We start from the raw sequence: 72,089 nt of genomic DNA, 5'->3' as shown, positions 1-72,089 counted from the left end.
TCCTTCTGAGCTCTTGATATTCATACAAGTGGTTCACTTTTCTCCAAAGGTTTCCCTGTAGGCAGTATCTATCTTACCCCTAGTGATATATGCCTCTACAGCCTTACGTTTGTCCTCGAGCATCCCTGCTCAGCCATTTTGGACTTTCTATCGATCTCATTTTTGAGACGCTTATATTCGTTTGTGCCTGCTTCATTTACGGCATTTTTATATTTTCTCCTTTCATCAATTAAAATCAAAATCTCCTCAGTTGCCGGAGGATTTCTAGTAACCCTCGTCTTTTTACCTACCTGAACCTCTGCTACATTCACTATTTCATCACTCAAAGTTACCCATTCGTCGTCTTCTGTATTTCTTTCCCCATTTCTTGTCAGTCGTTCTCTAATGCTCTCTCTGCAACTCTCTACAACCTCTGCTTGTTTCAGTTTATGCAGATCCCATCTCCTTTAATTCCGACCTTTTTGCAGTTTCTTAATGTCTTAAAATGTCTTAAAATTTAAAATCTGGTTCCTAAATTTCTGTCTTATCATTACATAATGTATCTGAAACCTTCCAGTGTCTCCAGACACCTTCCACGTATACAACCTTCTTTCATGAGAATTAATTATCTCTCTCTAAAATCATTCGGTTCATCACATGCAAAGAGTAAATTAGTAGCTAAATGATAAGGCGCACATGAGTGATGTTAGTGTGTTTTGAATATTTGTCCTCTAAAGCAGAACCACCAGAAATATAACTTTCAACTATGACTGTCAATTTGATGACGCCGTTGCATGACTATAGTCTGCAGAAGAGACGGAGTGGTTGCACGATTTCGGGAAGTCGTCATGAGCATCACCTCATTGGATCGACTGCTGATTACGTCACCGCGCGACCGCCCCCACTCAGTTTACGGCGTCCTCCCAAGCGGGTCCGGAGGCGGGCGGTCATAGCGCGATTCGCAGCGTTTTATCTTCGACGCAGCTCGCCCTCCACCGGAAAGAGACTCCTGCCGTCCAACGGGCCGGAATGCCACGCGCCGACGACCGATCTCGTGCACCGCTTTGTTCCGCCAGAGTCTGACAGGGGAGTCTGGCTGGTCGATTCCCTGCTGGGGGCGGGGCGCCAGTAATCGCTCGCTGAGATTTCCCCTCATATACGACTACTCAAGACGCGCGGTTTATACCGGCTATAAAAGCTGAAATATCGTTGCCGAGGGGTCCTCGGGAAGCGAAACGTAGTCCTCGTCACGATTTATGCAACACGTGGTGCTACGATATGTCTCTGCTGCGTGGTTACCAGCTAACGTACACGTGTGTGTTGCCTCTCAATTTCGGAACTTGGCAGGTTGATTCCTGAGGGTAGAAGAAATACTGATCACCAGCTTTTCGACTGATGAGCTGCTGCAGTAAATTTTGCCTTCGTTGTTGGTATTTCATGTCAGAGATCCATATCATTCGCTGCTCTAGCAAAGAGCTGATGTCAGATTTCTCCAAAAACAAGGTGTTGTCACATCCTGCATATTCATATCAGCTGTCACCCATGTAAAGAAGTAGATAACGCAAAAAAAACATTTGAAATTTATGGTAAGTTCCTATGGTACCAAACCGGTGAGGTCATCTGTCGGTAGGCTTACACACTACTTAATCTAACTTAAACTACTTACGCTAAGGTCAACACACACACACACACACCCATCCCCGAGGGAGGACTCGAACCGCCGACGGGGGAAGCCGTGCGAACCGTGGAAAGGCGCCTAAGACCACGCGGGTACCCCGCGCGGCAGATAATGTAAGAATTGCAGTCAAGCGAGCAATATTTGTCGTTATCACTTTGCCAACAAAAGAAGAAACAAGCATTGCGAATTTGTGGAAAAACGGTTGGTGACGGAAGACGCCAGTTATCAACATGTAGGGGTAGCATTTTAGTTTAATAGTCAAAACGTCCAGGGTTCGAAAACGAGCCTGCGTAAACTTTGATTAATAATTAGCACTGGTGGCCAAAGACTTCCGGCATAAGAATTCACTCTCATTCTGCGAACGGCCTTGTCAAAGATTGCGGAGGAGCCGACAGAGGTTCAGGCCTCTCTTTTCTCCTAGGGGTAGTAAACTGCCCCAAAGGCGGAAGAATCAGCAATGATCAACGGCATGAGGATACAGAAGTGCAATGGAAACCAATTCACTAAAGACATGTAAAAGTTTCCACAGGACATGTGACCTGTAATTGAAAAAGTGCCAAGGCAAAAGATTCCGGAATGGCCCCCATTCGGGTCTCCAGAAGGGTAGTGCTAAGGGAGAGATGACCATGAGAAAAGGAATAATCAACGAAAGGATATCGTTCTACGAGTCGGGGAGTGGAATGCCAGCAGCTCAAACGTAGTACGGAAACCAGAAAATTTGAAAAGGAAAATGCATAGGCTCAATCTAGATATAGTTAGGGTCATTGAACTGAAATCGAAAAAAGACAAAGGTTTCTGGCCAGATGCGTACAGGGTAACATCAACAGTAGCAGAAAATGTATACCGGGAGTAGGATTCGTCATGACTAGGAAGGTAAGGCAAAGAGTGTGTTACTGTGAACAGTTCAGAGACCGGGTTGTTCTTATCAGAATCGACAACAAGCCAACACCGATAACGTCGCTATCTGAAGATAAAGGGATAGAGAAAGTATATGACGATAATGAAACGGTAAAACAGTACATAAAGGGAAATGAAAATTAATGGTCATGGGTGATACGAATGCATTTGTAGGGGAAGGAGTAGAGGAAAAGGTTACAGGAGAATATTGGCTTGGGACAAGGAATGAGAGCGTAGAATAACTGAGCTCTGTAATAAATTTCAGGTAGCAACAGCGAATATTCTGTTCAAGAACGGCAAGAGGAGGAGGTATATTTGGAAAACGCCGGGGGATAAGGGAAGATTTCAGTTAGATTACATCATGGTGAGGGCGAGATTCCGAAATCAGATACTGAATTGCAAGGCGTAACCAGGAGCAGATATACACTCAGTTCACAATATAGACTGATGAAGCGTAGCTTGAAGTTTTAGAGATTACTCACTAAGGATTGACACGAAAAGAAGTGCGGAATCAAAGAACTAAGGGATAACAAGATACGGTTGAAGTTCTCTAAGGCTATAGATACAGCAATAAGGAATAGCGCAGTAGAAAGTACAGTTGTGGGGGAATGGACACCTCTAAAAGGCCAATCACAGAAGTTGGAAAGAAAAACGTAGGTACAAAGATACTAACCGCGAAAAAACCAAGGGTAACAGAAGAAGTACTTCAATTGACCGATGAAAAAAGGAAGTACAAAAATCATCAGGGGAATTCAGGACTACAGAAATACAAGTCGCTATGGAATGAAATAAACTGGAAGAGCAGGGGAGCTAAGATGAAATGGCTGCATGAAAAATATGAAGAAATCGCAAAGCAAGTGGTTTACAGAAGAAGAAACTCAACATGCAGGGAAGTCAAAACAGACTTCGGTGACATTAAAAGGAAAGGTGGTAACATTAAAAGTGCAACAGGAATTCCGCTGTTAAATGAAAAGGAGAGGGCGGATAGGTGAAAAGAGTACATTGAAAGCCTTTATGAGGGGAAAGGTTTGCCTGATGTGATAGAAGAAGAAACAGTAGTCGATTTAGAGGAGATAGGGGTCCAGCATTAGAATTTAAGAGAGCTTTGGAGGACTTAAATCAAATAAGGCAGAAGGGGTAGATAACATTCCATCAGAATTTATGAAATTATTGTATGAAATTGCAACAAAATAACTATTCACGCTGGTGCGTAGAATGTATCAGTCTGGCAATATACTGTCTGACTTTCGGAAAAATATCTTCCACACAATTCCAAAGACTGCAAGAGCTGACAAGTGTAAGAATTGTCGCACAATTAGCTTAACACTTCATGCAACCAAGTTCCTGACAAGAATAATACACAGAAGAATGGAAAAGAAAATTGAGGATGTGCTAGATGACGGTCGGTTTGGCTTTAGAAAAGATAAAGACTTCAAAGACGCAATTCTGACTTGGAAAGGTTCAGGAGTGGAGTTAAAATTCAAGGTGAAAGAATATCAAATATCTGAATTGTTGATAATGGAAGCAAGACTAAAGAAAACTCAAGACAGGTTCATAGAATCTGTCGTCCTGGAAAAAGGATTTGAAAATGGAAAATAATGCTAGATGTTCGAAATTCTGAGAAAGATACGGGTAATCTATAGGGACATACGAATAATATACAACATGCACAAGAGCCATGAGGGAAGAATAAGCATAGACCAACGAATAATATACAACATGCACAAGAGCCATGAGGGAAGAATAAGCATAGACCAACGAATAATATACAACATGCACAAGAGCCATGAGGGAAGAATAAGCATAGACCACCAATAACAAAAGGCTCTGATTAAAAAGGGTGTAAGACAGGGATGTAGTCTTCCGCCCCTTGTGTTGAATCTTTACATCGAAGAAGCAATTATGCGAATAAAAGAAAGTTTGAGGAGTGGAATTAAAATCCAGGATGAAAGAATATCAACTATTCGATTCGCTGATGACATTGGTATCATGAGTGAAAGTGAGGAAGAATTAAATGATCTGCTGAACGGAGTAAACAATCTAATGATACAGAATATGAATTGAGAATAAATCGAAGAAAGACGAAGGTAATGAGAAGTAGTATAAATGAGAATATCGAGAAACTTAACATCAGGAATGATGGTTACAAGTTAAGAAATTCTTCTACCTAAGCAGCCAATAAACAATGACGGATGGAGAAAGGAGGACATCAAAAGCAGACTAACACTGGCAAAAAGATCATTCCTGGCCAACAGAAGTCAAATAATATCAAATATCGGCCTTAATCTGAGGGAGAAATTTCTGAGCGTGTACGTTTGGAGTACAGCATTGTATGGCTATGAAAAATGGGCTGTGGATAAACGGGAACAGAAGAGAATCGAAGCATTTCAGATGTAGCGATACAGATCAATCCTCAAAATTAGGTGGACTGATAAAGTAAGGTATGAGAAAGTTCTGCGCAGAATCGGAGAGGGAAGGAAACTGTGGAAAGCACTGACAAGAAGAGACAGGATGATAGAACATCTGTTAAGGCATCACGGAATGGCTATCATGGTACAATAAATATTTACATTCCGTGAAAACAATTCTGCACCCATCGTATGCTGGGTACAAAATTCACGAAACGCTACAGTGAAATACATTATTAACTGCTCTGCATAAGGACCAGTGCCACAACACAAGGAATGGAGCTGGAGTGCACAACAACTTTAGAGGAAGACAGAGACTGGAATACATCCAGCAAATTATTGAGGTTGTCGGTTGCAAGTGCTACTCTGAGATGAGGTGGTTGGCACAGGAGAGGAATTGGTGGCGAGCCGCATCGAACCAGTCACAAGACTGATGACCCCCAAAGAAAGGAAATCTGAGAAGCTAAAATATCGTCACGAACATAGGTTGTAATGCATTTTATGAATGCAGTCTACACAGGTGAAGAATGACGATTCGTCGCAAGTGGGCGGTTTTTTACTTTTTTGTGAGGAACTGCTATCATACTTTATAGAACTGGTTTTGCAATGGAACAGGATATGAACATATTAAAATGAAATAAATAATAGATGATACACTGCTGGCATCTATATGAGGTTATCTTAGAGTTTTTGTTGGTAGGAACAATAAATATTTACATTCTGCGAAAACAATTCTGCACCCATCGTATGCTGGGTACAAAATTCACGAAACGCTACAGTGAAATACATTATTTACTGCTCTGCATAAGAACCAATGCCACAACACAAGGAATGGAGCTGCAGTGAGTGTCAGAACTCTTATCAAATGCCTCCTCAAATACAAGAGTAATATACAGGGTGAGTCACCTAACGTTACCGCCGGATATATTTCATAAACCACATCAAATACTGACGAACCGATTCCACAGACCGAACGTGAGGAGAGGGACTGTGTAATTGTTTAATACAACCATACAAAAATGCACGGAAGTATGTTTTTTAACACAAACCTACTTTTTTTAAATGGAAACACGTTAGTTTTGTTAGCACATCTGAACATATAAACAAATACGTAATCAGTGCCGTTTGTTGCATTGTAAAATGTTAATTACATCCGCAGATATTGTACCCTAAAGTTGACGCTTGAAACCTCCGACGTTCAGTTGCGTGTTGTAACAAACACGGGCTACGGTCGGCGAGCAGTATCTGCAGGGACATGTTTACGATGACGACCGTGTTTACGAGTGTGGCTGTAGTGCACTGTTGTGGTTTTGTCTAGCTGTCGCAGTGTCCGCATGTAGCGCTTGCTGCTATTGTTATTCTGCATTCGTCTCCGCACGCAGACCAACTGTAGTACACCGTGTTACCAGACGTCTGTGATGGTGTAGTGTTGTAGGAACTGCGACCGTGGTGTATTCGAACTCTGAAAAGCCGGAGATGATACTCATCTATGGCGAGTGTCAACGAAATGCAGCTGAAGCCTGCAGGGTGTATGCAGAACGGTACTCGGACAGAGAGCATCCGACGTGCCGCACATTGCAAAACATCTACCGCCAACTGTATGCAACAGGTATGGTCGTAGGACGCAAACGGGTCCGTAACAGGCCCGTCACAGGAGAAGCGGGTGCAGTTGGTGTGTTAGCTGCTGTTGCCATGAACCCACACAAGAGTACACGGGACATTGCGAGAGACGGTGGACTGAGTCAAAGTAGTGTCATGCGCATACTGCATCGTCACCGCTTTCACCCGTTTCATGTGTCGCTACATCAGCAATTACATGGTGATGACTTTAATCATCGAGTGCAATTCTGTCAATGGGCATAACAGAGAATGCGTTGCAGCTCTACCTGTTTACCGATGAAGCGGGTTTCACAAACCAAAGGGCAGTGAATCTACGGAACATGCATTACTGGTCCGTGGACAATCCTCACTGGCTCAGACAGGTAGAGCGACATCGACCGTGGACTGTAAATGTATGGTGCGGAATCATTGGCGACCACCTCACTGGTCCACACTTCATTGCAGGGTCCCAAACAGCTGCAACATACATCGCGTTTCTACAGAATGATCTGTCAACGTTGCTCGAAAATGTCCCACTGGAAACGCGTCGACGTATATGGTATCGGCATGATGGTGCACCTGCACATTCCGCAATTAACACCAAGCAAAGTTAGGAAACTACTGCGAAAGCAAAGAGAGCTTCACTCCAAGTTTAAACGCAGCCAAAACCTCTCGGACAAACAGAAGCTAAACGATGTCAAAGTTAGCGTAAGGAGGGCTATGCGTGAAGGGTTCAGTAAATTCGAAAGTAAAATTCTATGTACCGACTTGACAGAAAATCCTAGGAAGTTCTGGTCTTACGTTCAATCAGTAAGTGGCTCGAAACAGCATATCCAGACGCTCCGGGATGATGATGGCATTGAAACAGAGGATGAAACGCGTAAAGCTGAAATACTAAACACCTTTTTCCAAAGCTGTTTCACAGAGGAGGACCGCACTGCAGTTCCTTCTCTAAATCCTCGCACAAACGAAAAAATGGCTGACATCGAAATAAGTGTCCAAGGAATAGAAAAGCAACTGGAATCACTCAACAGAGGAAAGTCTACGGGACCTGACGGGATACCAATTGGATTCTACACAGAGTACGCGAAAGAACTTGCCCCCCTTCTAACAGCCGTGTACCGCGAGTCTCTAGAGGAACGGAAGGTTCCAAATGATTGGAAAAGAGCACAGGTAGTCCCACTCTTCAAGAAGGGTCGTCGAGCAGATGCGCTAAACTATAGACCTATATCTCTGACGTCGATCTGTAGTAGAATTTTAGAACATGTTTTTTGCTCGAGTATCATGTCGTTTTTGGAAACCCAGAATCTACTATGTAGGAATCAACATGGATTCCGGAAACAGCGTTCGTGTGAGACCCAACTCTCTTTATTTGTTCATGAGACCCAGGAAATATTAGATACAGGCTCATAGGTAGATGCTATTTTTCTTGACTTCCGGAAGGCGTTCGATATGGCTCTGAGCACTATGGGACTCAACTGCTGAGGTCATTAGTCCCCTAGAACTAAGAACTAGTTAAACCTAACTAACCTAAGGACAAACATCCATGCCCGAGGCAGGATTCGAACCTGCGACCGTAGCGGTCTTGCGGTTCCAGACTGCAGCGCCTTTAACCGCACGGCCACTTCGGCCGGCGGCGTTCGATACAGTTCCGCACTGTCGCCTGATAAACAAAGTAAGAGCCTACGGAATATCAGACCAGCTGTGTGGCTGGATTGAGGAGTTTTTAGCAAACAGAACACAGCATGTTGTTATCAATGGAGAGACGTCTACAGACGTTAAAGTAACCTCTGGCGTGCCACAGGGGAGTGTTATGAGACCATTGCTTTTCACAATATATATAAATGACCTAGTAGATAGTGTCGGAAGTCCCATGCGGCTTTTCGGGGATGATGCTGTAGTATACAGAGAAGTTGCAGCATTAGAAAATTGTAGCGAGATGCAGGAAGATCTGCAGCGGATAGGCACTTGGTGCAGGGAGTGGCAACTGACCCTTAACATAGACAAATGTAATATATTGCGAATACATAGAAAAAAGGATCCTTTATTGTATGATAGCGGAACAAACACTTGTAGCAGTCACTTCTGTAAAATATCTGGGAGTATGCGTGCGGAACGATTTGAAGTGGAACGATCATATAAAATTAATTGTTGGTAAAGCGGGTACCAGGTTGAGATTCATTGGGAGAGTCCTTAGAAAATGTAGTCCATCAACAAAGGAGGTGGCTTACAAAACACTCGTTCGACCTATACTTGAGTATTGCTCATCAGTGTGGGATCCGTACCAGATCGGGTTGACGGAGGAGATAGAGAAGGTCCAAAGAAGAGTGGCGCGTTTCGTCACAGGGTTATTTGGTAACCGTGATATCGTTACGGAGATGTTTAGCAAACTCAAGTGGCAGACTCTGCAAGAGAGGCGCTCTGCATCGCGGTGTAGCTTGCTCGCCAGGTTTCGAGAGGGTGCGTTTCTGGATGAGGTATCGAATATATTGCTTCCCCCTACTTATACCTCCCGAGGAGATCACGGATATAAAATTAGAGAGATTAGAGCGCGCACGGAGGCTTTCAGACAGTCGTTCTTCCCGTGAACCATACGCGACTGGAACAGGAAAGGGAGTTAATGACAGTGGCACGTAAAGTGCCCTCCGCCACACACCGTTGGGTGGCTTGCGGAGTATAAATCTAGATGTAGATGTAGATGTAAGCTGACCCTTGACAGGATGTTCGACGGGCGTTTCATAGGACGTGGAGGACGCGTAAATTGGCCAGCCCGTTCTCCTGATCTTACACCTCTGGACTTCTTTCTGTGTGGTAAGTTAAAGGAGAATATGTACCGTGATGTGCCTACAACCCCAGAGGATATGAAACAACGTATTGTGGCAGCCTGCGGCGACATTACACCAGGTATACTGCGGCGTGTACGACATTCATTACGCCAGAGATTGCAATTGTGTGCAGCAAATGATGGCCACCACATTGAACATCTATTGGCCTGACATGTCGGGACACACTCTATTCCACTCCGTAATTGAAAACGGAAACCACGTGTGTACGTGTACCTCACCCCTCATGGTATTGTACATGTGCGTCAGTGAAAAAGACCAATAAAAAGGTGCTAGCATGTGGACGTAATATGCTGTTCCAGTTACTTCTGTACCTAAGGTCCATCACCGTTCCCTTTGGATCCCTACGTAATTCGGTGCTCTCCGATACACACGATCGAACAGCGGAGGAGTGGTACTCAAGCGTCAACTTTAGGTTACAATATCTCCGGATGTAATTAACATTTTACAATGCAACAAACGGCACTGATTACGTATTTGTTTATATGTTCAGATGTGCTAACAAAACTAAGAGGTTCCATTTAAAAAAACGTAGGTTTGTGTAAATAAACATACTTCCGTGCATTTTTGTATGGTTTGTATTAGCCAATTACACTAGCCCCTCTCCTCACGTTCGGTCTGTGGAATCGATTCGTCAGTACTTGATGTGGTTTACGAAATATATCCAGCGGTAATGTTAGGTGACTCACCCTGTATATGCAGGATTCAGTATGTTTTTCTGTACAGCTGCAGAGTATTATCTAAAAACAACAGGACTGACTGCAGTTAATGGGTACTTCCTTACGTATTACATGCACTGGTTGAATGAGGTAATGCTGAGAAAACTGCATTAGGGAATGGGGAACTAAAAGTAATAGGTGAGTTCTACTATTTTGGCAGAAAAATGACTTATAATTGCTGAAATAGAGCGGATATAAAATGTAGACTGACAATAAAAAGAACAACGATTCAGGGAAATTCAATATTGCTTATATTGAATATAAATTTAAGTATTAGAACGCTTAGCCTTGTACTGAAGCGAAATATACATGTAAAACAATTAAGGAAAGAAAAGAAATGAAGATTTTGAAATGCGGTACTAGAGAGAGATGTTGAAGTTTAGATGGTCATATCGAATACCCAGTTAAGAGGTAATGATTCGCATTGGGAGAAGAGAATTTTATGCATTCTAAAATAACGTTATCTGTAGATAGGAAGTATCTTGAAGCATCTATGAACTGTAAGGGGAACACAGCGCGTAAAAACTGTAGAGGTAAATCCAGGCTTGATTACAGTAAATATCCTGGAGTGGATGTAGGGTGAAGTAGTTACATAGACATGAAGAGGAATGCTACGAGAGACTGCAATGGAGAGTTACATCCTACTAATCTTCGGATAGCAAACCACAACAACAACTTGTTCCGGCATATCAGAGGACAATAGACTTTCTGAACAGCACTGGGTACTGAACTGAGAGATGTGAAGCTTCAAGGAAATGATGAGCTATTCGGGAAGAAGGAGTGGAAATGGAAATGAGCGTTTGGCGTCATTGGCCGGGAGGCCCCTCGCGGGGCAGGTCCGGCCGCCATATCGCAGGTCTTATTACATTCGGCGCCACATTGGGCGACCTGCACGCCGGATGGGGATGAAATGATGATGAACACAACACAACACCCAGTCCCTGAGCGGAGAAAATCTCCGACCCAGCCGGGAATCGAACCCGGGCCCAGAGGACGGCAATCCGTCACGCTGACCACTCAGCTACTGGGGCGGACGGGAAGAAGGAGTCACTTACTTCCTTTGAAACTATGCTTTCTCCAAATATATGTGGATGCTATTTGAGTTGCTAGTTTCTCATACATCTTTTTTCTTTACGTTATGTCTTGAAAAAACTATTGTATCAAGAATTTTACCAGTCTTATTGATCGTGTCGAGGAAGATTGTATTAGGTCCGTTATAGTTAATGGCCTTACTAGTTCACTTTGTTCGATGCAATCCTGCAGACTTTTTGTATTCCAAAACAAGAATAGGCATGTATTCACAATACTGTATGACCCTTTCACTGTAGTGTATGTCTAACACACAGTTATTGATGTACTAATTTTCCAAAAGGTTATGTCCGCCCAAGTACGCAGTCTCAGAAATTTGAATGCCAAAGACCAATTTATTACAGTGATGTGGATAACTTGAGGACGTAAGTAACTTCCACGTAATGCGTTATTGCCAAATAATGTATCTGGGTGAAAGATGGACCAGACATAGAAATGACTGCTGCGGTAGTGAAAGAAATACGCAATGAGACGAAAAGAAATTACACTTTTGTTCAAAGACAATAATTACACTGTGGTGACTGTTATTCATGATGGTACACTGGCATTACATAAGGCGGGAATTGTTTCTTAAGAGAGCGTGAGAGTAGCACGGATGGCAACGATTCCTCTCCAACGTGCTCCCAAGCCGACCACAACGTTGGTATGGAGGTCTTGTGGTGAGGTATGCCATTTTTCCACCGCTGTGGCTGACATCTCATGGATGGTCATTGGTGCATGTGGACCGTGCTGCGGAGTCTTCGCAATGCATCCCATAAGTGCTCGATGAGATTCTAGTTGAGGGAACGGGCGGGCCAGTCCATTCCCAAATACTCTCTCGTTCCACGAGTCTCTACATCTGTTCTGTTCGACATGGTCTCGTCACCCATAAAAATGAGTTCAAGGCCTCTTGCAACCCTGAAAAGGCGCACATGAGGAAAGAGAACGGAGTAAGAATAACATTGACAGACAAGTGCACCGTGTTCAAAGAACTGGATGACAGTACGTCAATGCAACATTATGCTTCCCACACGTTAACGCCTAGACCACGAAAACGGTCATGTTCGACAAAGCTGGACGTACCTGCAATGGCGAGAGCTGGGGACAAGTAATGAACCGAGGAGCATTTCCCAATATGCATGTTTTGAATGGTAGCTGGTTTTGAATGTTACAAAATATCTTTTTTATTTTCTATCATAAGTCATCCAAGATCAACAAATGAGTAATCTACTCTTTACTTTCTTTCTGAGTTTACGAGGCAGTTAGGATCGGGCAAAACCACGAATAAATAATGTCTCCTTGAAATATTGCCTGCATATGTGAATCGTTCCTACGAAATCATGTTTAAAGTAGGGATTAGCGTGTGTTGGGGAAAAAAAAAGGAGACGCTGCAAGAAATTCCCGCTTGAATACAAATTCAGACGCTAGCCAAGTCTGCAGATTTCGCTGTTGTATTTGATTACGAAGCACCTGTGCACTATCCTCGATACGTTGCAACTGTCTGTTGTATTCAGAGTGCATTCTGTCGGAGCCAAGTGAATTCGAACGAGGGCAAGATGTCAATGCTCGTATGGTGACTACTTCCGAAACCGATATAGCAGAAGTGTTTGATGTTTGCAAAGGAGCCATATCGAAGATTTACATTGCATACAAGAAAAGCGGAAAAAACTTCATCTGACAAGTCACAACGCGGATGAAAATGTGTGTAGAGTGATCCTAAAGACGGTCATTGAAGAGAACTGTGACACAAAATAAGAGGATGTCGTCTACAAAATTCACTTCAGAACTGAATGTTGCACTCACGAAAGCTGTTAGCACCAACAAAACACCAAGTGAAGTTCGCCACAAGGGAACTGCACTGCGAGCTGGAATTCCAAAACTACACATCAGTGATGCAAATGCTCATAACAGAAAAAAGTGATGCCAAGTCATTACACCTGGATTGTGCAGCAATTGAAGAATGTGATTTGATAGGATGAGTGTCGTTTCACACCGTTTCCAACTTCTCCCCGTGTTTGCGTCCTAAGGGTGAAACTTGCTGGACGTTCGATGATGATTTGAGTCGCCATATCGTGGTATTCCATGGACCTCATGTCTACGCTCCAGGGTCGCATTACTTCGAAGGAGTAGGTGATTATTTCGGCTGAACGGCCCATCCTGTGGTACAAAGTTTCTTCCCCAGTGGTAACGCTGCATTCCTAGACGTCTGCGTCCCCTGTCGACGCAATTCGCATCGTCCGGAACTGGTTTTGAGAACAGGAGGATGAATTGTCGTACCTCCCCCGGCCACCAACACAGTCACCAGATCTCAATGACGGTCAGTCTTTGTGGTGTACTTTGGAGAGAAGTGTGTGCAATCGCTATCCACCTCTACGATCTTTACCTGAACTTGTCTCTATTTTGTCGGATAAATGCTGTAAGATTCCACTGAGAACCCTGCAGGACCTGCGTTTTGCCATTCCGAGACGAAGCTTTCCTGAATGCCAAACGGTTTCCTACATCGTATCACGTATTTTAACGAAATTTTGGGTTTCCCATACATCTGTGCACTCCGGTGTCTTCTCCGTGTTAATTATCGTTTCTACATATACCTACTGTGAGTAGACGCTGTAAATTGCTAGTATCTGAAGCAGCCTATCATCATTACTACTTTTCAGAATGAGATTTTCACTCTGCAGCGGAGTGTGCGCTGATATGAAACTTCCTGGCAGATTAAAACTGTGTGCCCGACCGAGACTCGAACTCGGGACCTTTGCCTTTCGCGGGCAAGTGCTCTACCATCTGAGCTACCGAAGCACGACTCACGCCCGGTACTCACAGCTTTACTTCTGCCAGTATCTCGTCGCCTACCTTCCAAACTTTACAGAAGCTCTCCTGCGTACCTTGCAGAACTAGCACTCCTGAAAGAAAGGATACTGCGGAGACATGGCTTAGCCACAGCCTGGGGGATGTTTCCAGAATGAGATTTTCACTCTGCAGCGGAGTGTGCGCTGATATGAAACTTCCTGGCAAATTAAAACTGTGTGCCCGACCGAGACTCGAACTCGGGACCTTTGCCTTTCGCGGGCAAGTGCTCTACCATCTGAGCTACCGAAGCACGACTCAGGCCCGGTACTCACAGCTTTACTTCTGCCAGTATCTCGTCTCCTACCTTCCAAACTTTACAGAAGCTCTCCTGCGAACCTTGCAGAACTAGCACTCTTGAAAGAAAGGATACTGCGGAGACATGGCTTAGCCACAGCCTGGGGGATGTTTCCAGAATGAGATTTTCACTCTGCAGCGGAGTGTGCGCTGATATGAAACTTCCTGGCAGATTAAAACTGTGTGCCCGACCGAGACTCGAACTCGGGACCTTTGCCTTTCGCGGGCAAGTGCTCTACCATCTGAGCTACCGAAGCACGACTCAGGCCCGGTACTCACAGCTTTACTTCTGCCAGTATCTCGTCTCCTACCTTCCAAACTTTACAGAAGCTCTCCTGCGAACCTTGCAGAACTAGCACTCCTGAAAGAAAGGATACTGCGGAGACATGGCTTAGCCACAGCCTGGGGGATGTTTCCAGAATGAGATTTTCACTCTGCAGCGGAGAATGCGCTGATATGAAACTTCCTGGCGGATTAAAACTGTGTCATTTGCTCGCGAAAGGCAAAGGTCCCTCGTTCGAGTCTCGGTCGGGCACACAGTTTTAATCTGCCAGGAAGTTTCATTACTACTTTTGTTAGCATTACAATTATTCTTAATATTGTTATTATTAATATTATTGTTCAATAAGATACATTCAAATTACTACGTATAACACAGGGTAACTGTACGACGCTCGGCTTTGTGAGGTCCTCTGGCCCAGATCCTGGAGCTTCTGTCTTTGTTAATCATTACAGTAAAATTTTAAATAAAGGTGCTACTTCGTAAACCAAGAATAACAGTTTCTGTGTAATGCGTCTTTTACCATATACTAAAACAAACGAGGATAGGATTAATAACAGCTAGAAGGGAAAGATCTTACGCACCCAGTCTTCTCCACTTCTTCTGTGAACAGGATGTACACAAATCTTAAAATATGGTGAAATAATGTGCCACATGTCACAAGGATTTACTAATTATAATTTTAAGTAGAGTAATGCATTTATTTTCAGTAAAGCAGAGTCTGTATAATACTGAAAGGGGATAGCAACCGGTAAAAGTTTGTAAATATTAAAGACTTTATGAACAATAGACTCTGTTTTAGCAATGGGAGTTATATAAATGGAAAGGTCTTGAAGACACCGGAAGGTATCAAGTAGAACATAATGGTGAGACAGAAATTAATAAACCATTTCTGAAACTACATAACTTTTCCAGAAGCAGATGTGGACCTTCAGCATGATGTACTAGCTATGAAATGTAGTTTGAAAGTGAAGAAATTGCAAAACTAGAAGAAAATTAATTTTATGTGACCTGGGTACGTTGAAACATATAATGATTGCTAAGCGTTTCAGAGAACAGTACGTACCGACGAACTGATCACGGCAAAGCAACAAAATAGAACATCGGTGGCTAGATTTAAGAGATGTTGTAGTGTAGTAAGAAGAGAAAAAAATTACCTGAAAGACATGGCCCAGCAATAATCCCTGTACAACTAACTAAGTTTGCTTTACAACTGTGTGAACTGACAAATCCTTGATAATACACATGTACTGGACGATTACAATTCAAACACAGTTACACACTGACGTCTAGCACATATTCTACTGCGTTAATGAGGTTCCGATCTACGCTGGGAAAAATTACTTCCAATTTTGGCCACCAAGTGGAAATCTGGTGCTCTAAATGCGGAGATGTTTAGAAATATTGGTTAATGTAAAAGGTTTGGAACGGGATGTGAGCAGAAAAGGGCAAAGAAGTGAGAAAGGCTTGATTTTATTATCAACCGGAGCTTCCATTATTTTGTTCAATATGTATTCGTAAAACCACGCGATAAACAGTTCCTCACAGTAGTTCTGGTAGAAACTGAGCAAAGTGTTCCTCGGTACTGTCCTCCAGATCAAGTACAGTTCGAACGTGTCTCTGGTAAACGCGTTTTTAAGTATGTTTGGAGTCAAAATGCACATGAATTCAGATCATGTGATGTTGCAGGCTATACATCTGGAAAACATCTGTAGATAACACGTTCGTAGAAGGTTGCATAAAACAGATATTTCTCTGGTAGAGTGATGCTAGGCGATGCCCCATCTTCCCTGATAACTGTGGTTTCCACATAGTTGCTTTCTTCCAAAGCAGGAATAACACGTTGTACAGGGGAGTCCATTAATGTGCAAACGTCACAACACACTTGACAGACCCTGTGGGCGTATATTCTTCGACGAAGAACGGACCGAGAACAAAGCTTTTGTGAAACCGCACTGCATAGTCATCTAAGGAGAGTGCAATGGCTCCTCGTGCACACCCCAAATTTTACATTTCTGTGTATCCACTGCACTTTGTAGTCTAAAATGTGGTTCGTAACTCCACAGAAATTTTCCCGGCCACACGTCATCAACTTCAATCTGTCCCAGGAACTGAAGAGCAAATTCCGAATGTGTCTGTGGATCATGAGGTTCCATCAGCTGCGGCTTCGAGATCTTGTAGGGTTACCAGTTACATCAACAGCCGCCTCGTCAGTAACTTCCACCGGAATAGGACGCCTTCCTCTCCCATGTACCACACCAAGCTCACCCGTGATTTAGAATTTCATTATCTTTTCTGTAAACCATTTAATGACGTCGGTTCTCTCCTCAGGTCATTCAGTAGACGATACTCCGTCAATGCAGAAGGGAAATTGCTGCTCACTTTAAACAGTTTCAACAATCGCTCTTTTCATGAGAAATACTGTTCACTAACGTTATGGCTTGTCAAATGAGAGGGTCGATGTAATACCATCATACAAACAGTGTGTAGCGCCAGATTTGGACCTGGTGGCTAAAATCGGAATTAAATTTTTTTCCAGGGTCAATCGGTTCCGCATTAACGCATTACATATCTACCGTGCTTCGCTGCCATACGATAATTACAGCCCACACTGGACCTCACTGAGTAGCTTCACTTTCGTTATAACCACCCGGCAGTTGTTTGAAATTCGGAACAGAGACCAAATTAAGTACCATAATCAGTAATACAACACTGGTATAAAAATATAGTTTACACAATACCGTAAGGTAATGACTAAAATAAGAAGTTAATGTTTCAAGTGGGTTTATTAATCACTGACTGGGTACATCCACATCCATCATCCGCTCAGAAAGCGAACCGTAGCGGCAACTATTCCTGATTAACTGCAGCTAGTATATGGCCTTGGTAGCATCAATTAAGAGGATCGGGTTTACGAGTAATGCGCGGTCCCGTGACAGCATACGGCCTCGATCCAGTTCGAAGTTGAGCGCGCTGTTATCTCAAAGTGAGAGCGGAAGACGCCTTTACGGGCAGCCGCGACTGCTTGCTATTTACGTCATTAAATTTACTGTTGAGAAACAGGTGACAGTGCTGAGGGAAAACATTATAAAAGTCGAGTTACAAGAAGCGTACAAATTACGTATCAAGGTGCTTAGAGAAGTAGGAATGAACTATTACTTGCAAATATGCTAGTACGGTTTCATCGAGAAGTTCTCCTGCCATTTTTTCATTAATCGACCTATATTTCTTAAACCGTTGGAGTTGTAGCGTAGCGTGTATTTTGGGATAATCTTTGAGCTCAGTGATTGCAGATATTTTCTCGATTTGTTTGGTAGTTCAGACTCTTAAGTGTGAACGGGTCCATTTTAAATTCCTTCAAGACATTTTCTTTCTTTTTGTGGTACCATCTGTTGTAACCAGCTGTTCGTCTCAAGAATTTCCACATAGCCCTTTCGGGCTAGGAAAGGTTCATTACATCATTAATGTCTCACACTGTTTTTACAGCACATAAGTAGTCTACGTGTAGTCCAATCCGATTATTTCCCGTGCAAGACTCCGAAGTATGAAGTTGTGCAATTCCAGTCGGTTGCTGACGTGAAGTACATCTAGTGATGGGACTGCCACTTTACACACGGTCCAGTGACATTAATGTGAAAACCGCCTACGTTCGACGCCAGCGTGCAACTACCACTGACAGACAGCAGGTGGCAGTATTGGCAGTGGAGGGTATATAAAGCATGTTGGGAGACGCGGGGATCGGCGCTGTCGTAGTCGTAATGTGGAAACAGAACGATTACTCTAACCTCCAAAAGAGCATGATCACTGGCTTTCAGACCAACGGTGGAAGCATTTTTGATACGGGTAAGTGAGCCGTGCGCGGATCGTGTTGATGCAATTTATTGTCATCTTCTATTGCGATACTGCCGCCTTGTTTTCTTATTCCATTTACTGGCGTCACTAACTTCCTGCCTTACTTGCCCGTGAGCGGCAGCAGCAGCGCGTATCGATAAGTACATTGTCGTACTATCTCTGGAGCGACCGATATTATTTACGGGTCGTCGTGTCTGGCAGTCAGTTGGAGACGGACCAGTAGTGCAGTCGGGACGCAGCAGCAGTGAAGTCGGGGACGGAGCGCCGATGAGGCGCTGATAGCCAATGCTCGCCGACCGCTGGCGACACACATGAACTGTCCGATGGAGGGAGATTGGAGTGGGACGACCGTTGGTTGGTCGTCTCATTGGCCTACGTATATTTGGTCCTTTCACCGTTTCCCTGTCTGGGCAGTCGGTCGGTTGGCGTGGAGCAGCAAGGAAGTCTCCGTCGCGCATATTCTGGCTGGAGCCGCTGGCAGTGTGCACGCGCGGTTGTATTGTGAGCTCCTGCTTGCGAGTGCTACGAAGTTCGTCGACCACCGATCTTGAAAGCTGAGTCCTCAATTAACCTACTATCGAGCCTCAACTACTTATATATCTTCGTTTGATCCTGGTTGTCACTTTTGGGACATTCCCACGAGCAACAGCCTGTATGTATTCAAGTCGGCTATGATTCCAGCCGTCTTTCCTCGTCTTGTTGTTGCTGTCCAGCGCGGCGTGTAGTTCCACAACTGAGGTGTTGTTGTTCGCTGTGGGCGCCAATATTCTGTGTGTCGTTGTATTGAAATCTTGTGGTCGTTTTGCTAGTTGCATGGAGCGGAACTGATTTTGTTGATTGGTCAGTCGGCTGTCTGTCGGTTATGTTGCCTAACTGGAAGAGTGCAGAAAGTTGAAATAAGTAGTTCTCGTAACATGCAGAGACCAGCACATTCCTCAAACTGGGGAACTATCAAGCATGGGGTTCCACAAGGGTCAGTCTTGGGTCCTTTGTTGTTCTTATTATATATTAATGACTTGCCATTCTATATTCATGAAGAGGCAAAGTTAGTTCTCTTTGCTGATGATACAAGTATAGTAATCACACCTGACAAACAAGAATTAACTAATGAAATTGTCAATATTGTCTTTCAGAAAATTACTAAGTGGTTCCTTGTAAACGGACTCTCACTGAATTTTGATAAGACACAGTACATACAGTTCCATACAGGGAATGGTATGACGCCATTAATAAATATAGACCTTAATCAGAAGCATATAGCTAAGATAGAATATTCCAAATTTTTAGGTGTGTCAATTGATGAGAGATTAAATTGGAAGAAACACATTGATGATCTGCTGAAACGTTTGAGTTCAGCTGCTTATGCAATAAGGGTCATTGCAAATTTTGGTGATAAACGTCTTAGTAAATTAGCTTACTACGCCTATTTTCACTCATTGCTTTCATATGGCATCATATTTTGGGGGAATTCATCACTGAGGAATAAAGTATTTATTGCACAAAAGCGTGTAATCAGAATAATAGCTGGAGTCCACCCAAGCGGCTTAGGCCCCCACATGAAAGAAGGGGCCACTAACAGTGCCTCCTCAAAGACTAATTGAGCGAACGTTTTTGCGTATGTGCCTCGGCAGCAGGCACTTGGTTCATGGATCCCTGCTGACTGCTGTTCTTCGTCGACAAAGGCTGGAATTTGCACTTCAGTACCGCAACTGGACGTCCACTGAGTGGCGACAGCTGGCTATTTGAGATGAACTACGTTTTATGCTCAAAAATGGTTCAAATGGCTCTGAACTCTGTGTGAATTGATTATCCTGCCCCTCTGAGCGTCCTGTCATAAACTATACTACATAGATTCGATTTTCAGTAAGTGACACACCGCTACGATTCATCCCTAATTCACGAGCTATTAGTAATTTTAACTGCGAATTTTGTGATATTAAAGTTAAAAAAGGAAAATCACCATCTTAGAGACACCGGCGCCGAAGTAGAGAGAACGGAACCAGAGATCGCTATGCCTTACGTCACCCACATACATCAACAGAAATTAGAATCTTCCTTCCATACATCTTTGGCCTTGGAAAATGATGATAGAAAATTAAAGCGAAGAAAATAAACCTTTCAGGGTGATTCTGCACGATTACTCCACCACCACACCAAGCTGATTTTGATTTTTTCGCAGTGGCTGGTGGGGGGGGGGGGGAGATGAGGGGGAGACTGCAAGTGTTGTGCGGCATTTAAATGATACTGCAGTTGCATTACGTAAGACTTGGTTTTATATTGGAGATTTTTTGACAGCGTAGATCACAAAAAAAGAAATTTTCAGTTTTACTTAGTAATTTTTGGTGCGCCTAAGATATAATATTTCATTGGTACAAACTGAAACTGCCGGCATACGGACAGACACACAGAAAATTTCACAGCTTCTTACATACAGGTTTCCACTTAATTGTGACTTATTGACTTATATAGTTTCAAAATAGTAAAAACGGTCGCAGGTTCGAAGCCTGCCTCGGGCATGGATGTGTGTGATATCCTTAGGTTAGTTAGGTTTAAGTAGTTCTAGGTTCTAGGTTCTAGGGGACTGATGACCTTAGAAGTTAAGTCCCATAGTGCTCAGAGCCATTTGAACCTTTGAACCAATCTGAAATTACATAGGGCCGCTTTCAAGTCAAATGGGAAACGGTCTCAAAAACAACTGGAAAACATATGTAAGATTGGCAGTGACCTCGAAACATTCAGGTAGTTATTCTTGTAATTCTTTCAAAGCCACAATGAATTCTTTAAACCTTCGTTTTATTTAACGTCGTGGAACTTAGGGAACTGGACTGTATTTGTCAGAATGCGTCCCTCTGCATCCGATTTTCTTTTTAAATGCATCCTCATTAATTAAACAAGAAGACGTTTCCCACCCTGCAGTGTCTTATGACGGGCAGTGTGCAGTGAAGTTACTTAAAGTGCGAGGTCTGAAATCCACTCCGAAAGCTAGGTCTACATATTCTTCGTTCATTTCCATGGAAAACTGTTGAAACTGACAGTGGAATTGTGAGTGCGACTTTAGAAATTTTACTGTTCGTGCCAACATTTTCTTCATATGCTTCATACCTACAAGTTTAGCACAAAATTCTTCTTGGTGTACAGAAAGATGAATTCCGCCAGTTGATTTTTGTAATTTTTGCTCTATAGTTTTCAACTAAATCTTTAAATACCGTCTACACGAGATTGTAATATCACATCGTAACAAATTCGCGGCACCAAACACATATGCCGCTGCATACTGAGTATTCTCATCGTTCTCTTCTGTCATTCCCATTCATTTTTAAACTATTGTGCCGATGGATCGTTTGAGTAGCTCTTTTTGTGCAAACAGCCACTCACATGTGAACCTGTTAAATGCGAACACCACTGACACTTCGATTTTCCCCAACTGAAGAGAGTCGTGGAGACCGAAAAAAATGCGACACCGAAATACTACATGAAATCCAGGACAAAAAGAAGGTCAGCATGGGCGGTAAAGTCATCTGAGTTCTTTTATCGCATATCAGAATTAAACTGACTGTGAAGCAACTGTCGTTTTGTAAGTACAAATAATACACACATCAAAAAATAAGTTTTGCATCACCCCGGATACAACAACTCCTGAACATAGACGTTGACTATGGATATTGTATCACAGACACAGCCCCTTGGACTGTTCAGAGATGTCACTAAACCCACTCAAAGATGTAAACAATCATGCGTGAGCAGCGCCTATTAGACGGAGGGGGTCCGACAGCCGATCAGTTCCACTCATTCCACCAGGAAGTAGGTATACGGCTCGTGCTGTCTGCAGTTCAACCATGCCTAGACGGTCAATAACGCGGTTCAATCGAGACCGCATTGTTACTTTGTGCCAGGAAGAGATCTCAACAAGGGAAGTGTCCAGGAGTCTCGGAGTGAACCAAAGCGAATTTGTTCGGACTTGGAGGAGATATAGTGGGACAGAGAATGTCGATGACATGTCACGTTCAGGCCGCCCAAGTGCTACTGCTACAGTGGATAACCGCTACCTACGGATTACGGCTCGAAGGAACCCTGACAGCAACGCCACCATGTTGAATAACGCTTTTCGTGCAGCCACTGGACGTCGTGTTACGACTCAAACTGTTCGGAATAGGCCGTATGATGCGCAACTTCACTCCCGACGTCCATGGCGAGGTCCATCTTTGCAGCCACGACACCATGCAGGGCGGTATAGACGGGCCCAACAACATGCCGAATGGACCGCTCAGGATTGGCAACACGTTCTCTTCAGTGATGATTGTCGCATATGCCTTCAAGCAGACAATCGTCGGTGACGTGTTTGGAGGCAACCCGGTCAAGCTGAACGACTTAAACACACTGTCCAGCGAGTGCATCAAGGTGAAGGTTCACTGCTGTTTTGGGGTGGCATTACGTAGGGTCGACGTACGCCGCAAGTGGTCATCGAAGGCTCCCTAACGGCTGTACGATACATGAATGCCATCCTCCGAGCCATAGCGCAACCATATCGGCAGCATGTTGGTCAGGCATTCGTTTTCATGGACGACAATTCGCGCCCCCATCGTGCACATCTTGTGAATGACTTCCTTCAGGATAACCACATCGCCCGACTAGAGTGGCCAGCATGTTCTCCAAACATGAACCCTATTGAACATGCCTGGGATAGATTGAAAAGGGCTGTTTATGGGTGACATGACCCACCAGTCCACTCTGAGGGATCGACGCTGAATCGCCGTTGAGGAGTGGGACAATCTGGACCAATAGTGCCTTGATGAACTTGTGGATAGTATGCCAGTACGAATACAGGGGTGTTTCGATAGATGACGTGCTACTGGGTATTAGAGGTACCGGCGTGTAGAGCAATCTGGACCACCACCTCTGAAGGTCATGGTGGTACAACATGCAATGTGTGGTTTTCATGAGCAATAAAAAGAGCGGAAATGATGTTTATTTTGATCTCTACTCCAATTTTATGTACAGGTTCCGGAACTCTCGGAACAGAGGTAATGCAAAACGTTTTTTGATACGTGTACAACAATCAGACAGAAATCTGCAATGTAGTAAAAAAGACGGATGATATTAGAAACGGCACTGATCTTCTATCTGTCTTGGAGCACGTCACGGTCTTGGAGCACAGGCAGTCCCATGGAATCAAACATGATGCTTTATGAAATGACGCTTTACAGCGAGTACTTCCGGGAAGGAACGAGTAAAGCCGAAACAATGCGAGCCTTGGCCCTTACCACCTTCCCGCACTCGCGGCCTGCGTAATATTTCGCACTCCGTAGCCGCCTCCGATTTAGAGCGTGGCAAGCATTTATATTTTGAACTAACGTACGGTTCAAATACTACTTTCTGTTATCTGCTGAGACAATCTACTCGTGTAGAACTATGCTCGCGACTGAAATTACGAGAGAATTTCTTACATTTACTAGGTCATTCGAGAGAGTCGATGTCCGACCTTGGTATTGGTCCACTGCGCTTGTCGAGCAAGTCGTTACGTATTAGGCCCTAGCGCGCATACAGACCTACATATACGATAAGCTAGCTTTTGATATTTCTACCTTGGGATATAACTACCCGGAATTAATTTACAAAGATTACCGATCCTCTAGTTCTGACCAAAGTTTTGCTTTAGTTGCAAGGCCAATACAGGAACTGGGAGAACTCTCCCTAATATTTCCAAGTCTCAATCCCTCCGGAGCAAAAGGAAGGAAGGAAGATTTGATTTAGCGTCCCGGCGACATCGACGTCATTAGAGACGATTCACAAGTTTGGATGGTGTCAAGGATGCGAAGGAAATCGGCGATGCCCTTTCAAATGAACCATGATGGCATTTGCCTGGAGCGATATAGGGAAATCTGGGGGATCTAAATCCAAATGGCCAGACTCGGGTTTGACCCGCAACGCGACTCGAGTGTGCCAATCACTGCGACACCTCACTCTGTGACTCTGTCCGCCCCAGTATCAGTTCATCCGGTATTTGGGTGGAATAGTCCTGGCTCTCCAATGGCTCAGTCCTCGAGCAGCCCACCCTTCACTGGTAGGGAATCAAAAGTAATAAAAATAAGAATGTGCTTGTACCGGGTGATCAAAAAGTCAGTATAATTTTGAAAACTTAATAAACCACTGAATAATGTAGATAGAGAGGTAAAAATTGACACACATGCTTGGAATGACATGGGGTTTTATTGGAACAAAAAAACACAAAGTTCACAAAATGTCCGATAGATGGCGATGGACAGGAAAGCGTCAGTGACTGCGCATGACAATCGTGTATAAAAGGAGCTGTAATGAGAGAGAGAATCAGATGCGCCAGCAGTCGCAGCATGTTGACGTTACTTGAAAAGGAGCTTTTAGTGAAGCTGTATTATCAGAAGGGGGAATGTGCTAGTTCAGCGTTACGATCCTATCGCCATAGGAAGGGGATTCGAACGGCTAAAGTTCCATTGACATATGCAGCTGTGGCGAGAATGATTTCGAAGCTCGAAACCTCGGGTTGTTTAGACGGTAGACCCCCTAGTGGCCGACGGAGCACAAGGCGTAATGCTGCTGAGACAGTTCAGGAAGAAATGGAGACCGTAGCGGGTTCGTCTATGCGCGGGGAAGTCAGCGCTCGTGCAGTCGCACGTCGCACCTGCATTTCATACACTACTGCTTGGTTGGCACTGTGGCGTACCCTCCGATGCTATCCGTACAAAATCCATCGGCATCACGAACTGTTACCTGGCGATTTAGTGAAGCGGAGGGCATTTGCGGTGTGGGCGTTTCAAAAGATGGCGGAAGATGACGATTGGTTGAGTAACGTGTTGTGGATCGATGAAGCTCATTTAATGCTCCGAAGGTCAGTCAACGACCACAACTGCAGAATTTGGGCTACCGAAAATCCTAGAACTGTCGTGCTAACTCCATTTTACGACGACAAAGTCACGGTATGGGTTGGATTTACCCCATCTACCGTTATCGGGCCTTTTTTCTTCGAGGAAATGCGTCATTCTGGTTTTGTAACTGCTACCGTGACGGGTGAGAGGTACGCCGATATGTTGCAGAATCGCATCAACCCCAGTCTGGCTGATAAACACCTGCTGGGATGTACGATGTTTATGTAGGATGGCGCTCCACCCCATATTGCTAGACGTGTGAAAGATCTCTTACGCGCGTCATTTGGTGATGATCGTGTGCTCTGCCGCCACTTTCGTCATGCTTGGCCTCCCAGGTCCCCAGACCTCAGTCCGTGCGATTATTTGCTTTGGGGTTACCTGATCGTGATCGACTGACATCTCTAGGTATGCTGAAAGACAACATCCGACGCCAATGCCTCACTGAAAGTCCGGACATGCTTTACAGTGCTGTTCACAACATTATTCCTCGATTACAGCTATTATTGAGGAATGATGGTGGACATATTGATCATTTCCTGTAAAGAACATCATCTTTGCTTTGCCTTACTTTGTTTTGCTAATTATTGGTATAATGATCAGATGAAGCGCCATCTGTCGGACATTTTTTGAACGTTTGTATTTTTTTGGTTCTAATAAAACCCCATGTCATTCCAAGCATGTGTGTCAATTTGTACCTCTCTATCTACATTATTCCGTGATTTATTCAGTTTTCAAATTTATACTGACTTTTTGATCACCCGGTATAAAATTGAAACTGATAAATTCTTATTTCTTTGTTTTATACGCATAGTATTCACGTTGCAGATTTAGTAACTGTAAGCCAACTACAAAATTTTAGTAACCAGCAGAAACATCATGAAAGACATGTAATGTTACAAATTTACCTGCATAAATCGTTTCTTATAACGTAAATGATTAATATATGTCATTTTTTTGTGTTCGGATGAATGTTGATGTGTATTGCGAATTCATTTCTTCCGTCGCCTTAAAGATTAGTGGCGCATGCAAAATAATAGAAAATTAATTTATAATTATTTTGTAACTGGTTTGTTAAGACGAAACTGTTATTCACAGGTATCACGCATTATATAATTGCTGGCAGACGAAATCGGTGGTCAGCACCCTCTTAGTCACGCTATTAAGGCACAGGTGTGTTGGGCGCGATAGCGCCCTCTTCTGAGATCACTGAAGTGTTCGCTGTTACTTAAACACTAAGGTGCTCCCACACTAACCATATCTTCAGTTTTGCTCTGCTGGAAAGTACACACAGTACTCGTAAGTCCTGCAACTTGTTTACTGCCTGATTTGGCAGTTCGCTAAGCCATTTATGATATTGGATGCTATAACAAAGCCACTGATTTTCAAATTCAGCTAACGAATAACGTTGAATTATAATTATCGATTCCACATAGATCAGACAACAAACTTTTGGAACAGAGTTTACTCATATTAACTGTTCTCAGTAGCGTGATTTCTACTATACACTGAACACTGAGGTGATAAAAATCATGGGACACGTCCTAATAATCGTCTCAGAGTTCATTTAGCCTGGTATGAGGCAGCCACTTAACGTGGCACGGACTCACCAAGCCGCCGGAATTTCCCTCCAGAAATGTTGAGTAATGGTATCTCTGTAGCCGTCCATAATAGCAAACGTGTAGCCGATGCAGGATTTTGTGTGCGAACTGACCTCTCGACCACATGTTCGATGGGATTTATGTCGGGCGACCTGAGTCGTCCAAACAATCGCTCGAACTGCTCAGAATGTTCTTCAAACCAACCGCGAGCAAATGTGACTCTTGACATGGCCCAGATGGCCTGCAGATGATCTCCAATCAGCCGGATATAACCATTACCCAGTCCATTCCATGTAAACAAAGCGCACACCATTATGGAGCCACCGTCAGCTCACACAGTGCCTTGTAGACAACTTTGGTCCATGGCCTCGTGGAGTCTGCACCACACTCGAGACATACCATCATCTCTTACCAACTGAAGTCAGCACATCTGAGCAAGCCACAGTTTTTCAGTTATCACAGTCCCAGTGATATGGTCGCGAGCCCAGGTGAGGCGCTGCAAGCGATTGTGTTGCTACATAAGGGACTCGCGTCGGTCTTCTGCTTCCATAGCCAATTAACGCCTTATTTGACTGCACTGTCCTCGCGGATACGTTCGTCGTATGTTCCACATTGATTTCTGCTGTTATTTTAAGAGTTACCTACCTGTTAGCAAAGACAGCTCTACGGAAACGCTGCTGTTGTCGGTCGTTAAGTGACGGCCGTCGGCCACTGCGTTGTCCGTGGAGAGTGGTACCGGTAATGCCTGTAATTTGTTATTCTCGGCACAGGCTTGATACTTTGTATCTTGGAATATTGAATCCCTTAAGATTTAGGAAACGGAATGTCCCATGCGTCTAGCTCCAACTACCGTTTTGCGTTCACGGGCCGTTAATCCTCGTAACGCGGTGATAATCGCATCGGAAACCTGACTCACGTGAATCACTCGTGTACAGATTACAGCTCCACCAATGCACTGCCGTTTTATGCGTTGTTTTGAAAGGGTACAGTACCGCCCGACATTGAAAATAGGTACAACATACTTCATTATTCTTGTCTGAACAACATATTTTTTCTAATAATAACTCAATTTCAATTAATACAGCGAAGCCGGATACCAGTGTGGGAAAGAATGACAATTTATTTATTTAATTGATCACATGTGCACTCCCACAAAATAAATCCCTACATCCAGTTTGGTGAGATCTGTGAAATGAATTAATGTATGGTCGTCTGCTAACCGCAGATAGTAAATGTGAATCGATCCTTTGGCCACCTTTGGTAGAACCAAAGAGGTAACTCTTACTGGTGCTTTGAGCGCCTGAAACGTGGCTGACCAAAACGGTAGCATGGTCTTTCCCCACCTCGACAGAGGTGCGAGATGACCTGAAGAACGGCCATGTTTCAGCACTCTGCCGCTGGATCTTGTGCTGTTAAGACCTGTCTTAGTTGTGCTCCGTAAAGACAAAAGAGTGGAGACATGGTATGCATGTGGAATATTTAAGGGTAGTTTGAAATAATAATTTCTCTATTTCAGGAACTTTTGAGGGGAGAATTAAATGTCAGGCAGGTAATATTAATGGGATCGTAGTAATCTTCGGAAATGACCAATGGTCACAATGAAACCACGTGCAGCAATAAGTTGACATACTTCCGTGTGCTTAAGTTAAGCTGAATTACTAGCGTGTGTACTATGAGCTGAAATATTTAAGAAATAGCGTGTGCAGGACTTGATATTAGAGGCGAGTACTTCCACGTGGTGAGTACTGTGTGAGTCTCAATCTGTGTATGAGACAAAGGATAAAGAGAAGTACTCGTCCATGGTATCGGTTGAGGACTCGTGTGTGTGATGAATATGTTCTTAATACTACTTTGCGAGATATGTTTCCGTGTGACGCTTGATTAAAACTGTAATACTCTGAGAGAGAAGCAAGGTGAGTCAGCCGTCTATCCAGCAACGCCGCTTGGCTTGCATTGCACAGGAAGACGTGCATATATCTCCAGAGTTCATAGTAGGAAAGCAGAATTACGAAGTGGGGCAGTGTCGTGTGAAACTGGGATAAATATTAATTGAAGTGGGAAAGCTGAAAGTGATAGTGTTGTGACTATTTATTGTGTTGTATTTCATGTTGTAGTGTGGTGTATGTCATGTAATTTGGGTATGTGTGGTTTGCATGGGAGAGTAGCAAGGTAATTGCAGAGGTAGTGGGTTATGCGTGTTCCTTTTGTACTGCTCGGTCTGGAGGAAAGTTTCGTGATGATGATTGTGAGAGTCGAAGTGTGAGAAATAATAAATGATCCACCATCCTATCCAGAAAGTGCACTGTAGTGTTAAATAATTACGAGACCATAAGATAGAGATTCACCAATGTAAAGCCATGCCCACTGGGCGGAATTTCTCATGTGTTATTGTTGTAGGTTATAGAATTTGTGTGTTTAGGTTATAGAATTTATCGGAATAAATAAGATAGTGAAAAGAAAAAAAGATTGGTGGTCTTTTCCTTCGAATTGTATGTTGTCATGATATCCAAAATTTATAATGTGTGCACCACTCATATTCAGCGCCATGGCCACGTGTTGATAAAAGCCGTTAAATAAAAAAGGAAAATGTGGGATTGCCAGTGCGTAGTCAACAGTCAGAGTTCTGTAAATTACTGATAGTCAGTTTGCGTTGCGTATTATTCACATAGGAGGATAATTTGTAACTTAATTGTGAGTACGAGAGTTCATGTTACTCGATAAATAAGAATGAATCCACTCGCTTGGCAGACCACTCATCTTGCAGGCCTGACTGCTTGATGCCACAGTATGAGCAAGGCATGTGGGGGCCTCTCAGTTTAAGCAATACTACCGCGATCTGTATAAGTGCATATGGCGATCCTAAGACTTTTTTCTCCTCAGTGTACACCACTCGGCAAATCTTACGGACGAGGTAGATACGAGGGTCGTTTGAAAAGTCCGTGCAAAAATAAAAACTACTTACGTGTTTGTTGTGAACGTTTTTTTATTTTTCGACATAGTCTCCTTTTAGACTTATACACTTCGTCCAACGCTGTTATAATTTGTTGATCCTTTCCGAATAATAGGAATTCTCCAGGGCTGCAAAATAGCTATTAGTTGCTGCAATCACGTCCTCGTTTGAATAAAACCTTTAGCCCGCCAGTCATTTCTTAAAATTGGGGAACAGATAGTAGCTCGAGGTAGCCACCTCTGGAGAATAGGGGGGGATGTGAAACGAGTTGGAATCCTATTTTCAATAATTTTGCGACCACAACTGCTGAGGTGTGTGCTGGTGCACTGTCGTAATGGAAAAGGGCTTTTTTGCGGTCCAATCGCCGGCGTTATTCTTGCAGCTCTGTTTTCAAACGGTACAATAACTGTGAATAATAAACATCTGTAATAGTTTTACCTTTTCCAGATAGTCAATGAGGATTATCCCTTGCGAATCCAAAAAGACAGTCGCCATAGCCTTTCCAGCCAAAGGAATGGTGTTCGCCTTTTTTGGTGCAGATTCTCCCATGGTAACTAGTTGTTTAGCCTGTTGTTTGGTCTCAGGAGTATAGTTATGTATCCATGTTTCATCAACAGTGACGAAACGACGCTTAAAATCCCGCGGATTCTTCCTGAACAGCTACAAACCATCCTTGCAACACTGCACACGATTCCGTTTTTGGTCAAGCATGAGAAATTGTGGAACCCATCTTGCGAATAGCTTTCTCGTGTCCAAATGTTTATGAAAAATATTATGTACCTGTTTATTCGAGGTGCCCACGGCACTAGAAATCTCACACATCTTAGTCTCTTCTGTCATCCATCACCATGTCATAGATTTTATCAATGATTTCTGAAGTCGTAACCTCCACAAGGCGTCCAGAACGTTCAGCATTACTTGTGACCATATGGCCACTCCGAAAACTTTTAAACCACTTATAAACTGTTGTAATCGAAGGTTTTCTTTAGTCACCTTTCATAAAGTAATGGGTAATCACCACACTAAATACTTCCATTTTTTGACAATCACTCGATTGAAACTTCCTGGCAGATTAAAACTGTGCGCCCGACCGAGACTCGAACTCGGGACCTTTGCCTTTCGCGGGCAAGTGCTCTACCAACTGAGCTACCGAAGCACGACTCACGCCCGGTACTCACAGCTTTACTTCTGCCAGTACCTCGTCTCCTACCTTCCAAACTTTACAGAAGCTCTCCTGCGAACCTTGCGGAACTAGCACTCCTGAAAGAAAGGATATTGCGGAGACATGGCTTAGCCACAGCCTTGGGGGATGTTTCCAGAATGAGATTTTCACTCTGCAGCGGAGTGTGCGCTGATATGAAACTTCCTGGCAGATTAAAACTGTGTGCCCGACCGAGACTCGAACTCGGGACCTTTGCCTTTCGCGGGCAAGTGCTCTACCAACTGAGCTACCGAAGCACGACTCACGCCCGGTACTCACAGCTTTACTTCTGCCAGTACCTCGTCTCCTACCTTCCAAACTTTACAGAAGCTCTCCTGCGAACCTTGCAGAACTAGCACTCCTGAAAGAAAGGATATTGCGGAGACATGGCTTAGCCACAGCCTTGGGGGATGTTTCCAGAATGAGATTTTCACTCTGCAGCGGAGTGTGCGCTGATATGAAACTTCCTGGCAGATTAAAACTGTGTGCCCGACCGAGACTCGAACTCGGGACCTTTGCCTTTCACGGGCAAGTGCTCTACCAACTGAGCTACCGAAGCACGACTCACGCCCGGTACTCACAGCTTTACTTCTGCCAGTACCTCGTCTCCTACCTTCCAAACTTTACAGAAGCTCTCCTGCGAACCTTGCAGAACTAGCACTCCTGAAAGAAAGGATATTGCGGAGACATGGCTTAGCCACAGCCTTGGGGGATGTTTCCAGAATGAGATTTTCACTCTGCAGCGGAGTGTGCGCTGATATGAAATTTCCTGGCAGATTAAAACTGTGTGCCCGACCGAGACTCGAACTCGGGACCTTTGCCTTTCGCGGGCAAATGCTCTACCAACTGAGCTACCGAAGCACGACTCAGGCCCGGTACTCACAGCTTTACTTCTGCCAGTACCTCGTCTCCTACCTTCCAAACTTTACAGAAGCTCTCCTGCGAACCTTGCAGAACTAGCACTCCTGAAAGAAAGGATATTGCGGAGACATGGCTTAGCCACAGCCTTGGGGGATGTTTCCAGAATGAGATTTTCACTCTGCAGCGGAGTGTGCGCTGATATGAAACTTCCTGGCAGATTAAAACTGTGTGCCCGACCGAGACTCATATCAGCGCACACTCCGCTGCAGAGTGAAAATCTCATTCTGGAAACATCCCCCAAGGCTGTGGCTAAGCCATGTCTCCGCAATATCCTTTCTTTCAGGAGTGCTAGTTCTGCAAGGTTCGCAGGAGAGCTTCTGTAAAGTTTGGAAGGTAGGAGACGAGGTACTGGCAGAAGTAAAGCTGTGAGTACCGGGCGTGAGTCGTGCTTCGGTAGCTCAGTTGGTAGAGCACTTGCCCGCGAAAGGCAAAGGTCCCAAGTTCGAGTCTCGGTCGGGCACACAGTTTTAATCTGCCAGGAAGTTTCATATCAGCGCACACTCCGCTGCAGAGTGAAAATCTCTTTCTGGAAACATCCCCCAAGGCTGTGGCTAAGCCATGTCTCCGCAATATCCTTTCTTTCAGGAGTGCTAATTCTGCAAGGTTCGCAGGAGAGCTTCTGTAAAGTTTGGAAGGTAGGAGACGAGGTACTGGCAGAAGTAAAGCTGTGAGTACCGGGCGTGAGTCGTGCTTCGGTAGCTCAGTTGGTAGAGCACTTGCCCGCGAAAGGCAAAGGTCCTGAGTTCGAGTCTCGGTCGGGCACACAGTTTTAATCTGCCAGGAAGTTTCATATCAGCGCACACTCCGTTGCAGAGTGAAAATCTCATTCTGGAAACATCCCCCAAGGCTGTGGCTAAGCCATGTCTCCGCAATATCCTTTCTTTCAGGAGTGCTCGTTCTGCAAGTTTCGCAGGAGAGCTTCTGTAAAGTTTGGAAGGTAGGAGACGAGGTACTGGCAGAAGTAAAGCTGTGAGTACCGGGCGTGAGTCGTGCTTCGGTAGCTCAGTTGGTAGAGCACTTGCCCGCGAAAGACAAAGGTCCCGAGTTCGAGTCTCGGTCGGGCACACAGTTTTAATCTGCCAGGAAGTTTCATATCAGCGCACACTCCGCTGCAGAGTGAAAATCTCATTCTGGAAACATCCCCCAAGGCTGTGGCTAAGCCATGTCTCCGCAATATCCTTTCTTTCAGGAGAGCTAGTTCTGCAAGGTTCGCAGGAGAGCTTCTGTAAAGTTTGGAAGGTAGGAGACGAGGTACTGGCAGAAGTAAAGCTGTGAGTACCGGGCGTGAGTCGTGCTTCGGTAGCTCAGTTGGTAGAGCACTTGCCCGCGAAAGGCAAAGGTCCCGAGTTCGAGTCTCGGTCGGGCACACAGTTTTAATCTGCCAGGTAGTTTCATATCAGCGCACACTCCGCTGCAGAGTGAAAATCTCATTCTGGAAACATCCCCCAAGGCTGTGGCTAAGCCATGTCTCCGCAATATCCTTTCTTTCAGGAGTGCTAGTTCTGCAAGGTTCGCAGGAGAGCTTCTGTAAAGTTTGGAAGGTAGGAGACGAGGTACTGGCAGAAGTAAAGCTGTGAGTACCGGGCGTGAGTCGTGCTTCGGTAGCTCAGTTGGTAGAGCACTTGCCCGCGAAAGGCAAAGGTCCCGAGTTCGAGTCTCGGTCGGGCACACAGTTTTAATCTGCCAGGAAGTTTCATATCAGCGCACACTCCGCTGCAGAGTGAAAATCTCATTCTGGAAACATCCCCCAAGGCTGTGTCTAAGCCATGTCTCCGCAATATCCTTTCTTTCAGGAGTGCTAGTTCTGCAAGTTTCGCAGGAGAGCTTCTGTAAAGTTTGGAAGGTAGGAGACGAGGTACTGGCAGAAGTAAAGCTGTGAGTACCGGGCGTGAGTCGTGCTTCGGTAGCTCAGTTGGTAGAGCACTTGCCCGCGAAAGGCAAAGGTCCCGAGTTCGAGTCTCGGTCGGGCACACAGTTTTAATCTGCCAGGAAGTTTCATATCAGCGCACACTCCGCTGCAGAGTGAAAATCTCATTCTGGAAACATCCCCCAAGGCTGTGGCTAAGCCATGTCTCCGCAATATCCTTTCTTTCAGGAGTGCTAGTTCTGCAAGGTTCGCAGGAGAGCTTCTGTAAAGTTTGGAAGGTAGGAGACGAGGTACTGGCAGAAGTAAAGCTGTGAGTACCGGGCGTGAGTCGTGCTTCGGTAGCTCAGTTGGTAGAGCACTTGCCCGCGAAAGGCAAAGGTCCCGAGTTCGAGTCTCGGTCGGGCACACAGTTTTAATCTGCCAGGAAGTTTCATATCAGCGCACACTCCGCTGCAGAGTGAAAATCTCATTCTGGAAACATCCCCCAAGGCTGTGGATAAGCCATGTCTCCGCTATATCCTTTCTTTCAGGAGTGCTAGTTCTGCAAGGTTCGCAGGAGAGCTTCTGTAAAGTTTGGAAGGTAGGAGACGAGGTACTGGCAGAAGTAAAGCTGTGAGTACCGGGCGTGAGTCGTGCTTCGGTAGCTCAGTTGGTAGAGCACTTGCCCGCGAAAGGCAAAGGTCCCGAGTTCGAGTCTCGGTCGGGCACACAGTTTTAATCTGCCAGGAAGTTTCATATCAGCGCACACTCCGCTGCAGAGTGAAAATCTCATTCTGGAAACATCCCCCAAGGCTGTGGCTAAGCCATGTCTCCGCAATATCCTTTCTTTCAGGAGTGCTAGTTCTGCAAGGTTCGCAGGAGAGCTTCTGTAAAGTTTGGAAGGTAGGAGATGAGGTACTGGCAGAAGTAAAGCTGTGAGTACCGGGCCTGAGTCGTGCTTCGGTAGCTCAGTTGGTAGAGCACTTGCCCGCGAAAGGCAAAGGTCCCGAGTTCGAGTCTCGGTCGGGCACACAGTTTTAATCTGCCAGGAAGTTTCATATCAGCGCACACTCCGCTGCAGAGTGAAAATCTCATTCTGGAAACATCCCCCCAAGGCTATGGCTAAGCCATGTCTCCGCAATATCCTTTCTTTCAGGAGTGCTAGTTCTGCAAGGTTCGCAGGAGAGCTTCTGTAAAGTTTGGAATTTAGGAGACGAGGTACTGGCAGAAGTAAAGCTGTGAGTACCGGGCGTGAGTCGTGCTTCGGTAGCTCAGTTGGTAGAGCACTTGCCCGCGAAACGCAAAGGTCCCGAGTTCGAGTCTCGGTCGGGCACACAGTTTTAATCTGCCAGGAAGTTTCATATCAGCGCACACTCCGCTGCAGAGTGAAAATCTAATTCTGGAAACATCCCCCAAGGCTGTGGCTAAGCCATGTCTCCGCAATATCCTTTCTTTCAGGAGTGCTAGTTCTGCAAGGTTCGCAGGAGAGCTTCTGTAAAGTTTGGAAGGTAGGAGACGAGGTACTGGCAGAAGTAAAGCTGTGAGTACCGGGCGTGAGTCGTGCTTCGGTAGCTCAGTTGGTAGAGCACTTGCCCGCGAAAGGCAAAGGTCCCGAGTTCGAGTCTCGGTCGGGCACACAGTTTTAATCTGCCAGGAAGTTTCATATCAGCGCACACTCTGCTGCAGAGTGAAAATATCATTCTGGAATCACTCGATTGCTAAACACAAAGAAATAGACCAATATGGTTGAAACTTGGTGTGCGTTCTTGCCAAAGGTGCTACTAACTAAACATGACCTCGATATGCGCTGGTGATGCCATCTCTCGGACTTTGCACGGAATTTTCAAACGCCCCTCGTAAAGTAACATGGCAAGTAACTAACATAGCATAGTAACTACTCAGTGGAAATGAATGGAAGAGCAAGGGCAAGTTACCACAGTTCTCTCACTCGTGCATAGAAAGTAGAAGATCATATGGGCATGAGATAAGAGTGACTAACCGCCAAATTGGGCAGATCTCGCAATACGACACCATTAAAATAACAGGAAAAGACTGTCGGCGAACTGTTACTACGCATTGTGGTGATTTTCTTCATTACAACACGACCAACAAACAACATTTCAGATGAAATCACACGGGGAAGAATCATCGGGAAACTGGAAAAGGATAAAATGCTAAGAGTGTATCCCACCTGTCTGTTATTGCTCGAAGTGTTGTTTAACGCAAACACTATCAGTCCCTACTTCTCACATATTGTCCATACACTATGACCAACAGAAACGTGTGCAGCGAAATGTAACTTACAAGTTACTTAATACAATAACGAAGGTACAAAATACATTATTAAACAACATAACAATACAGATAACATTTGTAGTAATACAGGCTTTACAAAAGAATAGAAATAGACATATACATCAGTGTTACAGGAATTATGACATAAGTAAATAAATAAAATAATGAGAATAGTTCTTGAAACATTAATTTCACAAATGACCATTAAAGCAAAACAGAATAAATAATGTCTAAACATCTTTACAAAGAAAATAACATAGTATTTGAAAATTTCTACAACATAAATCTTATTAGCTAAACACATAAAGACAGGAAAAACACAAATATACAAAAGTACACAAACACATAGCAGAATAACACAGGGGGAAAGGACAGGGTTTGTTTTCAGTGTAACATTTGGTACTGCAGTATTTTGCAAACAAAACCTTTTCAAAAAAATGGTTCAAATGGCTCTGAACACTATGGGACTCAACATCTGAGGTCATAAGTCCCCTAGAACTTAGAACTACTTAAACCTAACTAACCTAAGGACATCACACACATCCATGCCCGAGGCAGGATTCGAACCTGCGACCGTAGCAGTCCCACGGTTCCGGACTGCGCGCCTAGAACCGCGAGACCACCGCGGCCGGCAAAACCTTTTTTTTCTTGGATATCTCCCTTCATTAATCATTACTATCCCCAAAAATTCCTATCTATACCTGCTTTCTGTACTTTATTCGTATAACTTCTCAATGCATTTCTTCCAATTCATCGCAACTCTTTCTCTTATATAGTTTACCCCCTCTTAAGCTAACTTAAATCTACTGAGATCAGATGCTAAACTAAGGGACGAGGCAATGCAGCAGCACAAAACAATTAACACAAACAGCAATGCCAAAAAAATGGACATTGGCAAATCAATTGCAATATTACGACTAATATAAGGCACTGTGCAGCAAACAAGAAAAATAAATCAGTAGTAGAACTAGCTTAACAGAGTAATACAAAGTCAAATTCAGTAACATTATGCCTGGCAAACAGCAGCAGCAAATGCAATAACTTATATCTAAACATGACAAAGCTGAAGCAGAAAAAAATATTACAGTAAAAATGGCCATGTTTAATACCTATGTCACATCTTAACACTAACATACACTACTAAATAAGTTACCCAGTCATTAACAAAAATTATGTATGCAATTCCTGTGAAGGGAAATGTCTTATTGTGCTCCCTCCTTTTTTTGGAATAGATTATAAAGTTATTATTGACTGGATCTGTAGGCATAAAATAACTATACTAGTACATCTATTAAATTTTATGTTAACCAATGCTACAGTGCAGCTAGAAACTAGATATTAAATAAAATGAGTAAATAAATACATAAAGCAAGCCATATGGCATTTCTCTCAACTAGCAAGACAATAGTCGTGAAATGTTTCTCATTGTTTCATTAGGCATTTTAGTAAATATCATAAATTAAGAGCTCCACAGTATAATCATATGTTTTCAAGTTTGAGCGTGTCGTATTTGCAATGCTTTCTACAAAGGAATGTCAATAGCGAGGATAATGGCCTCCCTTTTTTTTTCCTCCACCTGTGCCTCTGAAAGGCACACACTAATTGCTTTTTTTCCAGGCCACTACCTCTCAGCTGGGTGCCCAAAACGCATTACGTCAAGGTCACGTTGGGGACCACACGCGCTGCTGCGCGACGGGGATGAACTGGTCAGCGACAGTCAACTACAGCTGCAGACGACCGCTGCGTTGTGCAAAAGGCAGCAAGAGACCCACGTGAAACATCGGAAGCACTTGCAGCCTTATTTATCAGGACTTCAAGTCAGGCAGTCTCACGCTCCACAGTGGCACGTCGACTCCATGGTGGTGGTCTCTTTGCCCAATGACCAGTACGTTCTGTTCCTTTGACACCCACACATCGGAGCCACCGCTTGCGATGATACCATGAGCGTAGGTACTCTACTAACAAGGAGTCGGGTCGCGTGCTATTCCCAGATGAGAACAGTTTTAGTTTGAGTAGTGATTGTGGACGTACACTCATACGGCGAAGAGTGGGAACACGTGATCAACCCAGAAAAATTGTCGAACATGTATGGCGTGGGGCGGCAAAGCGTTGAATGGGCATATTGGCCAGCACATCATTGAACACGATAGACTCAAAATTCTGTGGCACTGTACTGTACTCCTTCCACGTGCGCGACAGCATTGTGCAGGTAGAAGAGCTCTGGGATCGGGAAGACATTCTGCGAACGTGGTGGCCTTCCCGTTCTCCCGTTTTAAATCCCTTCGAGCACAAGTGGGATGCGTTGGGAAGACGTACTGCAGCACGTCTTCATGCACTAACGACCGTCTAGCGATTGCGAACCGCGCTACCTGCTGGAATGGAACGCCCTATCACATGAGGTCCTTACCAGCCTTGTCGCCAACACGAAAGCACGTTACAGTGCACCCATTGTAGTCCATGATGATCACACAGCATCTTAACAAACGACTCGCACCTTTTGTGTGACGAAGGAATCACTGAAATCGCGATGTCTTAAGTTTAATTACTGGTTTGTATAGAAAAGTCTGTCCGCCCCGATAGCTGAGTGGTCAGCGTGATGGATTGCTGTCCTACGGGCCCGGGTTCGATTCTTGGCTGGGTTGGGGATTTTCTCCGCTCAGGGACGGCGTGTTGTGCTGTCTTGATCATCATTTCATCCCCATCCGGCACGCAGGTCGCCCAGTGTGGCGTCGAATGTAATAAGACCTGCACCAAGGCGGCAGAACCTACCCCGCAAGGGGCCATCCGGCCGATGACGCCAAACGCTCATTTCCAGTTCACAGAAAGGTGTAGTTTCTGTTTGTCTGATTGTGTATGTCTTTCAGTTGCGTTGTGTAATGTAGTGTACTGAAGCAGTTCTTTCAATGCGTGGTTCAGGTTTCATCGAGCTACGTTACTCGGTAGTGACACATCACCCGTAAGTTACTTTCGTCCTTAAGTTTTCAACACAGTGTGCAAGTAGCTATGGTTGAATTTGCGGTTTATTAACAAAACATTTAAATGAGATTCTTGAGTCGCTCCGAAGAACAACAGAAAAAAATATTTTGGAATACCGTTGTATACAATAGGAATTGTAATCATGCTGGTCCAACTTCATTCATTGACCTACTTTTATTGTTTTTTCTCTGAAAGGTAGGTATTAGTGTTGTAAGAATCGCCAAAACAGAGAGAAGACATACTTCGTCCAGCAAATCAGAGAGAAGCCAGGCTTCATCCACTGCGACAAAATTTATTTTACTTCATTATACTCTTTTCTAGGGCTCAGTCTGTAAAAACGGAAGCCTTCTAGGAACGCTTTCTTCTACGTTTGCTTTTCTGTCCGACTGTTAGCAATCCTTTTTTCTCAGGAACGGGTACACGTATGAAGTTCCAACTTACGTCACATATTATGGCCCATGGTCCCCCGCCGGCGTAAAAATTTTAAGCTTCTATACCATTTCAACCAAAAGATACTGTCGTTTAGGTTACATGTATTTATAGTGGGAATCTCAGTAACCAAAACTTTTAGGACACTTCCCGTTGACCTACAATCATGAAATTTGGAAAGAAGCAAGGTCCCACAGTAATTAAAAGAAAAATCCTAAATTCTTAATTAGTAATTTTATAACACGAAAAATACTTCTTTTTGTCATATCTCATCTATTTGTCTAAATGCCCGTTAAGAATCTTTCTCTCTGGAATAGTTTGGCGTATGGAGTTAACACATTGCCGTCCGCACGTCTAGTACAAATTTATTCGCTTGGCGCCGGCAGCGCTAATTCGGATTACTTGGCTTGTCGCCAGCTGTTCTTGACATTATCGGGAGATTATAAATTGTTCCGTTTTACTAATCTCATAGTTATTTCTCATAAGTTGTCAACCTTGTTCCCTACTTTCATGAAATTTCGAAGGTATAGGCCTACATACGTCAATAAACACTAAATTTGTTTGTTTCATATGTCTCTTTATTTGCAGTGTCTTTGGTACTTGGTAATTCTCTTTCATATGATATGTAAGATGTAATATAACTCCACAAGACTTGCACATTAAGTCTTTTGTTCTTTTTTTTGTTTGTTTTTGGAACATGCATGGCAGTTTTATCGTTTTCGTTTATTTGTTTCGGAATTACGTAGGCCTATTAGTTGGTGTTGCTTTATATGACCGGGAAGTCTGTCAAGCGGATTTTGATGAGACGTACGCGATGTAGCGGCAACCTCCAAGTTTTGTTCCGCGCAAATAATCGTATTGTCTCTTTCGTCTGTCATGATGAATGGGCTCAAGTACTTATAAAAACAAAAAACTTGTTGACGTGTGTAACTTACTGTTACCTAAAAAAAACAACAGAATGCCAAAGATACTAAAGTGCTGTCGCCGGCCACTGCGCGATTATATGCTCACTACAACACTGTGATGTCGCCGGCCGTTGACCGCTATTTCGCGCACGACACCACTGTGGTGTCGCCGCACGGCTGAATGTTAAGACTTATCTCATGTTCTAAGATATATGGTCCCTTGGTCGTGTAAAACATTAAACTTCAAAGTCAGTGTAATCAAAAGATGCAGCCATTTACGTCATGTATTTCTACACTCGAAAACTCATTCTCCAAACCTACAGTCTACTTAGCGTTGACCTGGAGTCATGAAATTTGGAAAAAAACAAGCAAGGCTTTACAGAACAAGTAGAGAGAATAATTAGAAATTGTTAATTTCTAATTATATCATAAGAAAGATATATTAATTTTGCCGTTTGTTTTCGTACGTCAAACTAGGAATTAAGTCTTGTAATTCCTGAGACCGATATCTTCCGAGCATTGGTGTCGACAACAGCAACACATCGTCAGTATCCTCGATTCTCGGAATGGATAAACTGTCTGTAGGCATACTTAAGTTTCTCTGGAACCCTCAGTACGCGAGTTCTATTCGCACCTTACCGAAGTTTTCTTCATGTAAATATTGTTCTCTGCAACATATTCTACACTACTGGCCATTAAAATTGCTACACCACGAAGTTGACGTGCTACCGATGCGAAATTTTATCCGACAGTAAGAAGATGCTGTGATATGCAAATGATTAGCTTTTCAGAGCATTCACACAAGGTGGGTGCCGGTGGCGACACCTACAACGTGCTGACATGAGGAAAGTTTCCAACCGATTTCTCATACACAAACAGCAGTTGACCAGCGTTGCCTGCTGAAACGTAGTTGTGATGCCTCGTGTAAGGAGGAGAAATGCGTACCATCACGTTCTCGACTTTGATAGAGTTCGGAACATTGCTGATCGCGTTGGTCGAGATCCAATGACTATTAGCAGAATATGGGATCGGTGGGTTCAGGAAGGTAATACGGAACGCCTTGCTGGATCCCAACGGCCTCGTATCACTAGCAGTCGAGATGACAGGCATCTTATCCGCATGGCTGTAACGGATCGTGCAACCACGTCTCGATCCCTGAGTCAATAGATGGGGACGTTTACAAGACAACAACCGTCTACACGAACAGTTCTACGACGTTTGCAGCAGCATGGACTATCAGCTCGGAGACCGTGGCTGCGGTTACCCTTGACACTGCATCACAGACAAGAGCGGCTGCGATAGTGTACTCAACGACGAACCTGGGTATACGAATGGCAACACTTCATTGTTTCGGATGATCCAGGTTCTGTTTACGGTATCATGATGGTCGCACCCGTGGTTGGCGACATCGCGGTGAAAGCACATTGGAAGCATATATTCGTCATCGCCATACTGGCGTATCAACCGGCGTGATGGTATGGGGTGCCATTGGTTACACGTCTCGGTCACCCCTTCTTCGCATTGACGGCACTTTGAATAGTGGACGTTACATTTCAGATGTGTTACGACCCGTGGCTCTACCCTTAATTTGATCCGCGCGAAGCCCTACATTTCAGCGCGATAATGCACGACCGCATGTTTCAGGCCCTGTACGGGCCTTTCTGGATACAGAAAATGTTAGACTGCTGCCCTAGACAGCATATTCTCCAGATCTCTCACCAATTGAAAACGTCTGGCCAATGGTGGCTGAGCAACTGGCTCGTCACAATACGCCAGTCACTACTCTTGACGAACTGTGGTGTCGTGTTGAAGCTGTGTGGGCAGCTGTACCTGTACATGCCATCCAAGCTCTGTTTGGCTCAACGCCCAGGCGTATCAAGGCCGTTATTACGGCCAGAGGTGGTTGTTCTGGGTACTGATTTCTCAGGATCTAAGCACCCAAATTGCGTGAAAATGTGATCACATGTCAGTTCTACTATAATATATTTGTCCAATGAATACCCGTTTATCATCTGCATTTCTTCTTGGTGTAGCAATTTTAATAGCCAGTAGTGTAGATAGTTCCAGTCTGAAACTACTCAGTTACACGTAATCATCTTACAAACTGCTTTAAAGATTAAGTCATACATTTTTTAATCAATGTCATCGCATCTTATCTGGAGGTTATAAAGTGTGAGGCGGTGAGTTACTCGCCGGCGTCTTCACCGCGCTCTGGGGATGCGGCTGAGAGACTGCCGCCCCCGCCGGGGCACATATTTCTGTTTGTCACTGCGGGTTTACGTCCGCGCACCGCCCCTGGAGCTCTGGAAATACGGCGGAGGCGGATAACGCCCGCGCCGGGAAAGACCGCGCCGCCATAAACCAAGCGGGCAACCCCCGGCCTTCGGTCGCCGGCCGCTGTTGTCCGACGCTGCCACGCCGCGGTTCAGTACCGATCTCCGCCAGAAATATATTGGCAGCCCTGCTCTCGATAAAAAGCGCGCGGCGGAGGTGTGGGGGCGCGTCCTAGTACGCGTGTTCCCCGAGAGTTATCACCGCAATAAATTCCCGAATAGAAAGGAATATGCTCGCGCCTTCCCTTCACGCGTGTCTATCGATTGGAGGGTCATCTCCAAGGAGCCGAGTCACCGAATTATGTATAACCCACCCCATCTTGCATCACTTTCAGTGTCTGGCTGCCACAGAGTGGAGGAGAGCCGCAGTACGAACTCAATCTTCTTTTATACGCCGTTGACACGACATGAATCCTTCCGACGATCGTGAGCAATAGTCCTGTCGCACGGTACACTGCACAAGTGCTGTGAAGAATGGCTATTATAATTCTTCTGGTACGATACGCTAGCACTGGAGTAAGAGTAGGAACTTTTATCAAGTTGTGCAACAGCGAGCAGATAGCGTAGCACCATGGAAGTAGTGCAAGCAGCTCGTTCCCGATTAAGGAACTATCTCTCGGTTCTTTCTAACTGCAGCCCTCAAATGGCTCAGTTTGACGCCTATATTCTCAGTAGAATAATATTAAACAATGTTAACAAACATTCAGGATGTACACTACTTACCTTCAGAAGAATGCACAGGTATCAGGGACTCGGTTGAAGAAAATATATGTAAAAACTAGAAATTACAAGGCTTAATACTAAAATTATATGACAACATAATAACAACTTTTAAGCGTTCGCAAAAATTAAGATATTCAAGAATGAGGTCATAATGAAAAAAAAAAAATTAAAAACCGCGATCTTCGATGATACTATAAGTGACAGAAGACACGAGTTGCTCTTGAATTACATGTTATTGTTCTTTTACATTTTTACGGATGTGTTGAATGTATTACTTCGCGTTTCACTTTTCATTTTACCATATGATATCTTTTTATTTGTCTATTTTACTTTCCTACCCTCAGTGTTCACAATTACGATAATAAAAATGCAGCGGGCCGTTGTGGTCTATCGGTTCTAGGCGCTTCAGTCTGGAACCGTGCGACCGCTACGGTCGTAGGTTCGAGTCCTGCCTTGGGCATGGATGTGTGTGATGTCCTTAGGTTAGTTAGGTTTAGATAGTTCTAAGTTCTAGGCGACTGATGACCTCAGATGTTAAGTCCAATAGTGCTCAGAGCCATATGAAACATTTGAGCCATAAAAATGTAGGCAAATTACTTGGAGCCAAACTTGAGATTCTCACGGCCTATTCAATTTTTTAACGAGGCAGGAGAAAGCAACCAAGTAGCACCCTCGTGAACCTCAAAAATTTCTATTTCTAAAAAACCCATCATTTTCATTATTTTCGCTTTATTTGAGGACTGTTTCGACAATTTCGAAATTGTCTTAGGATTGGGCACCCTCTAATGGCAACTTCGTTCTCTCACCGCTCCGTTTTCGATTAAGAAGTACGTTTGAACGTTTTCATGCAGAGCTGTATCGAAGTCGTCCTACGTCTCGGCAGGCCTGCCAAAAATGCACACCTCCCCACATCCATAAAGTACACCTCTTGTAATAATCTTAAATTGGGATTTCCAAATGCCTACCCGTTTCAGAGGTATATATATCAATAAGGTAGTAACAGGAAATGAAATATGATGGTACATGAGCCCTATGCTTTCGCCTCACATGCCTTTATCAATAACAGAGCGTGGTTTCGAGCCAATGACCTTGGATTATGTGCCCAGCATGCTTCCACCGACGGCAAGGTGGGCAGTCCGCATGTCCGCATTTCATTTCAAGGTGCGACACATAAACGGACCTGAGAACCTTGTCACTGAGGCCCTCACTCGCATGTTTCAAGTGGAGGCGGCTGCCGGTAGCAAGGGAGTTTGTGAGTCTCATCCGGTTGTGTGTACCATGTTAGCTGAAGTTCCCCAATTGTTTGTAGATGTTAGGAGCAAACAGGAAAAAGATCCATTGTGAGCCGATTAAAAAAAAAAAAAGTTCTTATCCGTTGGTGAGGCAAGCGACTAATCCATCAGCAATGGAATACTGTGGTAAAGCGTTAATGAAGCCGTGCACTTCAAAATTGGTTTGCCTCAGGAGCTGGTGCCTCCCGTTTTCCATTATTTCCATAATTCTCTAGTAGGAGAACATATGGACCCCTATAAAGCCTTGGAAAAGGTTAGGGCTCACCTAACTTGGTCCACGTTGTTTAACAATACTAGGCGACTAGTGGATGGTTGAAAAGCCTGTAGGAAGGCTAAACCTAGTAACAGTCCTGCGAAGGTGGTGTTACATTCCAAGAGCAAGGAGATCCTTATGGACAAACTCTTTATTGATTACGTAGGCCCCTTGTATGGGACTCAATATATATGTGTTTTTTTCCATATTTTTATGCTTAATTTCCAGTGACGGGGTCACGGCGGTCATTACCATTCCACATCTGACCAACATCTTCAGCTGGTTTGGACCCCTCTACGGCTCTTGTTAGAGACAACACTCCGGTGTTTGTTTTCGAACAGTTTAAGCGTTACGCTTTCTTAACGCTGTTAAGCACCTAACCAAACGCCCCACGCATCTTTATCAGAGAGAGTGAATTGCAGTCTTAAGTCAGCTTTGATCATCTACCATCATAAGTCTCCTAGTAAGTGGAATACCACCTTGCCTTCTTCAATTTTGCATTTGACACTGCACAGAACGAAGCATCTGAGGCATTTACTACCCATCTCTTGTTTGCTTATCCCATCAGTTTCCCTCTATCCAACTTGTGGGATAACATCGTCCTTTACTCCCGAAGATCTTAAGGAAAATTTGGAACGGGGCAGGAATAACATTAGGTTAGCCCACCGTTACCACGCACGGTCATATAATAGGAATAGACGCCGCTTTGTGAGCCAGGTAGTCGTGAAGAACTATGCCAGTCAGTTGAGGTGAGGTGCCAGCGTCTGGAGGCTCATTCCTCGTTTCATAGGCCTATGCCACATCATCAGAACACTGGGTCTGGTTAATATGCTTGTCAGTCATCTGGTCCCTGGTAAGGTACTCAGGGAGCACCTTACTCAACTTAAGCCCGTTAATTAATCATCCCCTTCTTCTGCTGTAGGCTGGAGCGGTGTTCATGGTTGGGAGACTGAGCAGTGGTGGCTTTTCTGGCGTCGCCCTTCGCATTTCTGGCTCCGGTAACTAGATCTGTCTTGTGATGTCCCTCTGGTTTGAGGCCAGTATGATATTTGCTCGAGGTTGTTGATGGGGACTGGGCGTGTTGTGGCGCGGTGAGTGATAAATGAGCGAGGAGGACTGTGTGAGTGGTCTCCCCAACGACTAAGGTGAGTACTTGTTCAAGCTTTTTAGTCTCGGCGTCCGGCGATTGGTTGGCATATTTGTGGGCCGGTTAGCATCCTTTGCTGACTTCGAGTACCGTGTTCAAGCGTAACTCTGGCCAGCCAGATTCGGGACATGGCACACCGAAGAGAGATTAGAAGCCAGTTTTTCTGCGCTGACTTTTGGGTTCTCTTTGGAACTGGCAAGCTTCAGCCACGACAAGTGAATTTAAGTTTTCGATTTTGAGGTCTTAACTGTTACCTTCTTATTGGTACCATTGGGTCTGTTGCTACCATTGCGATATCTTAGCTGATCTATTTTACCACCAGTTGGTTCCTTGAACTGTCTGCTTTGTTTGCTCTTCTTGAGTCGATACTGGCCTTGGTTGTTCTTAAAAGGATATCTTAAACTGTGTGAGTCGATGGTGTTTCCTGTGATCCTCCCCCCCCCCCCCCCCCCCTCACCTCCGCAGTACCAAGTACCTTTCTCTTTTAATACGGCACAGTGCCGGTTTCGATATACCTTCGGGCATTAGAGATGTCATCGCTCTGTTAATTACATTGGCTTAGGAGGTGCCTGGAACTCAAAATTTGCAATTGCTGGGACTATGTAATTGGGTTTGACAGCTTAGTTTTCTTCCGGGCGTTTCGCCATCGCTTTAGCGGCGGTATTTTGCAATGACACAGACATACCGTTTGGTTAGTTACTGTTGCTTTCACGTAATTTACCTTGCTGAGTTAATATATTTTGCCGGTCTTTACCTAACGGAAAGGGTCTTGGAAAGCCAGTCCTCTTGTTGAAACTTTTCTTGGCCTTTCTATTAGGTGTCTTCTTATGTTCCTTGCGCATAAGCCTTCTGGTGCAGTCCCTGTGAGTCTAGTTTAGCAGGCGATACAACCCGTCGGCTTTGACCATAGACGTCAGAATTGGCCAGAGAGCATGTATTACAAAGATGAAAGAGCTGAGAAGAATGTTCAGAAGCAAAGGAATGCACGAGACAAAACTCTATTCACATATATAAGGGCCAGTAGTATTTTCATGTTAACGATATCGCGTGTTTGTATCTTAGTATTTCTCCGCAGAAAACAATCGAAAGAAATGAGTGAAATATATTACTAGCAATCACGTTACATGTATGTCAGTACATCTCGAAACTCTTTCGAACTGTATTGCTTAAGTGCAGTACGGGATACAAGTTCAGCGTACGTCGATTTCTTAGTTTCAACTAGCATTGTTGTCCTGTTGTTCACTTGAACTATGTATCCCCTGCTTCACTAAACCGTAAATGAAACACTAGATACAAATTAAAAGCTCATTCGAAGTGTGTTGCTTAAGTACAATACGGAATACCAGTTTGTCGTAAGTCGATTTCTTCGTTTTCGCTAGCATTACTGTCCTGTTCTTCACTCGAACGACGTATCCTCCGCTTCAGTAAACCCTAAATGGAACACGGGATACAAATTGTAGATGTGTTGTTTATTTCCTCTCCGCTATTACTAACTGTTATAAAAAGGAATAACACAATAACGTCAGTCTGGTTTATTAAATCACAAATCACTTTTTAACAATTATGTTAGCCAAGCGTCTACCCAGGCTCACACTCAGAAGCAATGCATAATTAAAGTTTGGTTATACCAATGTCCAAATGTGCATAGTGGGGTGCACGTCCCGTAATTATTCCCAAGTCCAGTGAAGTTCAGTCTCTCCAAGTGAAGTCGCTAGATTTCCGCCGAGCAGCCAGGTAACCTCGAGTGGTGCGGCGAGTCATCCACAAGTAGCTGCAACACGCTGTACTGCACTTCCCGATGAGAACTGTCGTTTGCGGCGGCGGCCGGGTTTATATAAGGCTTGCTAGTTAATGGAGCCGTCGGCTGGGGTCCCTGTTTTCCAGGGAAAACCAATCGCAATGTTTCCTGGCGTAGCCAATTGCTGTGTGCTGACAAACGCGCGCGCGCGAAGGCGGCCAGCGATGGTAGCCGGGAGCAGCCCGGAGAAGTGCGGGCACCGATGTATTTCTCGGCCACGTAAGGGAGCGTGCGTGTGAAGACGGCCAGCGATGGAAGCAGCGGGCCGCCCAGAGAAGTGCGGCCAGCTACGTATTTGGCGGCCGCGTACTGGAGCGCGTTGTTCGGTGTTTGTTAGAAGTGGTGTATACCACACTAACAGTCTATTCTTACGTACAAACTAGTACCACTGATGACAGAAGGACCTACGTATGTAATATATGTATACCAGACTTTCGTTGACCTCTATGTATGTTAACTGGTAAAGGGTGGAAATAGACGTTACATTTGCAACCTGTACCTCAATTGAACTACACGGAGACAAGAAGACGACACATGTACAATTTGTATCCCGTACTCCACTATAGGGTACAGTTTTCTTGTTGCCTTGGACGCTAATAGTATCCCATTCATTACTTGAGATATATAGCTGTACGTAACATTTGTCTCTTGCTCGCCAATTGACATACATAGTGTCAGTGTAAAGGCGAAGTGAAGGACGGGATACAAATTTTAGTTGTGTCGGGGGTTTTCAAATGGTTCAAATGGCTCTGAGCACTATGGGACTTAACATCTATGGTCATCAGTCCCCTAGAACTTAGAACTACTTAAACCTAACTAACCTAAGGACATCACACAACACCCAGCCGTCACGGGGCAGAGAAAATCCCTAACCCCGCCGGGAATCGAACCCGGACCCCGGGCGTGGGAAGCGAGAACGCTACCGCACGACCACGAGATGCGGGCGTCGGGGGGTTTCGCCTGTAATATGGGAAGTACACAATCGAAAATTTAGTACTGATACTAGTGCTGGGAATAGAAAGAAGATCGACAGCTGAGAAATTTCTATTACGTACTTCACAACACGAAAATACGCATGTTGGTGGAATAAAACAGTGAGATATGTCAAAATAGCGAAATACAGTGAAAGAAGCAAACGGAAAACTGAAATTACCACACGGAAATATCGAGGAATAACCGAAGCTCGCCCAGGCAGACAGTTACGAAAATTACATACCCACAAACAGACAAATCCATTCCTATAAACGAAAATAAGACACTAAAAATTGTTCTACAATAACAAACTAAACTCCAAATTATCTCAATATTATTACGAATAATTATTTTAATGTACAATGATAGCGCTTATCCGGAACACAGAACTGTTTTATTATCTATGCTTCGAAGTGAAGACATTACTATCTATGACTAATGTATGACGTCATTGGTCAAAGTCGACGGGTTGTATCCCCTGCTTCACAAGACCCGGCATTGGTCAAAGCCGACAGGTTGTATCCCCTGCTTCACTAGACCCGGCAATTGCTTACTTAACTGAAGCAGTTATCCAAGAAGGTCTACCATTTTTCTGTTTGGTAATTTTACTTAATTGAAGCTAATATTATTTAGAGCCTGCTTGTTTCGCATTTGGTAATTTTGCTTAAGTGAAGCTGTTATTATTGAAGGCCCGCTTGTTGCTATTTGGCAATTTTAGTTAACTGAAGCTGTTATTACGAAAGACTGCCTGTTTTATACTTGGTAATTTTATTTAACTGAAGCTGTCATTATTGTAGTCCTGCCTGTTTTCTATTCTGTACTGGTACTTATCCGAGGCTTTTAGTATTGAAGGCCTGCCTGTTTTCTATTTAGTAACTGTAATTAACTGAAGCAATTATCGAAACAGGCCTGCCTCTTTTCTATTTGGTAATTTTACTTAATAGAAGCTGTTATTATTGAAGATCAGCTGTTCAGTTTCAATTAAATTAATAGTTATTTCGTAATTTGGGTTAGCTGAAACTCGCATTAATCAAGGCCCTTTTTATTGCCCTATTGCTGGGATGTGATGTCTTAATCTGTGTTGAAGTTGTGATTGCCAATTGCCTACCTGTTTCAGAGATATTTATGTCAATAAGATTGTAACAGGAAATGACACATAATATTACATAGGCTCTAACCTTTCGCCTTACGTCCCTTTATCCGTAATTGTGAGTTTCAACTGGTATTTACAGACAGTTTCGGCAGATGGAGTTATAGAATTGTCTACCCTTCATATGGTCATTTGTCACTTCCTGTGATCATTTCCATATTATGTAAGGACCCTTTACTGTCTGTCGTGCATTGTATTAATGAATTCCGTTGTTAGCATGCGCTAGCCTGCTGTGGATCCAATGGGGCGCTCCGGAATCGGGTATCTAAACAAAGTAATGTTCCAGAGCTGGCGATCAGGTTGCGCGCTGCGTTGGGCACCCCGCTTTGCGTTTCGGTGAGCATCATTGGGGAGTTAGCTGTGTCTCTCGATAATATTCCCGCGGCGTTCGATTTAGTGTAGTGGAACCTGTCCCGGCTGAACGACAGTCACTCTACTGTTAGGCAAATTGGTACAATTCAGGCCTACCTAGCACCTCTGGGGAATCGTTCGAGGGACATTATCTCCTTAACTTAGTCGGCGTATAGTTACCAGTGATCGAGCGAGGATTTGCAGGTCCAAGCAGCGTCCTTAAACTTAGAAAGTCAGGAAGCGGAAGTAAGTCCAGTAGCTACCCCACAAACCAGTTATTTGATCAGGCGTCCAGGGCCCAAGGTTTAGGTAGCCCTCTGGCTAATCATTTCGCTAGACTACACAATCCAGTTAAGTGACTACTCAACGGTACTTCAGGCCTTTCATTCGATACGTTGGGCTGTGTCCGGCAGTTTTTGTGGCTGTTGATAGTATTTGAGTTTCATGGGGACGCCTCACCATATGATATTAGCATTACTTTATCCCTCGGCTAAAGGTGGCCTCAGTGATTTTATATCTGAAGTCCTGAAGCGGTAAGGCTCAATAGCTGAACTAATTATCGATAGGAATCTCTCGTCGCGGTTGCCGAACAAGCTTGAAGCGAATACTACTGCCGGGTATACAGGCATCACTCGAACTGCTCAGGCAGTATGTGGAGCGAGTGCATCTAGCCACCTTGGCTGTTGGTATGTCGGTTTTGGAACTCAGTTTTGAATCAAACGTTTTGGATGGCAAGCGCCCCGAGGATAGATCACGCTTGACCTTTCCTTCCTGCACCACCAGCTTCTGGGAGCCGGCTGGTGTGACCGAGTGGTTCTGGGCACTTCAGTCTGGAACCGCGCAACCGCTACGGTCGCAGGTTAGAATCCTGCCTTGGGCATGGGTGCGTGTGATGTCCTTAGGTTAGTTAGGTTTAAGTAGTTCTAAGTTCCCGGGGACTGATGACCTCAGATGTTGAGTCCCTTAGTAGTCAGAGCCATTTGAACCAAGCTTCTGGGAAAAGCGAACTTTGGTTGATTCCATTGAATCCTTGTCACTTGCCGATGAGGGAGAGGTTGTCTTCGATGCTGCGCCGGCGATCTCTTGGTGCCCGAGTGTCCCGTAGCACGAGCTCCTATACACGGCAAACGACGCCTGGTGATGAAGATTGGCTGCGGGCGGGGGCGCCACTGTTTGCGCATATTCTGTGGATCTGTCCTCCTTTTTATCTGTGCCAGTCTAGGACAAGAACCCTTGTGTGCGCTGTTGGATTCTGTTGGTTCCTTGTCCTTGTTGAACTGTAATTGGTATTTGAAATTCGAGCATTTGTGCAAATTATTTTCCGGGCGCCCCTGCCCTCGGAGATGTCGTGAGCCAAAGGACAAGAGTTGCCTCTGGTCTGCGAGGTGCGTGGTAGTTTGTCCGTTTGTGATTTCTCACAGCACGTTACGCACTCGCTTGTTAAAGATCTAGCACTGAATTTGTTGCTCGGATGTGATTTTATTCAAAAAACTGGATTAGTTCTCGACTTTGCGAGCCACTCCTTCTCTTTTAGGTTTCGTCAAGTGACAAGATAGCCTTTTGCTCTTGCCGTTGTGCGAGTGTGGGTTGAACTGGTAAATTGTAGCTCCAGTGAATTTGATGTGGCCCATCTTGAGCCGAGTCATACACGGCAGTTGTTGAATTTATTAGGGGAGTTTCCCGAGGTTGTTCTAATAAGTTGAGGGTCATTAATGTTATACAGTATCACTTATGCTTCACTGACAATATTCTTATCGTTTCGCCACCCAAAATGAAAATCTTGATACAGAAATTGACGAGTATGTTGAATGGAGGGGCATTAGACCGTCTACATCTCCCTATGCGTCACCTATTTTTTCTCGTTCCTAAAGCTCAGGGTGAGGACTACAGGCCGGTGATTGAATATAGACTCCTTAATTAAAGGGTCATCTTAGAATCTTTCCCCTTGCCCCATATTCACAACCGCTTCACTTCGTCTTCGGGGGCTAGGTGGTTCACGGTGCTTGATCGCAACCAAGCTTATTATCAGATTCTTCTTACCTAGAAAACTAAACATGTCACTGATTGGAACCTTTATGACTTCAACCGGGTGCTGTTCGGCTTGTCAACTGTGGCGGCACTTTTGTCTCGTTTGTTACATCATATCCCGGGAGGCTTAAAGATTTTGTGTCTTCAGTAACTTTCATGTTGTTATCATATATATGGTCAGTCATTTGAGGATCATGTTTTCATCTTTGGGAGGTCCCCTACAAATTTGGCGTGCAGGGTTGATCGTTACGCCGCCCAAAAAGACAGGTGTCCTATTTGGGCCATTTAATTTCCGAGGACGGCATTGGAACTGACCAGGGACAAACTAAGGTGTTGAAAAAATTTCCTAAACCTCGAAATAGGAAGGAGATAGCCAGATTTATTGTGATGCGAATTATTTTTGCCATTTTGTCACTGACTTTGCCCAGAAGGCTGCTCCCCTGAATAAACTAGGTAGGAAGGGATAGAACTTTCCTGGTGTGAGAGCCAACAGGCGACTTTGAAGCTCTCGAGATCGCTACCACCAAACCGCCGGTATTAGCCATCCCAGAATTCGGCAAAGGTTTTAACGTTCAAACTGATGCCTCCAATGCTGGTATTGCAGCAGTGTTGTTGCAGAACGATCAAGATAAAACACTCCAATTAGACGGTTGTATGGTGCGGTGTTTACGAGTGCGAGGTGCTAGCTGTGCCTTTCGCCTAAGAGAAGTTTAGTTTTATGTTGAGCATAGACTTTGATCTCGAGACTTACAATCTGGCCGTAAGTTGAATATTGGCTCGACCCAGGAAAGCTGTTAAGATTATAAGGTGGGTGGTCCGCATCTCCACATTTCATTTCAAGATGTGACACATAAAATCATCTGACAACCAAACCGCTGACACTCTCAGTCGCATGTTTCAGGAGGAGGGACTATCGATAATAAAGGCGTTAGTGAGTCTCACCCGATTGTGCATGCCGTTTAGCTCAAGTTCCCCAGTTGTTTGTGGACCTAAAAACAAAACAGGATCAAGATTGGTTGTGTGGTCTATTAGGAAAGTAACTCTTATCCTGTGGTGACGTTAGAGACTACTCCACCAGGAATGACATACTATGTAAACGCGTTAACAAATCTGTCAACTTCAAAAATTGTGTGCCTCAAGAGTAGATGCCTCCATTATTTCCATAATTTTCTAGTGGGACGACACCTGGCTTTCTATAAAACCTCGGGAGACGTTAAGCCCCCCCCACACTTGGCCCACGTTGTATATGGATATCAGGCGATTAATGGGTGAGCGTGAAGCCTGTAAGAAGGCTAAACCCAGAAATAATCCTCCGAAGGGGTTGTTACAATCCTAGCGCTAGGAGAACCCTGTGGACGAACTCTATACCGATTATGTAGGGCCACTTACTCGTACCAAGAAGGTGAACCGATATATTCTGGTGGTTTTCAACTTATTTTCCAGGTTTGTACGGTTAATCCCTGATTGTAAGGTAATGGCGGTGTTTTGGACCTCTCTATCGCTCTTGTTAGCGATAACGATCCGGAGTTAGTTTCCGAATAGTCTAAGCAGTTTAGCTTTCGTAACAACGTTAAGCACTTAACCACGACGCCATATTATCCCAGAAATCTTGCGCAGAGAGAGTGAATTTGCAATCTTGAGTCAGCTTTGATCATTTACCATTGTAAGCATCCTAGTAAGTAGGATACCACCTTGCCTTGTCTCAATTTTGCATTTAACACTGCATAACACAAAGCATCCAAAGCGGTTCCTGCTGCTGTCTTGTTTTCGAATCCCATCAATTCTCCTCTGTCCAAATTGCGGGATATCAGCGTCCTCCTGCCTACGTCCATTACTCCTGAAGATCTTAGGGAGGGTTGGAAACGGGCCAGGAATAACATTGGGTTAGCCCACAACCATCAGGCACGTCGATATAATGTTAATTGACGCCCAATTCGGAGCAAGGTAGGAGACGAGGTTTCGTGGAGAACTGTGCCAGTTGATGAGATGTGGTGTCAACCAGCGAAAGTTCACTCCTCGTTTCAGAGGGCTAGGCTCTGTCATAAAAATTCTGGGTCTGAGTAACTTGCTTGTCAGGCATTTGGCTGGTAACGTCTTCAGGGTGCACCTTAATCAACCTCATCCTGTTAATTAACCATCCCCTGTTCTTCTGTAAGTTGGACCAGAGACCATTCGTTGAAGGATGGAGACGAAGTACAGCAGCGGTGGTGTTTCTGGTGAGGCTTTTCGTAATCCTGGCACCAGTAACTCCGTCTTGTGACGTTCCTCTCGTTTGAGGCCATTGTGATCTTTGCTCGAGGTTGTTGATGGGGACGGGGCGTGTTGTGGCGTAGTGAGCTGGGCAGTGATAAAGGGGTGAGGTGGACGTTGTGAGAGTTCCGTCCAGCGAGTAAGGTGAGCTATTGCGCCAGATTTTCACGCACAGATCCCGGCGAGTGGTTACTGGGCATATTTGTGAACCGATTTGAATCCGTGGGTGCCTTCGAGTACTGTCTTTGTGCATAGCCTGGCCAGCCAGCTCTAGGAAACGGCACACCGATGACAGAGTTGAAGAGTTTCATTGTGCTGAGTTCTGGTCCTCATTTGGAACTGGCAAGCTTCGATTCATGAACTTCGTCTACTTTTTGGATTTTGAAGTCTTAACTTATTGACATAAATGGGTCATCTGTGATCACTGCGATTTCTTAGCTGATCTATTTCACTAGATGGTTCTTTCAGTGGTGACTGTTGTTTGGTTATTCTGAATCGATACTGGCCTTGGTTGTTTCTTAAAAGGATATCTTAAACTGCGTGAACCGACGGTGTTTCCTGAGCCGGAGCGATAGCGGCTTCTTCTGGCACCCCCCCCCCCTCCCTCCCCCCCCCCCCCCCCAATCACTACCACCACGTTGTCACGCAGTACCTAGATGGTTGGACTTTAGACGACCTCCCGGCCAAAATGCCTTCGATCACCAAATAAGTGCCTCTCGCTGACAGTTTTAAGACACCTTAAGACACTGCAGACGTCATCGCTCATTTAATTATATTGGCCGAAGAGGTGTCTGGGTCTCAAAATTTGCAATTAACGAGCCTATGTTATTGGGATTGGCAGCCTGGTTTTCTTTCGGGCGCTTCGCCGTCGTTGTAGAGATGGTATCGTGCAGGTGTACCGTTTGGCTAGTTATTGCTGCTTCAATGTTTTTTATTTGCTAGTCTCGCTTAACTGAAGCTGATATTATTGAAGACCTGCCTGTTTTCTATTTGGTAATTTTATTTAACTGATGCTGTTATTATTGAAGGCCTGCCTGTTTCTATGTGGTACTTTTGCTTAACTGGAGGTGTGTTTATTGAAAGCCTGCCTATTTTCTGTTTGGGTGTTCTGCTTAACTGAAGCTATTATCATTGGAGGACTACCTGTTTTGCATTTGATAATTTTACGTAACTGAAGCTGTTATTATTGAAGGCCTGCCTGTCCTGTATTAATTAAATTAAGAACTATTTCATAGTAGGGTTAGCTGATACTCTTATTAATCAAGGACTAGCTGTTTTATTACCCTGTTATTGAGATGTGATATCTTACTCAATCCATGTTGTAATTAATTGAAATTTTGATTTCCAATGGTTTACCTGTTTCAGAGGTATTTATGTCAATAAGATTGTAACAGGAAATAACAGATAATGGCACACGAGCCCTAACCTTTCGCCTTATATCGCTTTATCCATAATTGTAGGTATCAATACCGTTCTGCAATTCATTCGATACAGATTTAGCAAATTTTCATAATATTACAAGTAGGTTTAATGAAAGTATGACGTTATTAAAAATATTACTTAAATGGAGTATTGTGATGTAAAATATTATAGGTAGCTATTTAAATTGTTTTAAACATATTAAGAGTTCTATATACCACAAATGAAAGTATAGAATGCTTATAGTACTTACTGCAAATTTATTTTAGTGTGAAAAGTATTGAGGAATTAATTTCATTCGTGCTTCATGAAGAAATAATAATGAGTGAGTAATAATTAGAAATAAAAAAAAGCTTTGAGAAAATACCCCTATTCAGGAACAGTGTTTTATTACAATTTTACTTGGCAATTATTTGCGTTCAATCCAGAGAACTCCTTGATTGTCTGTGTAAGATCAGGTTTAGCAGCTATATTGTAATCCATCGAAAAGACAACTAAATCTGATAGTGTGCTTGGCTGAAACAGCGTTGATAATATGTTGGAGTCACTGGCCTTGTATCAAATGTGCTTAAAGCTTTTGAATATCTGGATAATTATCTCTTCACCTATACTTTGAAACACCCTTCAGACTGACCTACTAAATAGCCTTGTCAATGCTTTTCGTCAGCCTTTTACTTGGAACATGAAGTAAGCCATTTAACTAACTAGTTTTACTGTGTAAATAGTTCTAAGATACGTGGACCGAAACTCAGCTGCACATTTTTCAAGATAATATACAGTCGTTTTATTTTTGGCTTTCTCTGGAAGGTAATTATTGACAGATGTAATTTTCTGATATATGTGAAATCTTCTCCATTTCACTATTTATTCTAATAAATACTTTGAGGCACTATAGATCAGAAAACCTCGCTCCTGTCCTAAATCGACAGAAATTGGCAAAAATCGGAAGCCTTCGCTAAGATACAATATTTGCTTGAGCAACCGTTCGCTGACCTTCGAGACCCTACAATACCGTATAGAGGAACCAGTAAGAACTCCTTTGTTGAAAATGAGCTGATTGTATTTATGTGTCAAATGGTGCTCATAGCGCTCCAGTGGCCACTTCGGAAACTACAAATTCCCGTGCAATATCAGTTGGCGGGCTGTTGGCAGTTTCTGAGGCGACAAACAAAGCGTCCCAAACGCTTCAAAACTAAATATCCAAATGCAAGAATGGATCATGACTTTTATGTATTGCAGAAGCCCCGAAGGAAACACGGAGAAACGGAACTGTATCGTTCCTCAGTGTCTGGAGTATAAAAATACTTCGATTCACTTGCACAGAGTACCCTTCGACCCTGTTAGTATAAAAAATGGGCCGTGGCCTTAAGAACAGGAAAGGAACTGCCCCAGTATATGTATGTGTGTAGCAAAGACTTCTTAAAAGACGATTACCTCTCTATAAGTACCTTTATAAATGTGAAAATGACGTTGGTCGATTTTCATGTTCGACAAGCAGGTTATGTTTCTCATGGGTTCTGTCTAATATGAGTTTGTTTTACATGGACCAAGAAGCCTGCCTTGAAGAAAATAGCAGTGCTATCTCAAAGTCTAGCTGTATGCAGTCGCGAGGAAGTGGAGATGTACCCTGTTGAAAGGGGAAAATACTTAACTGCATTTACACAATGCTACACTGTTTTTTATATTCTTCTAAATATATTTTCTCAAAGTAGTAGGTTCATAAACGTTGCTTGCAATCCTGGAGCTATTTGTGAAGTCTATGTTACAAACAATCATCAATTTGTTCTCCCAGTCACGGCTCTATTAATATAACAGGTGTACAGTACAAAAGATATGCTACAAGGTACCCTTGTAAACTGAGGTAGCACTCATGTTGCCCTTCGCTGCCCAAATACATCCATCATAAAAAGTTTTCCATCACCTCGGTTCCGAGAGTTCCGGAACGCGTACAGAAAATTGTAAAAGAGATCAACATAAACATCATTTCCGCCCATATTATTGCTCATGGAAACCACACATTGTATGTTGTACCACCATACAGCGAGACCTTCAGAGGTGGTGGTCCAGATTACTGTACACACCGGTACCTCTTATACCAAGTAGCACGTCCTCTCACATCGACGCACGCCTGTATTCGTAGTGGCATACTATCCACAAGTTCATCAACGCACTTTCGGTCCCGTTTGTCCCATTCCTCGACGGCGATTCGGCATACAAAGCTCAGAGTGGTTGGCGGGTCACGTCGTCCATGAACAGCCCTTTTCAGTCTGTCCCAGGCCTGTTCGATAGGGTTCATGATTGGAGAACATGCTGGCCACTCTAGTCGATCGATGTCGTTATCCTAAAGGAACAAGATGTGCACGATGGGGGCGCGAATTGTCGTCTACGAAGACGAATGCCTCACCAATATGCTGCTGATATGGTTGCACTATCGGTCGGGGGATGGCATTCACGTATCGTACAGCCGTTACGGCCCCTTCCATGACCACCAGCGGCGTACGTCGGCCCCACATAATGCCACCCCAAAACAGCAGGGAACCTCTACGTTGCTGCACTCGCTGACAGTATTTCTAAGAGGTACAGCCTGACCTGGTTGCCTCCAAACACGTCTCTGACGATTGTATGCTTGAAGGCATATGCGACAGTAATCGGTGAAGAGAGCATGATTCCAGTCTTCTGCGGCCCATTCGGCATGTTGTTGGGTCCATGTGTACCGCGCTGCATGGTGTCGTGGTTGCAAAGATAGACCTCGCCGTGGACGTCGAGAGTTTGGAAATGAGCGTTTGGCAGGTCCGGTCGCCTTGGTGCAGGTCTTATTGCATTCGACGCCACATTTGGCGACCGGCGCGCAGGATGGGGATGAAATGATGATGAAGACAGCACAACACCCAGTCCCTGAGCTGAGAAAATCCCCGACCCAGTAGGGAATCGAACCGGGCCCGTAGCCCGGCAATCCGTCACGCTGACCACTCAGGTATCGGGGCTGACGTGATAGTAGTAATTCTACTATCTAGGCACCAAAATAACCAATGACGAACGGAGTAAGGAGGACTTGAAAAGTAGACTAACACTGGCAAAAAGGGCAATCCTGGCCAGGAGAAGTCTACTAGTATCAAACATAGGCCTCAGTTTGAGGAAGAAGTTTCTGAAAATGAACGTTTGGAGCACTTCGTTGTATGATAGTGAAGCATGGACTGTGGGGAAAACCACAACAGAAGAGAATCGAAGCATTTGCGATGTGATGACGAATGTTGAAAATTAGTATGTCGACAGAGCTGAGCTACAAGCCCATAAAGGTCCAAGGAGCCAAGATCTTTGAAGAGGAGGGAGGGGATTCATTCAGACAACATAGAAAATGAGGAAGACTGCTATTCTTCCGAGTTTTAATTGTTGTTTCTGTTAAAATGTCAGTTCTAATTTAAATGAATTTGCAACTGAAAGCCCGGCCAATTTGTTGCCGAGCGGTTCTAGGCGCTTTAGACCGGACGATGTGCTGTTCTTAAGTTAGTTAGGTTTAAGTAGTTCTAAGTCTAGGGGACTGATGACCTCAGATGTTCCATAGTGCTCAGAGCCATTTGAATAATTTTGCAACTGAAATTTCTAACAAATAAAATTTTCTCAGACACGTGACGTGTTTCCCAGGATCTTGGGAAGAAACACTTATGCCATTTTTTACATTTAATTTATGATATTCTTGTGATTCTACACCTCTAGAACGGTAGATATCGCTTATATATTTTCAGTGAAATGCACAAAAACTTAAGGTGAAAATGTAATACCAGAAAAATTTCTGCCGGCAGGAGTGGCCGAGCGGTTCTAGGGGCTACCGTCTGGAACCGCGCGTCCACTACGGTCGCAGGCTGGAATCCTGCCTCGGGCATGGATGTGTGTGATGTCCTTAGGTTAGTTAGGTTTAAATAGTTCTAAGTTCTAGTGGACTGATGACCTCAGATGTTAAGTCCCATAGTGCTCAGAGCCATTTGAACCATTTTGAAGAAAAATTTCTCTCCTAACTTCCGAATATATACTTCAACCAAACTAGAGGACTAAGTACACGAATCGTGTATAAATAACATAAAAAAGTTTCATTAATTGCATGAAGTAGTTCTTGAAAAGATGGGCCATGAAATTAACAAACTGAATAACAGCGGGATGCACCATTCATACTCCCCTTAAAAAGTATTGTTGAAAAATTAAAAAGGCGCCCTTCCACGAGCTGCAGCAAATATTTCTCTCTCAGCTGCGTTTCCTTCGTCCTTTGCAAGAAGGAAGACTGACTGTGTATGTTGTTGTTGTGGTCTTCAGTCCTGAGACTGGTTTGATGCAGCTCTCCATGCTACTCTATCCTGTGCAAGCTTCTTCATCTCCCAGTACCTACTGCAACCTACATCCTTCTGAATCTGCTTAGTGTGTTCATCTCTTGGTCTCCCTCTACGATTTTTACCTTCCACACTGCCCTCCAGTGCTAAATTTGTGATCCCTTGATGCCTCAAAACATGTCCTACCAACCGATCCCTTCTTCTAGTCAAGTTGTGCCACATACTTCTCTTCTCCCCAATCCTATTCAATACCTCCTCATTAGTTACGTGATCTATCCGCCTTATCTTCAGCATTCTTCTGTAGCACCACATTTCGAAAGCTTCTATACTCTTCTTGTCCAAACTGGTTATCGTCCATGTTTCACTTCCATACATGGCTACACTCCATACAATTACTTTCAGAAGCGACTTCCTGACACTTAAATCTATACTCGATGTTAACAAATTTCTCTTCTTCAGAAACGATTTCCTTGCCATTGCCAGTCTACATTTTATATCCTCTGTACTTCGACCACCATCAGTTATTTTACTCCCTAAATAGCAAAACTCCTTTACTACTTTAAGTGTCTCATTTCCTAATCTAATCCCCTCAACATCACCCGATTTAATTCGACTACATTCCATTATCCTCGTTTTGCTTTTGTTGATGTTCATCTTATATCCTCCTTTCAAGACACTGTCCATTCCGTTCAACTGCTCTTCCAAGTCCTTTGCTGTCTCTGACAGAATTACAATGTCATCGGTGAACCTCAAAGTTTTTATTTCTTCTCCATGGATTTTAATACCTACTCCAAATTTTTCTTTTGTTTCCTTTACTGCTTGCTCAATATACAGACTGTGTATAATATTGTGAAATTAGGCATGAAGAGGTGTAGGGGCTACGAGATGCAAATTGAAGCGACTATTGTCCGCAGTACAAATCCTTTGAAAGATCTGGTGGTTCTAAGTATGGGTATTTTGTATCAAGAAGCCATCGCGGACAAAAAAATTAAAGAAGGGAGCTTTACCTGCTCTGCAGATGCTTGTAAAGCCCATTGCTGCAAATATCTGATGTGTGATTACTTTACCCTCAATGGGGGTTCACGGTAAATTTAAGTGATGTGTCTTAAACGGTCTTGTAGGGAGGGCGAGTCGAAGATAGAAGTCCTGACATGTACCGACACTAAACAAATGTGGACCAAGGTGAAGGATTCTGCCATCATAAGGTTCGTACCATCTTTTGTGGCGGGGTTTGGTTATATCTTGGGGAGAAGTAGGGCATCAGTTTCTCGTAGTTTTTGTTCAGGTGTACCACTGTAGTAGGTTGTTTAATTTATCTAATGGCCGTAGTTAATGATCTGGGTAAGGTCACACTGCAGAGTCATGGCATCACACCACGTTGTTGCTGCTACTAGTGGGGAAAGTACTTGCAGGGGATGAACGAAATACCGTAAAACTTATCCCTTTGGGAAGTTGTTTCATAAGGCGGCGTGGCCGTTCTGTTGTACTAAGCGGTCTGTGGATGTATTTGGTTGGCTGCATTATGCTGGATCTTAGTCCTGGAAATCAAATACTTCGTGTGTTTTAGTATTAAGAGCGCTGTCTTATGCACTTGCTTTTTAAAAGGCCTAATGATCGCATTTAAAAAGATTTTAGTATTCTAAGCTATTTTATTGTCTTTTTGGTGTTTTCCTTTCTAGCCTTCTTACTTAGTTGCCAAGGCAGCTGTGGTTATTTTAATAGTTATTTTTATGGTCTTAACTGAGCTGTTTAATAAAGTTTTCGTCTGATCAATCCACTGTTTCACTCTTAAGTTGGCCGACTAGTTGTCATTAAAAGAATTTGCTGTGTTTTGATGGGCCATTGCATTTTTGAATCTTGGGCCGGATCTTAATGTACTACTAGTTAGTTTCAAAGCAGGTCTTTTTATGTTTATATAATTCTGACTAACTTCTGTAAATGGAAGTATGTGCAGAACTGAAATAGAGTGGTAATAGTGCGTGTTGTTAGATGTTGCGCCCGTTATAAGCCGTGTACTGAGCCGTCAGCAGGATTGTGTAGTGATTTAGAGTGGTAGTTTCATGTTTGCCAGCGCAGCACATTAGAGTTTCTGTTGTGCCAGTCACTTACAATCAGCTGGGTGAAGAGGGCTACCGCACACCCGACCAACGTCCCCATTGATGGACTTCAGGCTTTGTTTCTGAATCTTCGATAAATGGAGAAAAAAGTAAATAGACTAACCTCGGTAAAAACTGATGTCTAGCCCTCCACTCCCATTTCGTCATTTCCTAGTTCAACTGCCACTTTGTAAATCTGAATGCCTGAGACCAAAGGGTTCCGAAAACTCTTGCCACTTGGGTGCTATATATAATTGCATTTACCACATGCACATAATAATGTATAGCCGATATTAAGAGAACTACGCAGCAAGCCAATAAAAGCTGTATTACTTCGTAATCTCACTCACATTATTCGCAGACCAAATATTTACAGTTTTCTTTTAAGGCAATTACACGATGCAGATGTATCAGCGAAAGAGGAACAATGGGGCTAGTCTTGGCGGCCACAGTTACAATAAATGGTACGCTGTTAGTATTACGAGGCTACGCAGAACCCACACTACACAGCAGCTCTGTCGGTACACTGCCTTTACTGACAAATGGTTAAAATGGCTCTGAGCACTATGGGACTTAACATCGGAGTTCATCAGTCCCCTAGACTTAGAGCTACTTAAACCTAACTAACCTAAGGACCTCACACACATCCATGCCCGAGGCAGGATTCGAACCTCGACCGTAGCAGCAGCGCGGTTCCGGACTGAAGCGCCTAAAACCGCTCATCAACAACGGCCGGCCTTAACTGACAGAATAAGTAACAAGGTATATTAGCACCCTAGTTACTGGACCCTGACAAGGAGAAATATAAAATCTGTCCCGTCCAGGTTTAGTAATTTTGTTATCTGCACAGGCGTGAAAGCGCAGCTACGCTGCACTGTCGGCGCGGCTACTTCACGGGATAACGGTGGCTCCGCAATAACCGGGGAACAGAACCTCGTGAGAATAAAAGGAAACTCGCCGAGTGAGTCAATTTACCGGAAGCACAAAATGCGAAACCACGCACATACGTGCACTGGGAAAAACTTAGCACGTGACTGGCGCAGGTGGCTGACGACCGAGCTTAAGGCAACAACACTCGTCTCTAAATACAAGGCGAGATCGCCGCTGGTTGAATTTACGAGGGATACCTTTGACCTTGAACGCTCGGAATCTCACAAAACTATGCTTGGAATAACACTTTCTCATAAAAAAAACAGTGGTGCATGTCATTTCCGTGCAAAACGTTCTATTCTACCATAACTGACATTTTAATACCACATGAAGGAAATTAACCATAAATCTATGGCGGCAATGTATTACATGTTTTTCAGTCAACAGCGCCAAAACCCTCTGCTTAACGTAGTTATAACACCGTTATATTCTAAACACCAGATAGTGCTTATGTTAGTTGTCATAGAGCAGAAGTGGTTAAAACAGAGTGGAAGAGAACCATGTGCAGACCTCACTAAAGCCACGTTTTTACATTCAAAATCACTTTCGGTTTCAAGCAGTCAAATGTCAAAAGCCACATTTTTCGAATGAAGATACGAGTGTCTCAAAATCGTAACCTGTCTTTCGCCAAGCATACTGCAACACATGCTTTGGTACAGAAAATTGATTGTAAGTTACAGAGTATAATTTGATGATGAAATGACGATCATGCACCTTCACTTGTCGTTTGGGACACTGTAGTCTCACAAAACCTGCCTTGAGTGAGATTTTCACTCTGCAGCGGAGTGTGCGCTGATATGAAACTCCCTGGTAGATTAAAACTGTGGGGAATACTTAGTTTGACGTTCAGAAGAAGGGCGTTTCCATATCATCAAGTTATTAAAAAAAAAAAAAAAGTTGGTAGAGCACCTGCCGGAACAAGGCAAAGGTCTGGAGTTCGAGTCTCGGTCCGGCACAAAAGTTTAATCTGCCAGGTAGTTTCATATCAGCGCACACTCCGCTGCAGAGTGGAAATCTCATTTTGGAAACATCCCTAAGCTGTGACTAAGCCATGTCTCCGCAATATCCTTTCTTTCAGGAGTGTTAGTTCTGCAAGGTTCGCAGGAGAGCTTCTGTAAAGTTACGAAGGTAGGAGACGGGGCATGAGTAGTGCTTGGGTTGCTCAGTTGGTAGAGCACCTGCCCGCGAAAGGCAAAGGTCCCAAGTCCGAGTCTCGGTCCAGCACACAGTTTTTATGTGCCAGGAAGTTTCAAAATCAGCCTTCCTTCTGATATAGAGTTTGTATTGTCGAAAGAACTAAACTTCAAGGGGTTGGCAATATTTTGTTGTTTTCGGTGGCAGTATCTTCAGGTTAACATCTTTGTTTGGGAAATTTGCATCAAAAGGGTGTAATCTGTATGACTTGACCAGAAATTATACACCAATAAGTTCTTTTCACTAGTTAATGTTCGCCAAGGACTGAAGTTAGAAAACTTTTCATGTTTTTTTTGGTCATTTTTCCACTTTTGCTTGCTTCCATCTCAGTGTTTTGCGGTCAAATTGTTTCAAGTTTCTTTGAAATATTTGGGTGAAAAGTGCTTCGAGCCTTTTGAAAACAAATGTACACATTCGTAGGATTAATTACTTTCATAAAATCGCTTTACACGGTTTCCACAATAAATCGCATGCAAATACTCCAAGAGACACATTCGTACTGCAACTGTAACATTCACGCAACTCGAGCACTTGTTAGTGCGGCTACGACATAACGTTAGCAGACACATGAAGAGTTCTGCTTCTAAAAGACGCAGACCACTGTTGTTTTTTCGATTGAGTGTTAGTATAAGCATGGTTTTCCGAGCATTCGAGGTCAGTGGTATCCCTTGTCAGCGTAAGCACTGGACGGCCCTGCTCAACGTCGCCCGCAGGTAAACACTTCAGTGGGTCTGCTCAGTGCCCTCTATGGCACGTTTGCCCACTACTCCCCTGCTCTATTCTTGCCAGCTTACCTGCTCGTGCTGTTCAGTGGCGAAGATACTAAAGTATTATTTTGGGATCAGCATCTATTCAATAACCGCCGTCGTTACTCATTGCTTTAAAACCCACTACCTACCATACTGTTGGTGATAAATCGCTGGAAACAGTATCAACCACCGAATACCAAAGAATAAGCGTCCAGAATGGCTTAATGTGCAATCTACATCTACCTGATTACTCTGCTTTTCACGATACAGTGCCTGGAAGAGGGTTCAATGAACCTTCTTCAAGCTGTCTGCCTATCGTTCCACTCTCGAACGGCGGGCGGAAAAACTAAAGCACTTACATTTTTCTGTGCGAGCCCTGATTTCTCTTATTTTATCGTGATAATCATTTCTCCCTATGTAGGTGGGTGCTAAGGAGTGTTTTCGCAATTAGAGGAGAAAACTGGTGATTGAAATTTCATGAGAAGATCGCGTCGCAACGAAAAACGATTTTGTTTTGATGATTGCAACCACAATTCAAATATCTTGACTGTGGCACTGTCTCCCTTATTTCGCGATAATACAGAACGAGCTGTCCTTCTTTGAACTTTTTCAATGTCATCCGTCGGTCTCACCCCGTGGGCATCCCACACCGCACAGCAATACTCCAGGATAGGGCGAACAAGGACGGTGTACAAGCAATCTCTTTAGTAGACCTGTTGGACCTTCTAAGTGTTCTGCCAATGAATCGCCGTCTTTGGTTTGCTCTACCCTCAACATTATTTATGTGATCGTTCCAAATTAGGTCATTTGTAATCGTAATCCCTAATTATTTAGTGGAGTTTCCGGCCTTCAGAATTGTGTGACCTATAACGTAATCGAAATGTAGCGGATTTCTTTTAGAAGTCATGTGAATACCTTCACACTTATTTGTATTCGGGGTCAATTGCCAACTTTCGCATCATACAGATATCTTATCTAAATCATTTTGCAATTCGTTTTGGTCATCTGATGGCTTTGCAAGACCAGACCAGATAGAAGGTCGGAAAAGCGGATGACTAGCTTTCATTCAAGAAATCGTAAGTGAATGTAATTCATGCAGGAAAGAAGTAGTATGCCGACTTCAGTTAACGATTCTTGAATATTGTTCGTCGGTCTGGGACCATTATCGGCTTTGATTAACAGATCAGATAGAGAAAATATAACGAAGAGCGACGCGTATCGTGACGTGGTCGTTTACAATGAGCGGTTGCTCAATGGAAATATTTGTACTGCAGCGTAAGACGCTATCAAAGAATTTAGGTGTGTCCCAATGAGGTTTGGTAGGGAAATTCCAAGGCGAGTAGAGCAACGCTGTAGGACGTCGTGGTCTTCTGACCTTCATTGATTACATATTCCGCCCTCACAATCATATTCCGCACATCAAAACGCTTCATTCGAACCCAAACTCGATAAGATAAAGTCAATGTTGCATGAATTCATGTAAATGGTATGCGATTAACAAGTAAGCGCACCCGTGGTTGAAATATTCGAGGCTGGCGTACACACATACATTCCAGACACGACGGTCACAGAAGCTTTATTTCAGGAGAGAAACCGCTCAACGGGACGCCGGTGCCTTCAGAGGACGACCCAGCCTATGTCGGCCAGTGACCGCCCGTGAAGCAGACAGCATGGGCATGAGTGAAAGGGGGAACGACCCCGTGTTCGGCTTAAAATCAAATTCCGCTACATTGTGTGGGAGCAGCCAGCCTACGTATTCTTTACGTATAGCAGGCAGTTTCAGAGATTTTCACAGGGAGACAGCAAACGCCAACCGCCAATGCTACAGGGTTCCGGATAGGTCGCCTTAAACTAAACGTTGGTTGGTTGGTTGTTTCGTGGAAGGAGACCAGACAGCGAGGTCATCGGTCTCATCGGATTAGGGAAGGACGGGGAAGGTAGTCGGCCGTGCCCTTTGAAAGGAACCATCCCGGCATTTGCCTGGAGCGATTTAGGGAAATCACGGAAAACCTAAATCAGGATGGCCGGACGCAGGATTGAACCGTCGTCCTCCCGAATGCAAACTAAACGTCATTCTCCCGTTTTAGAAGAGCAATGCTGATTGGCAGACGATATTTCTGACGCCTTGAGCTGAAGGAATAATGAAAGACACCGAAAGATATACCGCTGCACGTCTGGCATGGAGAGGCGGCGTTCCGTTGTTGCTCTTGGAGCGAGGAACAAGTCTCTCCTCAGTACTTCACTGGGAGAGCACCTCTGTCGAGAGCTAATCGAAGTGCGACTCTATATTGAGTCCTTGCGATTAAGCGTTGTTCACTGTGTTGGCTGACACACTTATTGTGCGGTGTGAACGGACAGAGTTATAGTTAAACGCCCGCGAGCGAATTTCGAGTGGCATCGCGGTGGACTGCTTATCTGACCGGTGTACCATGCCAATAGTTAGACTAGGGACGAATAGGAATCCTTGACTTAATCAAGGCATAGGGAGAGTTTGATTGGCGAAGGTCAATCCAGATAGAACGAGAGTCATCTTATTTGTCAGCAGCGAGCGGCGCAGACAGCAGTCATCGCAGCTTACAGTATTGTGCGCTACAGCTCTTGCGAGCCCCATATTTCCTCCACAACAGTACACTTCACTGAATTTCACACGCAACAGCCTGGACCGTACCTAGCAACATTCTAAAAGATAATTATTCAACTTGAGATGGCGCACCTGTCAGCCATTCTGCCAAGTTAACAACCATCTTAAACTTTGTATAGAAATTTCATTAACGAATCCTATCCTTGAGAGGTAACTTCACATTCCGAAAAGAATCTGGATATAACTTGTTCAATTCATAACTAAAAGTGCCATTGCAATTTCTTAGAATTTTTGCAAAATAAATAATAACTTTCGTTAGTTTCATGTTTCTCTTACACTAACTAGCACTACCCCAGTACCCAAGTATTCCACTGGTTACGTAAGAAATTTTGTGAATTTTTGTGTCATTTCCTTACAGCGGACGATTCCAGAAGATATTTATTGCTGAAAGTTTTTCAGGCATTTCTCTTTAGAACGTTAGTTGCGTCTGTCTGACTTCTGTAGTAGTGTGGGGGTGGACATTGCATCTTGCAGGAGCCACAGGGTAAAGGGTACATCTCAGATTAATCCGTTGCGCAGAATAACAGATCAACCCCACACCTCATAACGTATTAAGTTCTATCAAAGATATCTGGGGAAATGACATGACGAGAGACTCTACTAAGTGAGGGTAGACAGAAGGGGATCTGAGACTAGCTTGTCTGGAATGCGATTCCAGCACCATAAGCACTAGAACATATCACAGTGGCCGTGCGGTTCTAGGCGCTATAATCTGGAACCGCGAAACCGCTACGGTCGCAGGTTCGAATGCTGCCTCGGGCATGGATGTGGGTGATGTCCTTAGGTTAGTTAGGTTTAACTAGTTCTAAGTTCTAGGGGACTAATGACCTTAATAATGGCTCAGAGCCATTTGAACCATATCACAGAAAACACATTAAATGAAAAGGGCAATATTAGACCTTTAGGGGTAGTCATAAAGTTTTAATTATCACTTACTAAATATAAACAATTTTTGTGTCTCTATAGGTATACGTCTGACAAGGTAGGCATTGGAATTTTCTCGAAACAGTTTTGTAGCACGCCACCGCTAAAAGAGGAGGACCAAAATGGCTCACACCCTCTCCACTTTGTTAATGAACTGTCACATTGATATCCCTTTTCTATCCACGTGCAACGGAACTGTCTAACGAGATTTCCAATGTCTACCGTGACTTTAGACATGTGCCTGCAAACCAACAATAATTAATTACTTAATTTAAAGTTTCGAGATGATTTTTAGAACTTTTGACCATCCCACATTCGCTTCATGGATTCTTGGTTCCTGACGCGTGAAGAGCTTATTAGATCTACACAGCCAAACGGTACATTATACACGGACCAGTCACATTAATGTGATCACCACCTAAGTTTGATGCCGTCACGCAATAGCTAATCACAGACGGAATGTGACAACGCTAGCAGTGATGGTACACAAATCTTGTTGGGGGAATGAGGAAAAACCGTATAGTCGCTGTGCGGAGACTGGGCGATTTAGCCCACGTCCAGGAGGGCAAGTTCATTGGCTTTCGAAGCAAGGGTGCAAGCATTTCCATAACGGACAAAAACATGGTTCGAATGGCTCTGAGCACTATGGGACTTTGAGGTCATCAGTCCCCCTAGAACATAGAACTACTTAAACCTAACTAACCTAAGGACGACACACACATCCATGCCCGAGGCAGTATTGGAACCTGCGACAATATCGGCCGCGCGGTTCCAGAGTGAAGCGCCTAGAACCGCTCGGTCACTCCGGCCGGCCATAACGGACAAGTTTGTAAAATATTCGCCTGCCCCCGTGGTTACAGGGGAATGATCACCTCAGACGTTGAGTCCCATAGTGCTCAGAGCCATTTGAGCCTCGTGGTTATAGTACTCTGTGCGTGACAAAATGACGCTAAGTGAAACCGGCGCCGAGGCGACTGTGATGTAGAATGGGCCGTAGTTGCCAAGGGTGGATGACGATAGCGGAGATGTGTACTGGCGAATAGACGTGCAACTATTGAGCAATTGTCCCCCCCCCCCCCCCCAGATGAATGAAGGGGCTACGAACAGTGTATCCTCGACGAACGTTCAGCGAACGTTGCTGTATATCTGCCTCCGGTGCAGGCCTGGTTCATGCAGCAGTGCTGACTGCTGTTCATCGGCGACGAATGCAGGAATCTGCAAGCCGACACCGCAACTGGACGTGCACTGAGTGGGGACAGCTGGAATTTTCTAATGAATCATGTTTTATACGTTTTATGCTTCATCGGCGTAAAATGTTTGAAAGCAAACGCTCTGCAACTATCGTCGTAATGGTCCACGCCGGAGGACTGAGCGGTATGGTTTGCGTAACATTTTCGTGGCATTCCCTGTGTAATATAGTCGTTCTGGTAGACATAATTCACCAGCACAAGTATGTATCTACACTTGAGGACCGTGCTCACCCCGAAATGCAGTTTGTTTTTACTCAGCACGATGGCATCTACCCGTAAGACAATGCAAGGTGTCACAGCTCATGGTTTACGTGACTTATTCAAGGAGCACTAAGGTGAGATTACCATACTCCCCTGGCCACCAAACCCCCGAGATTTAAACCCAATCGAGAATCTGTGGAAACACCTTGATATGCCTATGACAATGTTGGTGATTTTTTTCTATTCTACCGGTATTGTGCATCATAAATTTACTCCTGGAGGACAGACAATCAACCAGGAATAGTACAAATGTGTCCTTGAGCGTTTGCGCGAAAAGGTGCGGATGAAAAGGCTTGCACTGTAGAAAGACAGGAGTTGGGTGCTACACCGTGACAGTGCTCCGGCACATCGTGCCTTCTCCATCGTTGAATTTTCGTCCAAATTCAAAATTCCTGTGCTTCCACAACCTCCTTATTCCCCTGATTTGGCCCCTGTGGACTTCTGCCTGTTTCCTAAACTGAAATTTTCGCTGAAAGGGAAGCGATTTGACTTGATTTAAGACATCCAGGCAAACACGGAGAGCGTCCTTAACACAAGTCTGGGAAAAATTTCCAGGAATCTTTCCAAAAGTGGAAACACCGTTGGAGTCGGTGTGTTCAGTCAGAAGGGGGCTATTTTGAAGAAGATACACCACAGTAGCATGTAAGTACCACCACTGAACAACTGCCAGCCTATTCTTAAAACTTTCCAATCACACCTCGTATTGCTGAGTCTAGTTGTGTAGAAACTGAAGGCTGCCATGACGTGCGTTTCTTTAAAAGAACGATTTAGAGTGCCCACGGCTAGCGCCTCTCTGTGAAAAATGTTATACAGACGATGCACGAGACTAAACAAAGGGAACAAATCTTATTTTACGCTTCGTTTCTGCAGGCTGGAGTATGCCGCGACGGGCACGCAACGACTGGCGACGATCCGAGATATTTCTCTACCCTCCGATGCGGATAATTTCCATCATCATTTCACAACTTGGATACATTTTTCTGGAATGGAGATACGGAAGATAATATTGATCACATGAGTTATAAACTCATGAACACTCGTCCTCTATACTATCTCCCGCCATAGATTGTGTAGATAAATAAAACTTCATCCAGCAGCTTGCTGGCCCACTGGTTTAACGAACCTTTGTAATGCAGACAAAGCATTTAATCTTTTAATAGATTATCGTAAACCAGGGACCCCACGTGTAACTTTCGCACTTTCTTAGTTGGAAGAATGACAGTATTTGGAATAAGTGTTGTCCTTGGGGTATGGGTAGTTATGGAAGTGAAGAGAAAACATCTCTAAAAATGAACCGAGAGACTGGAATTAATAATCATGAGTTTATGATACATAACTGTACATAGATTTATATGCACATAATTATAAACAAACTTTTTAGGGAGTTCTCTTTAAGGGGTACAAAAATGATAGTTGACTTAGTTACCCTTGAGAAGGCTACATACCATTGTCCCTGAGTAAATACGGGATTTGGTAAATACAATTCTGCTCTTTGAAGCGCTTTTCTCTGCTACTTTGTTATAGT

At 44.1% G+C, this 72,089-nt stretch overlaps 3 non-coding genes across 3 annotated transcripts; all 3 read right to left on the bottom strand.

Moving 5' to 3' along the window:
- Nucleotides 1-30,992: 30,992 nt before the first annotated feature.
- Nucleotides 30,993-31,067, bottom strand: Trnas-cga (transfer RNA serine (anticodon CGA)). Its single transcript has one exon. It is a non-coding gene; the product is annotated as a tRNA-Ser (tRNA).
- Nucleotides 31,068-31,597: 530 nt separating this feature from the next.
- Nucleotides 31,598-31,672, bottom strand: Trnas-uga (transfer RNA serine (anticodon UGA)). Its single transcript has one exon. It is a non-coding gene; the product is annotated as a tRNA-Ser (tRNA).
- Nucleotides 31,673-31,899: 227 nt separating this feature from the next.
- Trnas-cga (transfer RNA serine (anticodon CGA)) lies at nucleotides 31,900-31,974 on the bottom strand. The gene has a single exon. It is a non-coding gene; the product is annotated as a tRNA-Ser (tRNA).
- Between the last annotated feature and the right edge of the window lie 40,115 nt (nucleotides 31,975-72,089).

The sequence above is a fragment of the Schistocerca serialis genome, chromosome 8 (assembly GCF_023864345.2).
Source record: "Schistocerca serialis cubense isolate TAMUIC-IGC-003099 chromosome 8, iqSchSeri2.2, whole genome shotgun sequence".
Classification (NCBI taxonomy): domain Eukaryota; kingdom Metazoa; phylum Arthropoda; class Insecta; order Orthoptera; family Acrididae; genus Schistocerca; species Schistocerca serialis.
Note: the sequence above shows the minus strand (reverse complement) of the source record. Positions and strands in the feature narration are given on the sequence as shown.